This window comes from Peromyscus eremicus, chromosome 19 (assembly GCF_949786415.1).
Source record: "Peromyscus eremicus chromosome 19, PerEre_H2_v1, whole genome shotgun sequence".
NCBI lineage: Eukaryota > Metazoa > Chordata > Mammalia > Rodentia > Cricetidae > Peromyscus > Peromyscus eremicus.
The window spans coordinates 34,718,763-34,790,851 of record NC_081435.1 but is presented as its reverse complement, the minus strand read 5'-3'; the positions used below and the strand labels follow the sequence as shown (position 1 = coordinate 34,790,851).

General features: G+C 43.1%; 1 protein-coding gene across 1 annotated transcript; it reads left to right on the top strand.

Moving 5' to 3' along the window:
* Positions 1-14,380: 14,380 nt before the first annotated feature.
* Trim36 (tripartite motif containing 36) lies at positions 14,381-46,809 on the top strand. The gene is made up of 10 exons (XM_059246665.1): positions 14,381-14,688; positions 17,031-17,265; positions 25,323-25,648; positions 27,924-28,070; positions 35,198-35,293; positions 39,002-39,255; positions 39,445-39,569; positions 42,375-42,665; positions 45,177-45,474; positions 46,352-46,809. The coding sequence occupies exons 1-10, from the start codon at positions 14,662-14,664 to the stop codon at positions 46,704-46,706; spliced, it is 2,154 nt and encodes a 717-aa protein (XP_059102648.1). The 5' UTR covers positions 14,381-14,661; the 3' UTR covers positions 46,707-46,809.
* The last annotated feature ends 25,280 nt before the right edge of the window (positions 46,810-72,089 follow it).

The following is a 72,089-nucleotide window of genomic DNA, read 5'->3' as shown; positions in this document are numbered from 1 at the left end:
TCTTTCTTTCTTTTTTTTTTTTTTTTTAGAAATATAGATTGACTTTGGAGAGAATGAAGTTTGATATTAATCTATGTGGCTTTAATTTGTGTTTGTTTTTAGTAGAAAGAGAATGAAGTAACTTTTATTTGGTGCCTAGTGACAGTCTCACCCTCTGTTTTTGATGTCACTGCAGAGGGTTTTAGGAGTCCTAAAGTGCTCTTCATTTTGTCTGTCTGTCATCTTTGAAGGCTCTTCAATGTTCTATATGGTTCCTCACACGTGGATGATGAGAAACAGATGCCACCAAGCATTGAGACCAAACCCCCGTCTAACTCCCGGACACTGACCCGGTTCTAAAAGCCGCATCCCCTTTCCTTCCACTTCCTTGGCCTCTGTAGGAGTCCTGGGAACTGGTAAGGATTCCTTGCTGAAGAATTCCCTGGGAGCAAGGGAGCAGGTGAACAACACTTTTGTACCAGCAGCTTCTTCAGGGAGGAGGCTGGCAGCCATTGTGGCCAGGTGGCAAAGGGATCCTCAGATCAGAGATGCCAGCAGTAAGAACAGGAAGGAGTTAGAAGACGGACCTTAGTTAGAATCAGTCATTTTACAGAAGTGAGAACTGAAACGCAGGAAGTGGAATGGACTTAAAACCCACGCAGCAGTAGAAACAGTTTCCTCCCCGTATCTGTCTCCTGCTCCTTCTCACCCACAAATGTTTGCTTTTGTTTAGAATGCCAGCAAAGCCCTGACTGAACATTCTGCATATATGCTAGTTCTGCTGGTTCTGAGGCTATCAGTAGCCAGACAATAACACTCAAAGAGGGAGCAAGGATCTGGGAAAGCAGAGAACAGTTACTCAGCAGTTATGGATCATTCAGGAGAGTGAAGAGGATGGAGAGAGAAGGTGATGTGTATACTTTCCGATTTCTCTGCCACAGAGGAGAAATTACAAATTAACCCCCCGCCCCAAAGAAAAACTCCTATGGCTTATTGAGACATCTTGGAGGACCTCTTAAGTAGCTGCACATCAGCCCATTTCCACACAACTCCCTGCCTCTGATGGCCAGCCCAGGGCAAGGGCTGCCAACCTTCTTCAGAAAAGTGGTTTCAGGCTTGAGCAAATGGTGCTCATGTCTAATGTACTTATCACTGTCAATTGTAACAAAGATAAAATTTAAAAAAAAATTCAACTCAAATCCTGTGACTTAGAGAACACCTACTGCAGAGAAATAGACTGTGAAGCAAAGGGTAGTAGGTGTGGCCGTTCCAGCTGCAAAAAATCTCTCAGAGAAACAGCTTTAAAAATGAGGTACACGAGCTGAGAAGCTACACTGTAAAGGAACAATTAGAAGAGTGTATTGTAACTAAAGGTGAGAGTCCGGGAACCTTGCTGGAGCAAATGCTTTTTTTTTCTTCCTTTTCTTTTGTTAAGGGAAAGTTGAGCGTCAGGAGGATATGGAGATCTTATCGAACCCTACACACTTGGAGTGTTTACAATACAATCCCTGTGTCTATTCTCATCTCAGAAGCCCCAGCCTTGGGTCTTTGTTACCTATTGGATTTCAGGAAGGCTGACTTGAGATGCGGCGGCGTTGCCATTTCCTGGGCCTTCACTTTTCTCCCACCCTGGAAGCCAGACTCTTTGTTGTGTCTCCTCTGCATTCATTTTCCTCTGCCCTCACACCTCCCGACCAGCACGATGGGGATTTTTGTTTTCTTGTCCTGGCGCTTAGAGCCCGGGAGCGCCAGTCTACCCGGCATCAGATCAAGTCCCTGGTGCTATAGAGGCTGGGTGCTCGCCCTCCGGGAGCCTGGCTTTGTGTGCCGGTCTGTTTGTCTCCGAGCCCGGACCGCTGGGGGCCGCGACCCCCGAGGAGGCGTGGCCTCGTCCCAGAACCACCCGGGAGGGCTGGACACAAGCTCTCCGCTCGCCGCCGCCCTTATTTGTTCCGTTAGCTGGCGCTGGCCAGCCTGATGCAGCCAGGACCCGGGAGGCTGGACAAGGCTGCCCGGGTCCTCCGGAGACTGCATCCCACCCAGCCCCGCCCCCCGGCTTTCCCCTCTCCACTTTTAACGGTGCCACACTGGAGGAGGGCTGGGCAAACTCAAGCTGAACCGAGAGAAAGGCGGGGAAAGGACCACATTCGATGAGCCCATCTGTCTGGTCTAGAGTTCCCAAAGGGTCTTGACCATGTCGGAGTCCGGGGAGATGAGTGAATTTGGCTACATTATGGAATTACTAGCCAAAGGCAAGGTAAGCGCCTCTGCCGGGGGGCGGGGGCTGCGTCTGGGGTCCCGGCTGGGCACTCACAGCATGAGGGCTAGCTGTGGCACCCGAGCGGTCCCGTGCTGGGGGTACACGGGCTGGAATCCGGGTCTGCGCTCCGCTCCGCACCGGCGCATCCCAGCTGTACACAATGCACCGTGGCTGCCTTTTCTTTATGTCGAAGAAAGGGAACTCTTTGAGCTAGTTGGAGGCAGCGGTGCGGGAGCCCGGCGGGACAGAATGGGGACTTTAGGGACGCCCCGACAGCACGGGGACTTGGAGCTGGTGACAGGCGTGGGGTGTGGAGGGAGGGTCCGCCGATCCCTCAGCTCAGAGGCCCCCCGAGGAGGCTCCCAGTCTGCATGCAGCCTGTCGCTGTGCGGGACAGACAGGGAGAGCCCTCCGCCCTGCTTCTTAACCACTGCCCTAGGCGGGAAACATGCGGAGCAGCCTTCCTTTGGTGGTAGTGGTGTGTGTGTGTGTGTTTCGGGGGGCGGGGGGGGGGGCGGTTCTGGACTGGCCAGATGCCAGCCTCATACCTATCCTGAAATCTTCGGTACACAGGCTGAGTGCCTCGGGATGTTGGCAGGGTGGCTTCGCCTGGGCAGACAGCCTTGTGAGAAACCGGACCCCGGGAAGCGGCTGAGAAACTGCCCAGAGATACCTCTAAGTGGTTTACAGAGGGATGTGTCAGGAAATACTGAGAGCCACTTTCTAAGGCTGGGTTGGGAGAAAAGGCGCTAAACTGCTGCTATGCTTGTTCTCTGCACCTGGGGTTTGGAGAAAAAAGAACCGGACTCTGCGCGGTCATCAGAAAGGAAGAGTGTGCAGCCCTGATGTAAGCCCCTGAAACTTGGATCCCACACCCCACGCCCACAGCGCAGAGTAATTTGGCTTCAGACCAGACACTCCTGCGTCTCCCAACCTGAGTATCAGGGCGATTAGTCCTCTCTGGATTCTCTTATTCTGTAGCCGCTGAAAGAGACTATCCAGTAACATTTTGAAAGCGAGGGCCATGCTTTGGGCCACCCCTATCTCATAGTCCGGACCAGAAGCACAAGTGGTGGACCCTCGTTCCACCTCTCTGCTTACCTGGGACTCCATCCTGTACCTCAAGTGTCCTCCGAGCATGCATGGAGTCACTCTGGCCAGAACATTCGAGCACTTCATGGTCCTTACAATGTGTACCAAGGCTACTGCTTCCTCCTAATGGACCTCCCAGAGAGAAGTCCAGAAGCAAGGGCTGGCTGCCAGGGAAGAGGGCCTTGGGGCAGAAGTGGGACTCTGGAGAGCAGGGACAGTGTTTGAAAAGGGGGCATCTGTTTACGAGCTGAGCTGGGAGTAGGTTGGGGAGAAGATGCCTTTGTCAATGTCAATATAAATGGACCACTCTTGATGGGCTAGGGAACAGGATGATGGACTGGTAAGTCAAAGTTTGTGCTCAGATGTTCTTCAACATAAACCAGAACGGTGTTTGTTGGCTGTGCTTTTCTCCAACCGAGAAACTGAGAAACTAGTTCTAGGGGTCAGGCCAGGGACGGGCATGTTGCCAACTCTCAGGTGACTATGAAGTAGACAGATGGACTTCCCATAAGCACTAAATGGAGAAGGCAAACCTTGGTGAATCCTTGAACTTTCTTAGAATAAACTCAGGTACACGAGACCAGGAATCTCTCAAAGCAGTGGTCTGTTCATTACACTATGCTCACTGGAACAGAAACTTCAAACAGACACACCTGGCACCCTGCACTGGATTCCTCCGCCTCTCCCTCTTTAGTCAGACCTCCTTTCTGGGCTCTACCAGATGGCATGTGGCTGCCAGGTGCATTCTCCACAGACCTCCATAGCTAGAGAGGCCAAAAGTCCTCGGAAATCTTTGAGGTTGGAAAGTAGGTAGTTCCTCCATAACTTTTGGGGGTGGCAGCAATAGCTTAACCATTGATTTCAACTCATGTACTTCTTATCCACTCTTGAAAATTTCCAACTCCATGTAAAATCCCCTCTCTTTACATGGTTATAAGTGCTTTAAACACTTAGGGTTAGCCATGGAATAGCAGATTTTTGAGACTGACTTCTTCCCTTTTCCCTGGGGATTTTAGGGTTCACTTGGCAGCTTGGGTTTACAGCATAGTGAATGATGGGAAACTGGTCTAATCATGAGAGTAAATGCAGAGGGGAGGCCTGTCGTCAGCCAGCCCTCTCCCTGCGTCCTTCAAAGTTGGGTTGAATGAGTTGACCATCATCCCGATCACTTTCACTTTCTTTCCCTCTGGATACAGTTTTGTCCTTTCAACACTTTTCAGACTCTGTGCATGAATTAATTCAAATGCCAGGGATGTTACCGGACAAGAATACTTGGGTATTAGCAAATATTCTTGGGTAACACGCACACGGCCCCAGGTTTGATCTCTAGAACTGCTAAAACAAAAAAAATGTCAATTTAAAATACATAGCTTTGGGGGCTATATGTAGCTCAGTATTATAACATTTGATGAACATACACTAGGCCATGGATTCAGTTGCCAGCACCACAAAAGTAAAATAGAATAAAATGCATGGTTTTTAAAGTCTTGCCGAATACATGAATACATGCTTGTTGCAAAATACTAAAACTTTTGAGATTTCACAGAAGAAACTATGGGAATTCATTCCCACCTCCATTCCATTGCCCGGCAACATCAGGCTATGTGCCTACTTCAAATTAAACCGATGTAGTGTATTCTCCACCTGGAGAGGTGAGTGAGCCTTTAATCTTAGGGTAACCTAAAACCCACATACCTAGCTTGAGCAGCTTATAATACTCTCTTGTGGAGCTTGCTTTAATATTTAAAGTACACAGCGATCCCCAGCATTGTGATCTTCATCAAACATTACCCTGGAAGCACACAGTTGTTAATACATAGGCGAATTCCCAAGAGCTCCAAAAAATCAATATAAATGTTTCCCCTTTTATTTCACTGTCAGTAAAACTTCTGCCATTTCTGAAAGCTTTTTGTTTCTTTTGCAACGTACCTTTGGACTAAAAGAGAGCTTTTCAAATCTGTGGTCAATATCTAGATATACTCAAAGCAATGTTCTCAAATGCTTTTGGTCTCTTGAAAGCTTTTCCTCGTTAATTTTTTATCATCTTCATACACGTCTTTAGATCATCATGTACTTTTCTGGACTGGCAAAATGAAGCTATAGCATAGAATGGAATCTTTAAGTTTATTACATTTCTTCATCTATCCTGCATTTGACAGAATTATACCTAAGTATCAATACCCAGACAGTGATTCTTATCAGTTGCCACTCAGGTACATCCTAGAAGAACAATAATTTGAGCAAAATAAAAGGCATTTTGGAGAGATTAACATTTCATTTTGATAAACAGGCAATGAAACCATTACTTGATCATTATTGGAACTTTGACTATGTGCGAGATACAAAACACTCGAGAATGTTAAAGAAACTTTAATTAAAAAAATTTATCTCTGTGTATTTTGCCTGCATATGTCTGTGCACCCCCTGGGTACCTGGTGTCTGAAGAGGCCAGAAGAGGGCATCCAGTCCCCTGGAACTAGAGTTGTGGATGGTTGTGACCTCCCACACAGCTCTGGAAGAGCAGCCTTAACAATCTTAACCACTGTAGCATCTCTCCAGCTCCAACTTTTTCAATATAAAATTGACTTTGAAACAAAGAATGCCCTGAAATGACAAAAAAAAATTAGGTTTAGAAAATCCTCAAACAGAGCAATGTGAAATGTTAACATCTCCTGGGACAGAAACAAAATCCCACCAAAGGATGTTTCAGATGGCTGAATAGGATTTCACACAACTGAAATCCAAACTGGGGTAATAATGGTGAGGTTGGGCCCACTACAAAGGAAACTTACAAATATATATATTTTTTGTATGTTGGGGTTGAGTCAAATGTATGTGCTGTGGGGAAAAGGGAAGAAAACAGAGATTTGTGGTATCATTTGAAAATAGCTAGTCTCACAAATACCCTAAATTTCTTTATTACATTGTTGCAGAAGTAATTTGAAGATGGCATCTCCTAAATACCACTTGGAAGGGTAAGTGAGGTATCGTCATGGAATTATTAACTACATGCTTTGTCCTTACCTGTGGGCAGTGCAGGAGGGATGGTGACATCACACCCAGGTTTGCATTCTGGCTGATGGATAACTAGCGCAGTAGTAGTTAATCTCAGGATGGAGGTAGGGAAGAGCAGAGACTGGTACGTATCCCCTTTGTAGAGAATTATACCCATTTCACAGGATTACTGCAAGGATTTTATACAGCTTCTTGGTAGTGTTATTTATTGGTGGAAGTATTAAGGCAACTCCATGTAGGTTAAAAGGACGGTTTATTTTGTGGGGTAACTTACAAGTAAAGGGATAGGTTACAGAGTCCGGGAGAGGTGAAGTGCAGTCCAGTGGTGTTCTCTGGAGAATTCTGCTCGGTCTACATCCAGCATTCAGGATCCAGGAACCAAGAGAGCTGGTACATCTGGATCTCAGGTCTTAAGGACTCCTGTCTTGGCCCCGCCTCATAGGTGTGACAGTTACCAGAAGCCTCAATGAGGGTAGTACTTCCAGGTCAAAGCTGGACCAGCTACCCACTACAGTTATTGATACACCATAGACCTTCAATGGATAAGCTAGGCACTCTGACACTAGAACTAGGTCTTGAGACACTTTATATCATGACTGTGAGATCCTTAACAAGTGGATGTAGGATGTGTTATTGTCTGGCTACTGATAGCCTCAGAACCAGCAGCAGGAGTATGGACGGGATGTTCAGTCAGGGCTTTGCTGAGGCAGAACAGGATGCCAGGGCTTCTAGAGCACAGCGCAGCAGCTTGATCCTCCCCAGTTGTCTAGGATCTTGTCTCTCTTTGCTTCCATGAGAGAAAGTAGATGGCAAAGAAAGCCAGTAGCACCCAGCAATGGATTCCTTTTCAGTATTAGCAATACCTGATGGATTGAGATTTCACTCTAGAAATCAAAGTCTTTTAAACCCAAAATGGAATCTGACACATTAAAAAAAAAAAAAACTGTGTGAAAGGTGAACAGCTAATATATGTCTACATTTCAGTGGGGGAAGGGAAAAAGCACACAAGCCAAATGTTAGGGCTTTGTAACCTTTCCCCACAACTCTCCTCAAAGCCTAGGCTCACATTCCCTCTGGGAGAACTGGTCCTGTGTCTACTCCTAGCTGGAGAGAAGGCTGGGAGCATGGCTATTTTACTCTAGGAATATTGCCATCTAAACAAAAGCAAAAAATTGGATGTTCAGATAAAATACATGAAATGGCTCCATGGGTAAAGGCACTTGCTTCCAAACACGACCCTCATGGTACAAGGAGAGAACTTACTCCTACAATTTGTGCTGACTTCTACATGTGCATAGAGGCATGCATGCCCTCCACATAAATAAATAAAAGTAATGTTTAAAAAATACATGACATAGGAGTGCAGAGATAGCTCAGTCCATAAAGTGCTTGCAGGAAAAGGTCTGTATTAGGTTCTCCAGAACTCCCACTGAAAAGAATGCTAGTCATGGCGGCATGCGCTTGTAATCTCAGTGAGGAGGAGGTGGAGAGAGGCAGATGTCTTGGGTTCACTGGCCATCCAGCCTTGCCTAGACCAGAAGGAGAGTTCTACGCCAGTGAAAGAACCTGTCTTAAATTAAAAAAAAAAAAAAAAATAGCTGGGCCGTGGTGGCGCATGCCTTTAATCTCAACACTGGGGAGGCAGAGGCAGGTGGATCTCTGTGAGGCCAGCCTGGTCTACAGAGCTAGTTTCAGGACAGGCTCCAAAGCCACAGAGAGAAACCCTGTCTGGAAAAACCAGATAAATAAATAAATAAGCCGGGCGGTGGTGGCGCACGCCTTTAGTCCCAGCACTCGGGAGGCAGAGCCAGGCAGATCTCTGTGAGTTCGAGGCCAGCCTGGGCTACCAAGTGAGTTCCAGGAAAGGCGCAAAGCTACACAGAGAAACCCTGTCTTGAAAAAAATAAAATAAATAAATAAAAACCACAATTGAAAAGGGCTGAGAGATGGCTCAGAAGGTAAAGCACTTGCTGCCAAACTTGACAACTTAGTTTGGACCTCCAGGCCCCACATATTAGTAAAGAGAGAACTGACTTCTCAAGTTGTCCTCTATCCTCCACATGTGTACCATTGTGCGTGTGTGTGCCTGTGTGTGTGTGTGTGTGTGTGTGTGTGTGCACACGCACAAGCATGCACATGTGACCTCTGTAAAATAAAAATTTAAAAATACTTAAAAAGGTAGATGACACCTAAGGAACACCACCTAAGATTGTCCTCTAGCCTCTACATGCCACACATGTGTACACACACACACATGCTTTTATATACATGGACACACTCATCTACAAATGTGGGATATAGAATTAAATTTGAAATTCATATAAAAACACTTTAATATAAGTATGTACAATATTTGAGACATATACTAAAATGTTATTAGAGATCTAACGTTCACTTTTAACTGGGTGTGTTAATGCTAGCAATCCTAAGGAGAATAGTAAGATGTGGTCAAAGGAAAAGTAGACAACCTGTAAGCATTACCAATATTATCCACCTTAACTTGCCCAAGAGCCCTTTGCCCACTGACCATGTAGACTGTGTAATCCTGACATTCACCAGAAATACCCACCACAGAATCACAGTACCTCAATCGACTTCCCAATGTGGAATTGTTGGCTGGGTGCTACTGTGTTAAGTGCCTACAAGATTTTATCTTAAGCACATAAGAGCTTAAATCATTTTGGAGTAGGGCATCCAAACATCAAACATCACTGTAGAAATGAAAGTATGTAATTTAGTTAAATGGAGCATCATAAACTCAAGTGCAAATGGGGTCAGAGTTAGGGGATATGGTCAATGATTTTAGACTAATGAATCCTCTGTGGGGTTTATTATTCATATTTGTTTGTTTGCTTTGAGACAAACATGCGTCAGGGGTAGCTGGCCTCAAACCCATGGTCTTTCTGCCTTGGCTTTTTGAATGTTAGGATTACATGCATGTGTTACCATGCCTGGCTTTCGTGGGGTTGTTACCGTTCGGGTTTCTTCTCTACCCTTGGTTACCCTTCACATCATACTGTTTCTACTTTTCAGGTTCAGTCCTTTCTCGTTCTTACAGTTAATGGTTTGAAATGGCAGGCTTGAAAGATGAGTGGGACCTGGTAAGGTGATCTCTGAATACCTCTCTCCTGCCTTTATTCCCATAGCAATGGTTTATGACTGGGCAACCTGCCCTGTGCCAAGGCTTGGGTATAACTGGTAGACAGGGCAATTTACTGCCTTTCCCCTGGGACTTCTGATACCTGGCAGTATGGATTTGCAGAAACCTCATGGTTTCTGCCATTTTTAGCTTTATTTCCCTTAAGTCTAGGAGCTGTCTGTATTTTCTTCTAGGGATGCTAAAAGATGGTGGGGATTCTCCTGAATGGGCGTGGTTTAGTACTCACATCACCTTGCTTCTACTTTTTGTTAGGATGTTGCAGAATGTTACAACATCTGCAGACCAGAGGTAAAGCCTAGTGTTTCAGGGCATAAAAAAAAAAAAAAAAAAAAAAAAAGCACCGTGGTCACTACGATCCAACCCAGTCAGGAATTTCATCTCTTTCTGGTGACCAGGAGTCAATGTGGGATGAGACCAGGTCTGGTGGTTTGAATAAAAATAGCTCCCATATGCCCATAGGGAGTGGCACTATTAGAAAGAGTGGCCTTGTTGGAAGTAGATGTGGCTTTGTTGGAGGAAGTGTGTCACTAGGGGATGAGCTTTGAGGTCTCAGAAGCTCAAGCCTGGCAAGTCTGTCACTGTCACTTCCTGCTGCCTGTGGACACAGAACTCTCAGCTACCTCTCCAGCACCATGTCTGCCTCCATGATTCCTGCCATGACAATAATGGACTAAATCTCTGAACTGTAAGCCTGCCCCAATGAAATGTTTTTCTTTTTAAGAGTTGACATGGTCATGGTGTCTCTTCATGGCAATAGGAACCCTAACAAAGACACCAGGTGAGCTGGGTGAGTAGTGCTAAGGGTTTGTCGAGTTTTTGGGTTCCATGGATAGGTTCACATTGGCATAGCTCACATGTCTGTGGTAGGAGAAACAGGTAGGTAGGCTGGAGATTCAACTCTGATAGAGCACTTTCCTAGCCCCCCCCAACACACACGAGAGAGAGAGAGAGAGAGAGAGAGAGAGAGAGAGAGAGAGACAGAGAGACAGAGAGACAGAGACAGAGAGAGAGACAGAGAGAGAGGCAGAGAGAGACAGAGAGAGATAGACAGAGAGACAGAGAGAAAGCTAAGAGAGCTGAACACACACACACACACACACACACACACACACACACACAGAGAGAGAGAGAGAGAGAGAGAGAGAGAGAGAGAGAGAGAGAGAGAGAGAGCCAAGAGAGCTGAAAGTCTATAGGCCTACAGGAGATGACAGGAACGGACTAAGTTTCCAGGTCCTGAATTTGGGCTCACATTTTCACAGACATTATTGGGGGTGGGGTGGCAGGATACACTGAACTGAGGAGGAGCAAAGGATAGCTTATAAAATACAAAATGGGATAAAGATTTTAAAAAATTCACTCCTATTTTTGTCTGCATGTATGTCTGTGCACCATGTGTGTGCCTGGTGCCTGCAGAGGTGAGAAGAGGTTACCAGCTCCCCTGGAACTCGAGTTAGAAATGGTTGCGAGCTACCATGTGGGTGCTGGGAATGGAACCCTGGTCCCCTAGAAGAGCAACCAGTGTTCTTAATCACTGAGCCATCTCTCCAGTCCTGCCTTGACACTTTTGATTTAAAACCTTCAAAAAGTCCATATATATAAATGCTAGTATTCCAAGTCCTCAGTACATTCACAGACTCATTTTGTGTCATGGCAAGTTTACCACCCTCCTGTAACTCCTGTCTTCCAACACTTACACTGAAACACACACTCATGCACAACTTCCCTTCCCCCCAACCCCGCCATAATTTCCAAGAACAAGATGCTGTGTTGCAGCACATAGCTCATTCTGTTCCCTTTGCAAATGGAGCCACCAGACAGTGCTCCATTTCGGGCAAGTCACCCTTAACTACCCATCAGACTGCCCATGCAAAGGAGGCAGGCAGAGGGGCATCCTGAGACGAAAGGACAGCATCTGAAAAGAAACACTATGATCTGGGTAAAGAAGACGTAAAATGTATTAAAAACCCAAACAATAACAAATCCACAAAAGTCAGGCAAAGTAGCACATGCCCGTAATCCCAGCATTCAGGGAGGTGAGGCAGAAACACGGGTTTGAGGCCAACCTCGGCAACAGGCCTGTCTCAAAGCACACACACCAATGTGAATAACAAAACCCCACCCGAGAATTTTAACTGAGGACCCCGGAAGGATCTTGGTGCCTTTGATAAGTGGGAGACTGGGAGTGAATGGGTGCCAAGAATGGGGAGTTGGTGGAGCTTAGCGGATGAAGAGGATGCTGGTGCTGATGGAAATGGGGAGCTGGTGGTTTAAAGCAGCGGACTTTATACTTGCTGTTAACATCACCCCCTCTCTGTTTCTAATAGTTTCTAGATCAATAGGATTTGCCATAAACTGTTTTAGAATTAACACGCACACACATTTAAAAAGTGCAAGCAATACAATGTGAACGGAAAGTAAGCCTTACATTCCTGAGCACATCCTATTATCTCTGCTCATCTATTGTTGTGCTCTATTCCAGAGAAATAATCATTTTTATTATTTACCTAAATAAACACTTGCACACACACACACACACACACACACACACACACACACACAGAGGCAGCAACAGTGAGGGGACTAAAAAGCCTGTGCTATAAATGCTTGGCAGATTTAACAATTAAAAAAACCCTCACTGTATTTTAGACATCTTTAATACTTAAATAAAATATTTTTATTTATTCTTTGATAATTTCATATACATAAACAATGAATCTTGACATATGTTCCTCCAACTTCCCCCTCCCCCAGGGGCCCCCAACATGTCCCCTTGCCTCTATTATGTCCTTGGTTTTTAATAACCCAATTAGTTCTGCCTGCTGAAATGCTGACTGATCTTGGTGACTTATCTTGCACAGGTAACCATAGCTACAGAGAGTTCACAGGCATAGTGGCCAGGTCTTGTCCCCAGATAGCATTTTACAGTACTCCTCCCCATCTTCCAGCTCTCATATTCCTTGGTCCCCTCTTCTGCATGTTCCCTGAGTCAGACATTCTATCTCATCACATGGATCTGCTACAAAGTATTTTGTGGCATAAAATACATTATGGAAAGTATTTAGTCACTGTAAGTCCAATTAAGATTTTGTATTGTTCTGTAATATATTTTCAAGTATTAAAGTAGGGCCATTTTTAGCCATGGATCACTCACAAGGCTTATTGTATTGCAAATTTAAAAATAGGAATTTATAAATTTCCTTTCAAATATTTTTGAGAGTGCCTAAAATCCCGTATTTTGTCAAGTGTGTAATATAAGTTTTGAACTTTGCTGGCCAGGTGTGAAATACCTCAGTGAAGTTTGCTTTGTATAATGGAAGGCTCTTAAAATTTATTTTCACCGAGATATTGTCTATAAAATTTATCCTTAGTTTGTGCTAATGAAACCTCCTGATTTCTCTTACTCTACCATCTATTAAGTTTTGGCCCAGAGGCCTATCTAGGCATGCTAATGTGAATTCTTCAAAGAAAAGTCAATATGAGAAACAAAAATAGACTTAGAATACTTTGTGAGGGTTTAGATTTTAGAGAAATACATTGGAATGTGGTGTGCGGTGCAGACATTTGCGGCTCCCTTTTCCCTCTTGCTTAAGACACACTTTCCAGATCCAGGGAAGCGTACAGAGCCGCCTATCTGGATAGGAACTGCTCAGTCATTCCCCCCACAAGATGTGAATCCTCTTAGTTTTACCATCTGGAGATTGAGGGCACTCTGTTAGAGGGTCGAGTCCCTTGCTGCCGTTCTAATTCTACACTGCTATGGTCATTTAACTTCTGGGTTGGCGAAGAGGCCACCGCAGTTGTCAGGGCTGTAGGAAGATGCGGAATTTGCTGCAGAAGACATTCTTCTTCCAAGCAGGATAATCAAAAGAAAGACGCATTTCAAAACCTAATAGAGATGTCGCTCTGCAGCTTCGTGCTCCCTTGACCGGGAGTTAGGACACAGGTTCTTTCAATCTAATATCTAGAGATGAAATTAGCCATCGGGAAAGCAGTGGTGTTAAATACCTAGTGAAATAGCCTCCGACAGCGGCAGGCTGCCTTGTTTAGCAAGTGCGAAGGAAGCCGATGAAATGCGCCCATCTAGACCCTTGGCCGGTGCATTCGAGGCGTGGCTGCCGGGGCATCTCTGGACCCCCAGTCCTCGGTCTTCAGATGCGAAACTGCAGGGTGGTGGTGATCTGGGCTAGGGCGGGGTCTTTGCCGCAGTCTCTCGACTTCAGTCCTTGGCCAGGACCCAGGGATGGAATCCCTGCCCCTCGGGCTGTCCTCGTGACCCTGGGCTCCTTGGTTGCGTGCGGCACCCAGCCCTGGTTGAGCCGAAAACGGAACCTCTCTCAAGTGCTCAGTGACCAGGGAATGTGACGTCACGAAAAAACAAATCTAGCGGGGAGAGTAGGTTGAAGAGACAGTTGAGGAGACTGGGGGGAGACCCCCCTCGGGAACTTCCCCTTAGGGCTGCCTGGCTAAGGGGTGGCGGCAGGAGTCGGGAGGGACCTCGCGCTGGCCTTGGGGCGGGACTGCCTTGCCCTGATCTCCACCGTTCAGTTCGGGGCGTCGGAGCGTCGCTGGTCTGTGGGTTTTCGCGCGCGCTTTTGCGAACGTCCACAGAAAAAGTAAAATGGACAGAAGCGCCGCAGAACCAGGACGCGCCCCTCGCAGCCCCGGAGCCGCCCTCCTACCCCGGAGGATTTAAGGACCCGGCGCCCTAGAGAGAGCATGGGAGGGGGCGGCTACGAGCGTCTGCCCCGCCCCTCCCCTCACTGGCCACGCCTCGGTTAGCCCCGCCTCCTTTGTGCGGCCGCGCCGTTGCCCGGGCGACGGCCCCGCCCCTCCCGGCCCCGCCCCTCGCCGCCGCCCCTGTCTCCGCCCGGCCGCCGGTCCAGCTGCAGTCCGCGCGAGCCGCCGCCGCAGCCGGCAGCCGGGCGAGATTCGCGGCTCCCGGGGCCCTCGGAGGGAACAACCGCACTCTCCCGCGCCCGTGCTTTCGCCCGAGCCGGCCCGTTCCCTCGCCGCTGACCGGATCTGGCTGACCAGCTTGCCCTCCGGTCGGACCTGAGGCTCCCCGGCCGCCGCGGGGACCCGCCCACCAGTCCCTGCCGGGGCCCGCTGTGCCTGTGGGGACTCCACGGTTGATGACACCCGGCGGAGGGCTGCGATGGAAGGGGATGCCTCAGACTCTCAGGTGCGCAGCGGCCCCGCTTCCTCTCCGCCGTCTCTCCGGGCCGGTCCCACCGTCCCGCGCCTTTTTCTGCCCTTGAGAGGGTCGAGCTTGGGGTCCCACGGGCGGGTCCGGGTACGGCGCACCTGGCCACGCGGTGGACTCCCCACGGCGGGCTCTTCCGTGGGGTTCAGTCCGCAGAAGTAGTCGCTCTGGGGTGTCTTGTGCGCTAGAGAGTAGGGCGCGTGTCCCCAGCGTGCCGCCCTTTGTCTGGAGCCCCGAGGGGCGCTCGAGTCCCTCCTGGACCCCGGCTGTGCCTGAAGCCCGCTGGGAGCGGAGTCTCCGGCTCGCTGGGCGGGGACGGGGCCCCTGCGGCGGCGCGGTCCCAGCCTTTTCTTTGCGGAGGTCGGGTAGGCACGTCTCCTAAGTTTCCTCTGCTTGAGTGAGCTATCAAATCACATTGCTCCTGGTTTTAGCTCGAAGGACATTAAAAAAAAAAAAAAAAAGACATTGATTTTTCTTTTTAAGAAAGAATTACTTTATATCCAGTGTAATCAAATGATTTAGGCGCAAGAAAAAAAATGGAAATGAATTTTAGATATTCCTCTAGGAGGTGCAGCTTTACTGAGGGTATTGTTTATACGTTAAACGGGACAAGAATCTAATTTGGGCAGTCAGGACAGTTTTTTTTTTTCCCCTTTGAATTAGCGTGATACTGGGTAAAGTAAGATAAAATGGGAGTAATCTTTGGTGTGCGTTGTAGGTGTGGCCGTCTTATTTCCAGGCTCGTTAAAGTCGGAGCGTGCTGTGGGCCTTTTTAAAAAGAGACACTGCATTAAAGATCTGTCAGTGAGGAAGCCAGTTGTTTGTGGTGCGATTATCAGGGCTTATTAAAGCCCTTTGTGTCACCAGCGGGGAAGTAGATTAGCATACACTTTTATTTCATTAAAACAAGTGAATTAAATTTTACTTTCTGAGCACTTTTTAACCCAGCACTCGGGAGTCAGAGCCAGGTGGGGCTCCGAGTTCGAGGACAGTCAGGGCCACACGGGGAAACTGTCATGAAAAACCAAAACCAAAACCAAACAACCAAAACCTTTTGTATATTTCTAATAGATGAAATGATTGTATAAGATTTTTTTTTAAAATATTGGCTTGTCATTAAAATTTCAGGGTGCCAACAGTAACCTATAGAAATTGAAAAGCCCACCCCCACCCCTCCAGTTTAAAAAAACCTTATAGGTGATAGATGGGAAAACTGTATGAAGTCATCAACCCTTTTTATCTGTGAGCCTGAAGTGTTTCTCACTTACAATGGTGAAATAATGAGTTCCTATAGGTTTGAAGGAAGCTCTTAGGATGGTGTCTCTTAGTCCTCTCCACCCTTTTAATATTGTGCTTTCGTGATAACTGCTTTGATGTGGAGCATAGAGCCTGAAGCATTTTAGCAGCATGGCAGGAAAGCACATGAAACATGGTTAAATTTAATGTAGAAATTTTCTGATACTCAGCTTGTAAATAGAATTCAGTTAGGATTTCCTGAACACACTGGCTTAGCCTGGGTGTTTATTTTTGTCAGCACTTGCTAGTTGACAATCTTGGAGTTAATGCATTAAGTAAGAATGGTTGGTGTCATAGTGAAACTTTTTTGAACTGAAACTTACCACATTTAGAATTTTACTGGAGTCCTAAGTCAGGGACTTGCTCCTGATGATTTGAACAGCCTGCAGTTTTGATAGAGCATCGTCCTCTAATATTTTTATATTAATCTTTTCTCTTCCATTTTACTTTCTTTTGTCTGGTAACATCAGTTTTTAACCCCATGCCATGTATATTCAAGGGAGTCTGGTGGTATAGAATTTCATAGCTGTGGTAGTTTGAATAGATATGGCCCCCATAGAACCACGTGTTTGAATGGTTGGCCTATAGGGAGTGGCACACTAATAGGTGTGGCCTTGTTGGAGGAAGTATGTCACCGTGGAGGCAGGCTTTGATGTCTCATATGTGCTCAAGTCACGCCCAGTGTGAAAGTTCACTTCCTGTTGCCAGCTGATCTAGATGTAGAATTCTCATTTCCTTCTTCAGCACTGTGTCTGTCTGCACCCTGCCATCAAGACCATGGACTACCCCTCTGAAACTGTAAGCCAGGCCCAATTAAATATTTTCCTTTATAAGAATTGTCATGGTCATGGTGTCTCTTCCCAGAGCAATACCCTAACTAAGGCAGAAGTCATAGGCAAGCTTAGATTTCAGGGTCTGTTTCTTAATTCTTTTTTGGAAAAGCAAACACATATACGTACACAAGACATGCTGACACACTTACCCGCTAAGAGTTTTTGACCCTGGCTTTTGCTTTTCATCTTAAGGTGACTATTAAGAATATCGAAAAGGAGCTTATTTGCCCAGCATGCAAGGAGCTGTTTACACACCCGTTGATCCTCCCTTGCCAGCACAGCGTCTGTCATAAGTGTGTGAAAGAACTCTTACTGTCTCTCGATGATTCATTCAATGATGTGGCGTCAGACAACTCCAATCAGAGCAGCCCTCGACTTCGGCTCACCTCCCCTAGCATGGATAAAATTGACAAAATTAGCAGACCAGGTATGTGGGGAAAGCTTGGGTGCTGCACCCTTGGTTGGGCAGGGGGAGTGTGTAGATAAAGGTTCAGCTATAACTGTGGAGGGAAATTGCTGGTATTTTTTCCCCAAGTGAACAAGTGAAGACTAGTCCCCATTTAAAATGTCAAAATGAACTGTTGTTTTTTTGATAGGCACTCAAGATGGATATCGAATACTAATTTTGTGCTAAACTGCTTATTAACTGTGTCTTTGTTTTAGGTGATATTCTGACTCTGTAATGTCCTTGATAATGGTAGAATAATGAACAATTGAACTACTAGGGAAGCATCTATAAAGTTAATGCGCAAATAAATAGTGCAGAATTAAGAATGGGAGGGACTGCATAATGGTTACTTCTAAAAACTTTTTTTGTTTTTGAGCTGAGGATCAAACCCAGGGCCTTGTGCTTGCTAGGCAAGCGCTCTACCACTGAGCTAAATCCCCAACCCCTAAAAACTTTTTTATCTTTTGAGTTTACTTAGTTTTATTTTATGTGTGTGTTTCAATGTGTGTCGTGCACCATGTGTCTGCAGTATCTGTTAAAGCCAGAAGGTGGTGTCAGATCCCCTGGGTCTGGAGTTATAGTTGGTTGTGAACCATCATGTGGAAGCTGGGAATCAAAACGCAGGTCCTCTGGAGGAGCAGCCAGTGCTCTTAACTGCTGAGTCATCTCTCCAGTCCTTAGAGAACTTTTAGATCAGATCAGATCATGTGGTATCACTCTACTTGAGAATTTTATTTTCTTCAATCACTTGAAATTCTCTTTTTTAAATAAGTGTTTTGGCAGGGCATGTTGGCACATGTCTGTATACCAGCCCATGGTGGGCGGAGGAAGAAGGATCTATGATTTCAAGGACACCCTGGGGATGCATGAGAACCTGTCTACTCCCCAAAATAAGGGTTCTGACTCTCATGAGTACTAGAATTCCGCAGCAATGTATGCAAGTAAATCGAATGACACATAGCATGTATTTTGCTGTATTGCAGCTCAGCATTTACCTTGTTTCCTACCAAGATAGCATTGCCTCTGAACAGTTATTGCAGGGATGATGTAGATCAAAATTAACTTAAAATTACAGAAGCTGCTGAAATTCTTTTAAAATCAGTGGTGGCCGGGCGGTGGTGCCTGCTCGGGAGGCAGAGCCAGTCGGATCTCTGTGAGTTCGAGGCCAGCCTGGGCTACCAAGTGAGTTCCAGGAAAGGCACAAAGCTACACAGAGAAACCCTGTCTCAAAAAACAACAACAAAAAAAAAAAAATAAAAAAAAAATAAAAAAAAATAAAATCAGTGGTGACCACAGCCTCGCATTAAGCATAGCCTTTATACTAAGGAGTGTGTGTGAGTGTCCAGAAGTCCCAGGCTTCAGAGTGTCCACTCTGAGCAGTTTGGGCTTTGAGGTTTCATCTTTAAACCTCTTGTGTGCTCTCCTCAGTTTCTCCCACTGATAGGACAGGGGTCACTTTTTAATCTTGTGAGTTTTTCAGAAAAGCATCTCTTTCTAAGCTGCATTTAAAGAGTATTATCTTTGTGGCCTGACTTACGCAATGGAGTCTCTTTGTTCAGTATTTATGTCCATGTACCTACTGCATCAGAGTACTTTCATGAGTTATATGTTTTATATAGCACACTTCTTTTACACACACATATATATGTGTATACCATTTTATATGGATGAGTATTTTGCCTGTGTGTTATGTATGTATGCCATGTGTGTGTTGCATGTTATATCTGTGTACCACGTGTGTGCTGCATGTTATATCTGTGTACCACGTGTGTGCCTGGTGTTTGAGGAGGTCTGAAAAGAGTGTTTGCAGTCTCTAGGACTAGAGCTACAGATGGTTGTGAACTGCCATGTGGATGCTGAGAATCGAACCTGGGTCTTCTGCAAGAACAATAAGTACTCTTAACCGCTGGGCCATGGGTTTTTCTTTGAATGCCAGTCACTAATTATTAAAAGATTACTTGCACATATAAAATATGTGTGTGTGTGTGTGTGTGTGTGTGCGTGTGCGTGCCAGTGAAGTCGATTGGACAAATTGAGAGAGTTTGAGGACAGAGAGGGTTATGCTCATAGTGAGGTCATAACTTTTATGTTTTCCTCTTCACTAGGAATCTGGCACCTTGAGGAACAGAAAGACAATAATGAGTTGAAGTCATTCTTACCAGATAAAACTTGATGATCTATTGTTGGGTCTTCGTTGGCCAGTTGGGAATACCCTTCTTGGCTGATTGAGGAAAATTTACTTTCTGTGTATTAATATTCAACACAGACAATTAGTGGAATATCTCTGCTTATGATTGGGTTGTGTTCACATACACTTTTCATGAAGTTCTGTGTCTTAGGTAGTCTTTTCATCTCTGGATTTGACTGATTCTCATGCGCGGTTCATATGAAATTAGAACTGCCAGTGCGTTAGGAGCTTCCCATAGTACTCTGTCTGTGCTTGGTGCATACTTGTTGAATGGATGTTGAATGAAAACCTTCTGGTACTAGGATAAACAGAGCATGCCACCAGGACTGAAGTGTAGTGTGGTTAAACTTTTGTTTCGTTTTGAGAACAAGAATTCCATTTCACTTTATACCCCACTGTCTAGAGTAGACAGGAAACGACTAAAATATGCACCCTCCCCATTCTGTAAGATCACTCTGCCGTTGGATCATGTCCTGAGCAGGGAGTTGAGAGTGTTTGAAAACTTCTCTGTGGAGGATAGCTACAGGTGCTGAGAGTGTCTAACATGGAGAAGGATGACTACAGAAAGCTTCCTAGCGCCGTGGCAGGTGACTCAGCCACCTGTAACTTCAGTACCAGTGGACCCGACACCTTACTTACACTAGCTCCCTGGGCAGGCAGCCTCCCCACATCCATATAAATAAAAATCAACCTTAGGCTTGGCAGGTGAGACTGTCCCAGATGTGGCAGTTTCTAAAAGCTTTGTTTGTGAATCGGTGATCACAGATTTAAAGGCCATCTTCTGTATGGTCACAAGTTTTAAACAGCCTGGTGTCCCTGAATTACAGATATCCCTTTCATTTATGGGCAAAAATGATAAGGCACACTTAAAAAGGAAGTCCAAAACCCTGTTCATAGCAATGGATGTGGAAGGAATATATTTCTAAAAATTACTTTTTACCTTTGATTTTTACTAAGCTATTGATTTTTACTAAAGGATTAGACCCTAGGCTGTCCAGTATAGTAGACACTAGCTGTGAAATGCTTGAAATAGGACTTTTCTGAGTGATATTCTGTAAATATGAAATGCTTATTAGATTTCAGAGGCTTTAGGATAGCACAAGTAGAGATTTAAGGCTTTTTGTATTTATTACATTTTGAGGTGATATCTTGGATATAGTAGGTTAAATAATATCAGAACTAATTTTACTTGTTTCTTAACTTTTATTGTGGCTACTAGAAAATTTAAAAATACATTGTGCTGTGGCTCATTTATTTCATTGGGATGATATTGCCATACACATTTAATAGACTTTTTAGTGAAAGGGTACTTTGAAAGAATAAGGTTTCTGTGTGTATGTCAATTACATGTTCAGGTATGTAAATAGAAAAGCTGTTGTGTTGTATATTTCTGATCATATGTGTGTAATCTTTCCCTCCAATTTGTATTTTCCTTTTATCAGAGATTTTGAATTTTAATATTTTTTTATAACTTACTTTTTTTTTTAGTTCAGCAAAAAGTCAAAAGATACTTGAATTTACTTCGTTTTTCTAACAGTTGCTGGAGATGAGGTTGTTTAAAAACACAAATTTATAGGACAAAGTGTGTGTCACTCTAGTCCTGCCTAACAGTGGTGCAGCCAAATTCTGTAAGATTGATGGACTGTCCTATATTGCTGGCTTTGTAAACACCCTGTGTGTCGGGAAGAATACATGTTTACTGTTGATTCAATAATCGTATTCTCTGCAGGACATAGTCAGTGCTTTATCTTTTGTTAACAAGTTGTGAGTATTCTCTTTAGAATGGAATTCTAAATCCAGCTTTCTGTTCATTGTTCACAGCATCACAGCGGAGATCTTTGGGGTGGAGAGGTAGAAAAAGCGCTTTATTGCTTTTGTGGCCGCGGGCAGCGTGGTGTTAGATTTCAATTCTCTTATGTGTCTAGAGATTCTCTAACACCAGTGGTCAAGTCTTTCAAATTATACAAAAAGTAAACAAATTGTATTGACATGACTTAAAGGTCAACAGGATGAAACTTGTGATGTTTTTAAGGGGCGTGTGTCCAAATGATTCCCGTACACAACACAATTTTGTTTTTTTCGTATCTGGTACCTGAAAAGTCTTTTTACATTTGTGTAGACTATAATGTAACTTACATGCTGCATTGGTAAGGTTAACTAAATATTAAAAGTCTTGTCTAAAGCTGTCCATTTTTGTAGCTAGCACACTCTCTGCATGTTTTATGATATAATGTCTTGTCTTTGTTGGCCATGTTTTAAAGTGTTTCTTTCCCATCAGAGTTTTAACATGCAGGTCTTACCCATTTTAGGCTTTTGGAATATGTGATTCTGTGTGAAGCATTCCAGCCTACCTTGTTTTTTTTTTTTTTTCTTTTCACTCCAGTTGACCTTTAAAGTAAAACTGACTACTTTTGGGTCAAATTCTGGTGATACTCTTTGGTTAGAGAAATGTTACCCCTTTTCTGTTCCCCTCACTTTCTGGGAAGTTCAACTGGTGGCATCCCACCAGTTGACAAGCAGTAAGAACAGGAAGTTGTTATGGCCGGAATATGGGAGAGGGTACAATTGCAGCAGTTTGGAATGTGCTGCGAGCTGATTCTCTTGCATTTGTTTTTAAATATTTAATATTTTAAAAATATTTAGAAATATTTTTAATATTTAAATTTGTCTTTGCATTTATTTTTTCTCCTTGATAGTTGGATGATAAAACATAGACAGAAATAGCTCTTTTGGTGGATACAAACCACTTTGAAAATACTTTAAATATTTTAAAATTGTGCCTTGATATTTGCTTACTGTACCTTTGAAGCAAAGATGTGTGAGCTGAGAGTATTTGCTAGTTCACAGATACGGACTCCACAGTTGTGTGGCTGCTGCTTGGCTGGCATTACTTCCTTAGTCTTCCCAGTCATCATCTGGCTAGTTCCCCTCTCCCCAGATTCTATCATGTGGTAGAGAAAGACTATGTAAATAGAACTTTCTCTAATGGAGATATTCAACCCTTCACTATACGGTGTGGTATCCATCTTGAGAATCTGAACTATAGCTATTGCAACCAAAAAAGTGAAAATTTAATTATCTTAAATTTAAATTTCAACAGCCATTTGGCCTCATGGCCCTTTAGATAGCACCAACATTGAAAGTGGACTCTATTACATTTTCCTTTTAGTCCAGTGTTGCATTTTTTTTTTTTTTCATGAGGCTTACTTTCCAGGATGGCCTTAGAGCTGTCATGCTTTCTTTGTTTCTCTGAATATAATATTTTATGAAAATCACGGTAAAGGCATATGACAGATGAAATGAAAGTTAGCATTCGAAAGATTTGAGAGCCTCATGGGATCAGTTTAGAAAAACAGCCAGGATACCAATTTGAATAAGTTCCCTGAAAACTACTCAGGTCTTAAATTCCACATTTGATCTCATTTAAGAGGTCTAGTGTGTTGGGATTGGGGATTTAGCTCAGTGGTAGAGCACTTGCCTAGCAAATGCAAGGCCCTGGGTTCCGTCCTCAGCTCCAGAAAAAAAAACCAACAACAACAACAACAACAACAGAGGTCTAGTGTGATGTTTCATAAAAACTTTTATTTTCACCATAAAATTAAGACAACAGAGGAATACAGAAAAGGAAAGGGAACATTTTTTTTTGGACATTTCTAAACATGAAAACAACCAAAGTTTGGGTGTCACCAGCATACATGTTAAAGCATGATTTAGTTTTCATGATTAATTTTGTTTCAAATCACTATTTAATTGGCCACAACCTTCACAAAATCTATAATAGGTCATTGTTTTTCACATAGACAACTGAGATTGGTTATTCATTCATTTAAAGGTCCATCATCTAGTTAACTGTAGATAGATGTAATTACATGCGAATTTCCATTTGTTTAAACTTGACCACTGCATCATTTGACTTCTGGAATTGTTTGGCTTGGTTTTTTGATAAAAACATTTTCATTGGCATGTGTGTGTTTTGTTTTATTTTTTAATTAGCCTTGCGCTTATTTTATTATATGCCTGCTGTGGTGTGAAACATTTTGGACTGGATTGCATGTTTTTAAAATCACTACAGGAAAACATGGAGTAGGATTTTCAAGTTTGTGAGAAGTTTCTTTTTATATGATTCATGTTTAAAATATTAAGGCTAAAATGTCATTAAATGGAAATATTAAGTATTAAATATTAAAAATACTGTGCATGTTTGTTACATAAGGTGCTTTTGGAGTTCAGTGGCACTTTGCATGCTATAAAGTCATTATTATAAATAATACTTTTGGCCGGGCGGTGGTGGCGCACGCCTTTAATCCCAGCACTCGGGAGGCAGAGCCAGGCGGATCTCTGTGAGTTCAAGGCCAGCCTGGTCTCCAAAGCGAGTTCCAGGAAAGGCGCAAAGCTACACAGAGAAACCCTGTCTCGAAAAACCAAAAAAAAAAAAAATAAATAAAAATAAAAAAATAAATAAATAAATAAATAAATAAATAAATAATACTTTGGGCTATCTGTTAAGTTTCACCTGTTGTGATGTCATACCGGGCATGTTTTAAGATATATTTTTTTTAGATGACAGTCATTTCAAGGGCAATACTAAGGTAGTTACTTAAAGTCCTTTGTATATTCAAATAGAATATACTGAATTTACCCATTAATTTTTGGTATTGGATATAATACTATGAAAGAAGGCTGGAGATTAAGAAGTTTCTTTGTGTGTTATGGAAGCTATTTTGTGTGCAACTGAGCTTTCATACTCTAAGAAAGGTTGAAGTAAGTATCCATCCACCTGCGTTGAACAGACAGACAGCTGTGCATTTGTCCAAACCAGCAGGTGAGTATGGCAGACTTTGGTTTCCTGACTTATGAAGATCAGAGAGACAACACTGAACAGAAAAATCTAATGTTTAAGGTCATTACTTGTATTTTGTATATTACAAAATCACATGGAATGCATCTTGGCACTGAAGTAAATAATCTTAATGGTTCTTTGTTTCAGGTCCCATGGTTGGCCCTTTTAAAGTTACTAAGTTCCAGGTCCATGAATGAGTTCTTTGCTCTTCTTTAGCTTGCATTCAGTTACCTTCTGGTCTTTCCCACTGAACTTTCCCAGATAAACAGTACTACATGGGAAACAGTCCATTGTGATGGTTCTTAAAACTGTGAGCACCTATTCCCCCAAGCATATGATGAAAAGTCCAGACTACCCAGAAGACACATGTGTGTGTATGTGGACAGCTTGCAGTCGCTGGGACTGTACTGAGCCTGCTGAGCGTGGGCCGTGCTCAAGGGCTCCTGCTCTGTTATGTACCCGTTTCCTCCCAGTCAGCTATGTGGTGGTATTCACTTTATGACTTTGGGTATGACATATAAAATTAACTAGAAGTTTAGTTATATAAAATACTCTATGAAGTACTGTATTACAATGGTTTGTCTTCATGTCTGTGTTTAGCTTAATACAGGTTTATGTGTAATTTATTATAGATTATTTTTCTTTTCTCTATAACTTTTAATAACTTGAACTTGTCTTTTATATACCAAGTAAAAATATTTGTTTAGAAAAGCATTTTCAGAATGCAGATGGAGCCACTTGGAATATTTGTGATTGTAGAAACTTTCTAAAAACATGACTCTTCTTTATTATTATTATTAGTTTTTCGAGACAGGGCTTCTCTGTGTAGTTTTGGAGCCTGTCCTGGATCTCACTCTGTAGACCAGGCTGGCCTCAAACTCACAGAGATCCACCTGGCTCTGCCTCCTTGAGTGCTGGGATTAAAGGCATGCGCCACCACCGCCCAGCTGTGACTCTTCATTTTAATCACTTACGATGTTACTAAATGAAGCCTTACTAACTACACAGGCTGGAAGCGTAATTCCCTGACCCCAAGGCCGACTATGTTTCCTTGTCCTGGCTGTGAGCATGATGTGGATCTTGGAGAGCGAGGAGTCAGCGGTCTGTTTCGAAATTTCACTTTGGAAACGATTGTCGAGAGATACCGGCAGGCGGCCAGGGCAGCCACAGCCATTATGTGTGACCTGTGTAAACCACCACCCCAGGAATCTACGAAGAGCTGCATGGACTGTAGTGCAAGCTACTGCAACGAATGCTTCAAAATTTATCACCCTTGGGGGACTGTCAAAGCCCAGCATGAGTATGTGGGCCCCACCACTAATTTCAGACCCAAGGTAAGTTAGGGTACCAGACATCGTGGGAGAAATTGCCAGGAGTCTAGAGACGGGAAGGTTTGATTGGATAACACAATTGTGATATTTTTAGTTAGCTAAAACTGTACTGTAGGTTAAGAATAACTTTAAAGTGTGAGACATAGTGCTTATATCATCTGTTAGGTGGACTTGACATTTCTCAGGTATTGTGGGTAATTTGTGTAATTAATCTCACAAGAACTTCATGTTCTATGGTCTATGATGAGTAAAATCATTTGTGTGTCACCACCACCCAGCATGGATACTTATAAAGTTGTTTTTTTTTTTTTTGTTTGTTTGTTTGCGACAGGGTTTCTGTGTAGGCTTGGCTGTTCTGAAACTCTCTCTGTAGACCAGGCTGCCCTTGAACTCTCAGAGATCCGCCTGCCTCTGCCTCCTAAGTGCTGGGATTAAAGGTGTGCACCACCACCACCTGGCATAAAGCTGTTTTTCTTATAATTTAGTAACTCGTATGAATAGTGCCAGTTACTAAATATAACAGTATTCTTAATCATAAAGTCTTTAATTTGTAATAATTTCATATGTAAATCTTAAAAACTATTTGGAACTGGAAAGATGGCTCAGTTGTTAGGAATGCCTACTATTTTTTTTAATTTAATTTTTTTTACTTCTATATGCATTGGTGTTTGACCTGCATATCTCTGTGAGTTGAATCCACTGGAACGGGAGTTACAGACAGTTGAGAGCTGCCATGTGGGTGCTGGGAATGGAACCCGGGTCCTCTAGTGGAGCAGCCAGTGCTCTTACCCGCTGAGCCATCTCTCCAGCCCCTTGCCTGCTACCCTTAACAGAGGACCCAGGGTTGGTTCCCACCCCCCACGTGGAGTTGCTCACAGCCAGCAGTAAGTAGTTGCAGCTCCAGGGGATCCAGTCCTCTCTTCTGTCCTCCTACTGTGAACACTAGTGTTCACATACCCAGCACAGACACAGACGTGCCCATAATTTAAAATAAAATGTAAATAAATCTTAGAGAAGTCATTACACAATACTCACCAAACATTTCTTACATAACACGGGTCTGAAAGATGAAAACAAAGGTATTTCTTTGTCCCTACATTCTGAAAGACCCTTTTTCTCAAAACTGTTAGTCTCATAACATTTATCAACCTTTGAATTCCCTGTTATCATGTTTGTCTCACCCGAACTGCTCAAGGCCATTGATTTTTAAAAATGTATGGCTTTTTTAGTGTTTTGTTTACAAGGTTGCATTCATACTATTCTATCATGAAAGGACACATGATAATGAGCTATATCAGGGCTAGGTTCTTATAAGTATTTCTTAGGATTTGGAATGCAAATCAGTCATAAAATACAGCTGAGGAAACCACAGAAACAGGGCAAATAGTTCCCTTCAAGCATTTGTGTCAGCCAGTATAGTGTAGCGCCTCAAAGCTGTCCCTTTTGCTAGAGAATACTCACCTACAACTGAACTCATTGTACCCCTTCCTATGGAAAGCTGAAGTTTTTCTACTTTAAAAAAAGTACGCATTCTTCTGAGAATTAGGAACTTAGACATTCTGAAACATTGTAAATTTTTTCCACTTTTGTCCCCCTGAAGATATAGCGTAAACTTTGCATATTGGTCTTTTTCCCCCCCTCATATTTCAGACCAGTAAAAGTTGCCTTTCATCCAGTCTCTTGAAACCATGGACAACTATGTGATTTCATCAGCATACTACCTAAATGTTTGTTTCTGAAACAGTATTTTATGTACAATTTCAGATGCATCTATGATGCTAGTTCATAGACTAGTAAGTCCAAATGTGGTGTTTCCTCGGGAGATGCTGCTGGGCAGTGAGTGTGGCTTGTGGAGCTGGCCTGCTGGGTGCTTACATCACAAAGCCCTCCAGAGGTCTCTTGGCAACAGGCTTGTATGGGGAGTCAGGCCAGAGATTCTCTGAAGGTTTTCTGATACCTTACAGAGATGTTCAGTAAGAAGTGCCTAATGTGTGTGGTGAGAGGACCTCTCTAGCCTGTTTAAGCATTCTCTCTACTTGAGTCCTGTTGGAATGAATGTTCTTCTCACCAAGTTTAGGGGAAATAACATCTATGTATTAGCGGTTTGAACCCAAAGATTTAAAAATGGTAATTCTACAGTTTTCATGTGACATGTTTTTATTTTTTATACTTTTATTCACCTATATGGCTCTTGATTTTATACAGCAAATATTTGTGCTGGGGGACCGAGGTTACGTGAACCTGGATCTTTAACTGTCCGTATGCTTTCATTCAATAGATTTTAATGTGCCCTGAACACGAGACAGAGAGGATAAACATGTACTGTGAGCTGTGCAGAAGGCCGGTTTGCCACCTCTGTAAGTTGGGTGGGAATCATTCCAATCACCGAGTGACCACCATGAGCAGTGCCTACAAAACCTTAAAGGTATGACTTAGGATATTGGAGTGGGTTCAATTTGTCTGTTTTATTTAATGTTTATGGATGTTTTACCGGAAAGTATGTCTGTGCACCGTGTGTGCGGTGTCTGCAGAGGGCCAGAAGAGGGCGTTGGATGCCTGGGACTGGAGTTACAGAAGGTTGTCACCCTCACTATGGGTGCTGGGAATTAAAACCAGGTCTTTTGGAAGAGCAGCCAGTGCTCTTAACTGCTGAGCCAGCCCTGGAAGTAGGTTCTGATACCTGGTGATTTCATGATTCTTAAGTTTTTATAATGTGGTCTGTTTTACTGAAAGGAGTTAACAGTATGAGGTAAACCTTAATGTGTAATTATTAAAAAGTATGTAGTCATAATATATAAGAATAAATATATATTTATAATATATAAAATTATTTAAATATATATACTACATAAACTATATTATCATATATAACATATAATGTGTTATTATGCATAATAAATTTATTATATATTTAAAATATAAAATATATAAATGTGTAAATATAAATATATAATTATTACATAATTCTGTATAATAATCATAAAAAAACTCCGCATATTTAAAATAATTACAAATTATTTTTAAAAAAATCTGTAACTTAAGATTGTTAGTTTTTCTGAGTGTGTTAAAGCCTTGCACAGCTGGTTGGAAGTGTGAAGGAATGCGGGCCACTGCTAGGATCCTGCAGAGAGCTCGGTGTTCATTACTGCCCTGGGTGCAGAGGTAGAAGGACTCAGAACATGCTCAGATCTGGTCCTCAGTATCAGGGGAGGCAGCGCTGTGGTGCTCGCTTTATTCCGCTCCTTTTTTGCTGTAAGCGGTCGTCTTAAAGGAATTCATTCATCCTCAAGCTTCCCTTTTATTTTATTGCTCCCTTTCTTAACAGTGTATGTGCAGATTATGTGTGTAGCCGCATACATAAATAGTGTCACATGTCTGTGTCATGGACAGGTTTGGCCACTGTACCTTCTATTTCTCTGCTCCTTTGCTTGCCTGGTGTCTTAGTTAGGCTTTCTATTGCTGTGGTAAAACACCATGGCCAAAAGCAACTTGAGGAGGAAAGGGTTTGTTTCATCTTATACTTCCAGATAAACAGTCCATCAGTGAAGGAGTCAGGAACTCAAGGACAGGAAGCTGGAGGCAGGAGCTGGAACAGAAGCCATGGAGGAACCCTGCTTACTGACTTGCTCAGCCTGTTTTTTTAGCACCCAGGACCACCTGCCTGAGGATGGCACCACCCACAGTGTGCTGGGCCCTCCCACACCAATCATTAATCAAGAAAATGCTCCCACAGGCTTCCCCACAGTCCAAGCTGGTGGGGGCATCTTTTTAACTGAGGTTCCCTCTTCCTAGATGACTCTAGCTTGTGCCAAGTTGACATGAAACTAGCCAGCTGGAAGTTTTTGATTGGCTATCAGGTATTATTAGTTATGCCCTGTTTTCAGCTTTGCCTGGCAGGGCAGGGAAGCATTTGCTTTTAGGTTAATCAGCCTGACTCTGGAGGTAAAAACCTTTGATGATTCTTCTCCGTCCCTGGTGATTTAGAAGCTCTGTTTTCCAGGGTTGGAAGTCTGGAGGGTGGGGAGCACGTTACTCCCAGCTTGTGTGAACTTTAATCCTCTCTGGAACTTCCCTTGACCTCAGGCATGGTTGACCGGTGTTCAGTCTTGTACACCTCTCTGCAGGTTTTTCACTTTCTGCTTGTCTCTGTGGTTTTAGGCTTTAGAAACCCCGACCTCCTTAACTCCCAGCTTCACACTTACGCTCACAGGAGCCGCTGAGGTCCTTTTGAGTTCTCTGCCTCCAGCCCTAGCAACTGCAGACAACAGGCTAGGCTACTCTGGCGTCTCTTGTTTCCCACCATCTAGGAAATGTCTCTTTGGGATCTGGCGCGTAACAAGAGAGATTCCAGATGTTTCAAGTGGGAAGCCAAATCCGTTATTGTCACTTTATCATGCCTCTGTAGTCGGTCAGCTTCACATAGCACAATTTATAATTTATCACATGTATAGGAGTTTTGATTTCTAATTGGTTTAATTTCGTGTAATCTGTACCAGTTTTTATTACTTGTACTTACTGTCTTTGACACTAGAGTAAAGTGTTGGAAAAACTACCCATGAATCCATGTTTCTTCTCTGCTCTCAGAACCCACAGCAATCAACGCAGAAGACTGTTTGTTTGTTTGTTTGTTTGTTTGTTTGTTTGAGACAGGGTCTTACTGTGTAAACCAGGCTGGCCTCAAATTTGCCGTGATGCTCCTGCCTCCACTTTCCAAGTGATCATTTACAGGTGTGTGTTACCGTGCCTAGGCAGAAGGCTTCCGTGACCTCACATGACGTCAGCAAGCAGGCACTGGATTATAGCAGCAGATGTGAGCTGGGGATCCTCTAATTCAGTTAGTTCTGACACGGTACTGAATGTGCTCTCAGGCCCTGCAGGTGAAGGGCCGGTCCCAGGGCTGCCTGTGCCTCTCTCTGCCCCACTGTACATGCCAGCTACAAGCTCCATTTGTTTTTTTTTTAATTTTTATTTTTTGCCTTTGATCACATGACTGTAAAAGAAGTTTAGCTCACCCTTCTTGGGTCTAATTATTTTGTTTGTGAGGCTCACAGAACTCAGGAAAACACAAACAGTAATTTATCATACAGGATATTGCAACAGGTGCTGATAAAGAGATGCACAGGGTGAGGAATTTGGGAAGGGCACAAGCTGCCATTGCCCTCTGGCACTCTGAGAACCTCCAAGGGCTCTGCTGTATGGAAGTTCTGAACTCTTTCTGAGTTTTTATGGAAGCCTCATCGATAGACACAGTTGATTAAGTCATTGGCAGTTACTGATCCTCCACTTTGGGCTTCTTGTCCCTGAAAGTTGTGAGGTAGGACTGAATCTTAGCTGTCTAATCATGCCTCTGTGTTCTTGGTGACCAGCTCTTACCCTGAAGCCAGCTGCCTCTTGACTCATTAGCTTATATATTAAAAAAAAAAAAAACAAAAAAACCCAATCATTTTAGAAACCAAGGACTTTAGAAGAGGTATGTCAGGAAACTGGATGAAGAACACACAATAATAACATAGCTATCTTTTACAATTTATGTTAATTTCTTTCTTACATAGTTAGACTTTTCAGAAAGATACTCCATAATACTTTCCAATTTGTTTACTTTTTAGTAAAAAACTAATTGTCTAAATTTGTCACTTGCTAAGAGTAACAAGTCTCCTTCGCACCTGGTTTTAGATTTAAGCTGAAGGGGACTGGCTACATGATGCAAAGACACAGCATCATTTCTTATTTGGGGCCAGCTGGGTATTACAATTAGAGAAATAAACATCATAGAAGAAGGGTAACATTGCATTCGTCTTGTGTCTGCTGTTTGCCGAATCTGCTGAGGTAAACACCAGGTTCCTTATCTGTGTTATAGTGTGTGTCAGGTTGTTTGGGAAGGTGTGTTCTGAATTCTGGAAACAGCTTGCACTTTTGGAGAAACTGGCTTAACCAGTTAATACCTGGATCTGAGAATAATCTACTCTTAGCAGTTTTGTTAGGTGAGGCTAGGGTATTTTCCCTCCTGTGACTCGATTGACTTCTGTTAATATTGACATTGACATGTGCATGAGCTCAAAGTAGAGCCCCTCTTCCCCACAGCAGGCTGTGGCTGCCTGTTCTTAGTCTTCCAGAATGGGGACTCCAGAGAGTCCACAGGGATTCCTATTCGCTGTTTCCTGTCACTGTTTTGGTCCACAAGGCTTTTTGATTCTGGTGTGTCCTGAAAAGACACATGTTCCCTGCCTGTCTCCTAGTCTGGCCATACCTCAGTCACCAAGCCTGTCCATTGTTGGGAAGTCAAGACCTTTCTAGAGCTTTCTCAGCTTCTTGTCTCACTGTACAGTTTTCTTGTTAAGCTTTTGATGTGGCTTATTCCTACTTTAGCTTGATCACTCTACAACCACAGCTACAGAAGTCTGTGAGCATGTCACTGAAGGAGGTTTCCTGAGGAATTTTTGATAGTTTTCCATTTATTATTTCCATAGATTCCTAAGGACGTCTTGTCAGACAGCTTGTTAACAGTGAGAACTTATAGAATGCAAGCATCCCTGTAAGTAGTCCCCACTGCATAGGGAAGTACTTGGGGATAGCATTTGTATTTTAGGGAGTGTGAGACACAGTTTATGCCTTTTGTGGGGGCAGTTTGTGGTGAACATTGTTGTCATAGTTGCTGAAGTAGAATAGTGCTCATCGTTATTGTAAGTGCTGGTAGCGAAGGTCTTTCCCAACATGGTGGTGCTTATGGCTTGCTTGTAAAATGCCCCTATAGGCTCATGTGTTTGAACATTTGTTCCCCCGGTTGGGAAGGCTGTGGAACCTTTAGGAGATGAGGCCGAACTAGAGGAAGTGTGGAGCCTCACAGTTATAGCCCATGTGGGTTCTAGCAGAGCTCTTTACTTCATGTCCATCAACACAGTGCCAGGCTCCTGTCGCCACAGCCCTGAATGCCCTGGCTGCTGCGCCCTTACCTGCAGTGATGCACTTGTGTCCTCTCAAACTGGACCAAAATAAACCTTCACAGAAAATATCACATATTTGTTCTTCCCAAGATTTTATTCTGAACATCTCTGGAGATGAAGCAAAGTTGATATCACCTTTAAACTTGGTATCAACTGAGCACAGGGGCCAGGCTAGTTATACATTATTCTCCTAGACTGCTTGCATGAAAGATACTTTGACACAGTTGTTGAATGACCTTTCTTTTGTTTACTAGTGTTTCTTTGGTACCTTTTATTGGAGATGTGATATATAGAGGGAATGGTTCTCAAAATGATTCTCAAACTTGGCTGGGGATTAGCCTCTCATTGGTACAGTTACAGAGGCCAGCCTTGTCCTACTTCAAGGGGTCTTAGCTTTGTTGTGCGGCTTTTCTTGGGGAGATGTGAACAAGCATCTTCTTACCCCAGACCCAGCTGAGTCCAACTGGGTGAATTAATGAGTCTATTGTGGTTACAGGTGGTTCCCGGGCAGCTGTACCACTAAAAAGCCCACCCCAGCTGCCTCCCTAAGCCCTCTGTTGGGGTTGCAGGCAGCTTGGCCGGTGGGAGAGTTATGGCTTGGGTAGCTTTGGGGAGTGTGGCCTCTGATGAGTTTCTAAAGCACTCAAGTCTAGATTTATTTAAACCTCCTTGCCCTGTTAGGTGAACTTCTTACAGGCTGAGCCTTGACTCTCACATTTTACCTCTGTTACTAATGCCTAGTGTCGCTATCCAGTGCTTACAGTTTTTGCAAGCTTATGAGCAGACATTCTGACTATTAAGACACCTCCAGTCCTTAAAAACAGATTGCCAGGGTCTGGCCAGGAGCCAGAGAAGACTGGCCAGAGACTTTGAGTGTTAACAGTCCTGTGAGTGACTGATGATGCCTTGGTCCCTATTTCTCAATTCCACCTTCTGTTCTTCTCTAGTGACCACTGGGTCACCCCGTTTATCTTAGGTTCTCTACGTTTAGTTCAAACTGTTTTAGAATACCTGTATCAGTTTTAGTGGCTGAATGCAGCTCTGTCACTGTAGTTAAGAAGAAACAGTGGTGCTGTTTCTTGCTTGTGGTCCCAGTGTGGGCTCATAGGGACAGTGCTAGACTTGTCATTCGGCTTGCTGTGTGGTGTTAAACACCCCTTACCCTGGACAGTGGTTACGTTATTCAATTGTGACTAGGTTTCTGGTTCAGCCGTTGACTGTGTAGTATTTGTACCTCATGAGCTTTGGGTTCCTTAGGTGGGTAAAATGCTAGGTCAAAACAAAAGACTTTCTGTCTCCTCGCAGCATTAATATCTTGTAAGGTCCAATTTTCTTTCTGTCCCTGTCTCTGTGTCTCTGTCTCTGTGTGTCTGTCTGTCTCTGTCTCTCTCAAGGATTTAATGGAGCCCAGGCCTTGCTCCTGACCCTCTCACCTCTACATCCCAAGTGCTAGGATTTCAGGATTGTACAACTCTGTCTGGTTCTTGTTTTTAATTGACTGACTGATTGGTTGATGCAGGTGATGGGGATTAAACCTAGGGCCTTGTACATACGTGCTGGGCAAGTGCTCTCCCCCTGAGCTAGATCCTCAACCCATTCTGTCTTTTGTGTCCAGAAGTCTTGTTCCTTTCCAGCCAGCGGCTTCCTGTTTCTCCAGGGAGCCCTCCCAGGGGGTTTACTGTATCTGGTGGCTTCTGAGCCTGAGATGCGTCCTGCAGAGCCAATCATGTCTATTTCTGCACACATCCTCTTTGCCTCTCATGTAGTGTAAGATGAAAAAAAGAGGAAGATGAATAGATGGCAGACTTACTTCCTGACTCCTCAACACCAAGCCGCTGTCTCTATTCCTGCCCACATTTTGCATTTCAGGTGCTCAGCAGTCAGCAGGATCCTGGCATGTTCTCATTCAGGGAGGGGTTTCCTGGGTCTTCTCACTTTTCATTTAGACTCTAATACATTTATCCCTCGTGACTTGGTAGTCCATGGTGCTCTGAAGGGGCATTAAAAATGTACTTCAGATTCATTTTAGACCAAGAGATTTTTACCGAACCCTACAATGTAATTTCTATGAGGAATTATAGTGTTCAGAAGAGCTAATTTACAAACAAATTACTCAAAAATCTGTTTTCACTTATGTATAGTGAATCAATAGCGAGGCTGGGATGAGCTGGGATTATTTTGGGCTAGTCCTTGGTGTTTTTCCTGCCGTGTGTGTGTGTGTGTGTGTGTGTGTGTGTGTGTGTGTGTGTGTGTGTTTAAATTGTGAAATGTAATGGAAGGCTAAACTATTTGAGCTGCCAACTTCAATTTGCTTAGAAGCATTAGAAGCAAGGGTTCTGAGAGTGGTAATTAAACACAAATGTACTGCTTGAGCATTTGGAATTTTTGGCTGATTAGCACGTACTCTCTTTCTCCAGCCTTAACTTAATCTGTCCTATGACCTTGGGCCTATACGCTTCAGGCCAGCAAATATGTACCTCAAGGTAATTACTTTAGCTGATTTTGCTGTTCCTTCATCAGGAAGGAAGAAGGATGGATACTGTGTAATTTGCAAAATTGCATGAAGTCTTTGTTGATTTGTTTATGTACTTGTATCTGTGTGTTTCCACAGGAGAAGCTTTCAAAGGACATCGATTTCCTTATTGGTAAGGAAGGCCAAGTGAAGAGTCAGATTTCTGAACTCAACTTGTTAATGAAGGAAACAGAAGTAAGTTCCGAAGTGGTCAGCATAGTTTTTCATTTACCTGTCCAGACGATAGCTTATTTGTTCATAATCCTGAATGTGTTCCCCGAGCTGGGGATTGTGTGACCTCACACCTCTGCTTTCCTAGAACTTGTGGAAGCATATGCAGCATAGATTCCTGTGTGCTCAGTGCCCAGATGTCATTGGGATGTGATAGTTACAAGGGCCCAGAAGTCGTAAGGAAAGGGTAGCTTTCAACAGTGACCTGCGTGTGAATAAGTGACAGATAGCCTTTGGAAAGTTACTGTATGTGACAGGCCCAGGGTTATCTAAAATTCCAGATATGGCTGAATACATGTTCTGCTTTGCTTGCTCACATAGAAATGAGTGGTAATGCTTGCCTTTTTGTAATAGCCACAAGGTCCATCAACAGAGGAGTACAGATAGCAATGAGACTATTGGAGCTACATGTACACATAGCTTAGGTATATCCTGCTGTAATGCTGTGATGCTGTAATGACATTTATAGAAAGTATCCAGACCAGGATGGGAGATGGTTTAGCAATGGTTGAGAGCACTGGCTGGCCTTCTGGAGAACTCAGGTTCAATTCCCAACTCCCCCATTGTGGTTCACAACCATCTGTAATTCCAGTTCCAGGGGATCCAATGCCCTTTTCTTCTTCTTTTTCTTCTTCTTCTTCTTCTTCTTCTTCTTCTTCTTCTTCTTCTTCTTCTTCTTCTTCCTCCTCCTCCTCCTCCTCCTCCTCCTCCTCCTCCTCCTCCTCCTTCTTCTTCTTTTTTGTTTTTTTTTTATTTTTTTTATTTATCTTTTGGTTTTTCGAGACAGGGTTTCTCTGTGTAGCTTTGCGCCTTTCCTGGATCTCGCTCTGTAGACCAGGCTTGCCTCGAACTCACAGAGATCCGCCTGCCTCTGCCTCCCGAGTGCTGGGATTAAAGGCGTGCGCCACCACCGCCCGGCCTCTTTTTTGGTTTTTTTTTTTTTTTTTTGGTTTTTTTTTTTTTTTTTTTGTTTTTTGTTTTTTTTTTTTTGTTTTTTCGAGACAGGGTTTCTCTGTGTAGCTTTGCGCCTTTCCTAGAACTCACTTGGTAGCCCAGGCTGGCCTCGAACTCACAGAGATCCGCCTGGCTCTGCCTCCCGAGTGCTGGGATTAAAGGCGTGCGCCACCACCGCCCGGCTCTTTTTTGGTTTTTTGAGACAAGGTTTCTCTGTGTAGCTTTGCGCCTTTCCTGGAACTCACTCTGTAGACCAGGCTGGCCTCGAACTCACAGAGATCCATCTGCTTCTGTCTTCTCCGAATATTGGGATTAAAGGTGTGCGCTACCACACCACCGCCCGGCTCCAATGCCCTTTTCTAACTTCCATGTGCACCAGGCATCTACACAGTGCACAGACATATATGTAAGCAAAACACATTAAATACATTAAATAAATATTTTTTAAGTAGCTGAACAGTGAAACCAGATTATATCTTAAAATTTCATGAAGCGATCCTTGAAGAGGGCAAATCAGTGCTGTAGAGCTTATGAGGATGACTTCTGGTGTACCAGTAATGTTCTTTTATCTGAATTGCTGGTTGGCTGTTATTTAATGAGTCCTCACCTTTACACTTACATGTGCATTATATTCTACTTCAATTAAAAAAAAATAGGGGAAGTAAGCTAGCATCCTGGCACTTGGAAAATGGAAGCAGAGAGATCATGAGTTCAAGGCCATAAAAATTGTGGTTACATAAAAATTAAAGAACTGCATAAGAGTGTCTTAAAAAGGGGGGCAGGCTGGATGACCCATTGGGTAAAGGTACTTGCTGCGAAGCCTGATTTACCTGAGTTCTCTGACCTACACACATAGACACAGAGAGAGAGAAAGAGAGAGAGAGAGAGAGAGAGAGAGAGAGAGGAGAGAGAGAGAAAGGAGAGAGAGGAGAGAGGGAGAGAGAGGGAGAGAGAGAGGCAGAGGGGAGAGGAGAGACATGGTAAATACAATGTAAAAAATAAAAACAAAAAAATTCATAATAAATAATAGCACTTTTGAAATATAGTAAATATGAGCAGGGTTAGGTTATTTGACAGTTCAAGTACTTTAAATAGGCCTTAATATGTGGAGTGGAGTTTCTTTTTCTTTTTTCTTTTCCTCTTGATCACTTTACAATTTATAATTAAATATAGATGATCTAGGCTAGCACAAGACTGTTATTTCTTGAAATTTTTTTTTCCCAGTAAGAAGCGAAATAGTTAAGAAACAACAGGGGCCAAGGATGTATCTTAGTGGTAGGAAATTTGCATCATGTGTACAAGACATGTAGGTCTGGATCCCGATCTTCATCGCCAACATTGCAGAAGAAATAAAAAAAAAATTAACACCAAATTTGTCTCCATCCTCAATTCTTCCTCAGTGATGATGGGATAGTTTTTGTGTCTGCAATTATAATTGTTAATTATGTATAGTATTTCTGTGCTCAATCTGGAAACTATCATGAAATTCTAACTGAATTTTGCTGTCCTCTGACTTTTTCCTTTAAAAATTGAACTGGAACAAAGTATTGTGGTAAATATGAAAATATCCTGATAAAACCTATCACTTTGTATGTTACTTAAAAAAAAAAAACCTTCAGAGACGAAAGTGGGATTTTTAGGGTTAGTAATGGGCAAGGGAATCTGAGCCACATCCCTTTCTCATGTGGTCCAGAAGCCGCTGGGGATTTTGAAGCATCCTTTTGCCATGCGTGTTCCTGCAGACATGCTGTTAGGTCTGTTAGGATAAGCACTCATCACTGCTCACTGGACTCTTCTTTTCAAAATCATACTGAGCTCTGGTTTTATAAAAATTCAAATCATTTGGGCCAGGCAGGGTGACATAGACTTGTAATCCCAGCACTAGGGAGGGTGAGGCAGGAGGATTGCCCTTGGGGCTAGCACAGGCTATATAAAGAGACTGCTTCAAACAACAAAAACCCAAATGAACATGTTTAATACACATTACAGACAGGATTGTTCTATAAAAAAGAAAAAAAATTACATAATAAGAATGTTTATGTGGCAATATGGTCTGATTTTTATGTAAATAACCCTTCTTAATCTTCATAAGAACTTGAATAATTTCTGTTATCCAAGAGCTTTTTGTGGGAGACAGAGAGGGGTAGGCACTGAACCTGGAGCTTATGCTTAGCCTCAGTTTAGCCTATAGTACATGGCTGAGTAAGGATGAAAGCAAATGAATCTTAAATACCTTAGAAAGAATATTGAAAATGTTGTTTTTTAAAAGTTCTATTAACTTTAGAATAGCTTCCTGTATTTAAAAAGACTTCCAAATTTGGGGTGAGTTGCAACCTCTCTAGAATTGTGCTTTTGCTATTATTTATGGTTAAATCAGTTTAATTCTGCCATAGGTTTATTTTATCACTGAAATTCTCATTTAATTGAACAATTTGTCTGTTACTGGACTTTGAAAATACGAAGTTTTGAGATTATGAAGCAAATCTAAATGGAAACTGACAGTTCTTTGTTTGATGCCAAACTATGATTTTGAAGATTTTAGGATCAGATAGAAGTTTTTCTTTGCAACCTCTAGCCTTGTTTTGTTGAGTTTGATATCACATAGGACATCATGAGAAGACCTTTGGGTTTATGGACGAGGTAATGCTTGCATGCTCTCCTCGTGCGATGGAGAGGTGGGGTTCACACGTGCGGTAACACTTGTGTGTTTCACACTAGTGCAATGGAGAGAGGGCCAAGGAAGAAGCGCTGGCCCATTTTGAAAAGCTCTTTGACATCCTAGAGGACAGGAAGTCATCTGTTCTGAAAGCCATAGATGCCTCTAAGAAACTAAGACTAGACAAATTTCACACGCAAGTGGAAGAGTACCAAGGCCTTCTGGAGAACAACGGGCTTGTTGGATATGCGCAGGAAGTGCTGAAGGAGACAGATCAGTCTTGCTTCGTGCAGACAGCAAAGCAGCTCCATCTCAGGTACTCGCTGGGCTCCTCAGCCTTTGAAAGGCCCCACCAGATAGTTCCTGGTGTTCACGAGCAGTCTGGGCCTGCTTCATCCTGGGTGCTGAATGCAATGCTCATTTCTTTAGTATGCCACATTGCAGGTGTTTAGACTGACTTGTCTTTTTAAAGAATGGCTTTTATATGAAATGTGTCTGCCCACAGAATACAGAAAGCTACGGAATCTCTGAAGAGCTTTAGACCCGCAGCCCAGGCTTCTTTCGAAGACTATGTGGTTAACACATCCAAACAGACAGAGGTGCTTGCAGAACTGTCCTTTTTCTCTAGTGGTAAGTGAAGGCCGTGCCTCCTCCCCAACCTGCCTGCATGCTGCAGAAACACACCCCCTCCCCTTTGACATACGATGCTCGTGATCATCTATCCTGGAGCCTTAGACTGGTTTTTGTGCCTGTGTTTCTGGGCATTAAACTGTACCCCTGGCTTTTTAAATGTTGTGTGCATGGCATCACATTTTTTTGAATTATAAGCTTATGCTATTTTTTAGTACATGAAATCTGGGTTAAGGTATATTCTATATTTCCAGCCATATTGAATTAGGACTCGCTGTGAGGGCCCCAGCTTAATTTGATATCCTTCTGAAGACCGAGTCTCTAAATACAGTCATCTTCTGAGGACTGACTGCTGTCACAATCAGGGTTATGACTTCAGCACATAAACTTTTAGGGAACACCCTCATGGGGGGGGGGGCTTCCCTCTGTTCTTACATCTCACCACATTTGCCTTGCTGAAGGTTCTCTTCTCGTGAAGTTGAGGCAGCACAGGCTTGGTGCTGGAGAGCTGCTCAGGAGTTAAGAGCAGGGGCTGCTCTTGCTGTGGACCTGAGTTTGATTGCCTGTGCCTCTATAGGGTGACTTACAATGCCAGTCAGTTGTACCAGCTCCAGGAGGTCTGAGGGCACCTGCACACATACCTGGCCCCCAAACATATGACCTTTAAAACCTATATATATAAAAAAAAGATCTTTTTTGAAAAAGGAAATCTCTCTTCTTAAAAGTTAAAAACTGTGGGTTTGTGGCATCTTTTCTTTTTAAATTTATATCCCAATCTGGTATGACTTATTACGACTTTAAATTTTCCAAGTAGGTGTTAGGTGTTATTTCAAATGCAGACTTTTTTTCCTAGACTGTTGATTCTGCATACTCAGTTGTTTTTTTTAGATATATGTTAGCTTACTTTGGAGTCTTAAGCATGGATCCAAACATTGTCCCTGGAAGGGTAAGACTGACCATGGACAATCATGGGCTGTGCTCAGTACACAGCAAAGGACCAAGAAAATGAATGGTAGGTAGAGGAGAGAGGAAGCTCCCATTTCCTGCCTGTGGATGTATTTCACTTTTCCTCCATGCTCACTCTTAGAACATGCGACCGACATACTCTGTGACTGGTCCTGTTGCACGTTGTAACTTTAAAGTAAACTTTGGATGTGTTTTCAGATCGTATTGTGGCTGTATAGTCTCCAGGTGTGTTAATGCACTGTCAGACTTCCTTATATGCCTATGACAGGCTGCGGGATAAGTGAAAAGAAGCAGGGCACCTCCCTTAGTTCATTTCCTCCTCTGTGGTTTGATGTAAATGGGGTGTGTGTGGGAGTGTATGTTTGTGGATATATAATTTATACAAGCTGAACAAAAAGTATGGAGTGGAGGATGACCTTGAATTTTACTCTCCTGGGATTATAGGCATGTGCTGTTATGCCCAGCATACATGTGACTTTGAGACCTTACTGCATGCCAAGTTTATGAGTTTAGTGTAGAGGAAAGGATACGTGAGTGCACATGGACTAAGTTGTGACTTTGGCCTGCTTTTTGTTTTTTTGAGAAGCTATAGCCTAATCTGCAACTCATTATGTAGCCCAGGCTGGCCTTGTATTTACAGTCATCTTCCTGCTTCCTAAGCTGGAGCTTACAAGTGTGATCTACCATGGCTGGCTTTAAACACTGTACTTTTAGCAAAATATTAGAAACCTATTTCTCCCAAATACATAAATCTTGATTGATCCGTACAGTGAAATATTACAGAAAAATATTGATGGGATCTAAATGAAATTGGTGCAGTGGTTACCTTGAAATTGTCTAAATATTTTTGTGGGTTTTCCCTACTTCAGTTTCTGGTTTTCTTATTGTTTTGGTGTGTGTGTTGTACGTATGTGTGTGTGTGCATGTGTGTGTGTGTGTGTGTGTGTAGACCAGAGGCCAGAGGTTAGTACCATGTGCCTCCCTCGGTTATCTGTCTTATTCTTTTGAGGCAGGGTCCCTCATTTGACCTGGAGCTCACTGACATGGCTAGACTAGCTGGCCAGTGAGCTTGACAGATCTGTGCTGCCTCCCTGGAGCCTATGTTAGGGGCCACTGCAGCCAGCCTTTCTGTGGGTGCTGGAGACACGAACTCGGGGACTCAGGCTTGGGTAGCAAGCACGTCATCAGCTGAGCCACCCCGCCAGCTGATTTATACTTCACGCTTGTACTAAGAAAAAGTATTTGGCTTTGCAAGTCTGCATTAGAAAATATTAAAGGAAATGCGCAATAGAATTACTTAATCTTTTAAGTATTGAAATGATTTATGTAAATATAAATAAAAATTTCAACTCCAGAGTCACAACTCACTATGGGGAAAGTCTATGTTTTTTTTCTAAGAAATTCTTTTTATTTTTTGGTTTTTGAGACAGGGTTTCTCTGTGTAGTTTTGGTGCCTTTCCTGGATCTCGCTCTGTAGACCAGACTGGCCTAGAACTCACAGAGATCCTCCTGGCTCTGCCTCCCGAGTGCTGGGATTAAAGGCGTGTGCCACCGCTGCTCAGCGAAAGTCTGTTTTTAAAAATAGAATTTCCAGTGTTTTAGAATTAATAATGATACCACTTAATGCTGTAATTATGGCTTAATTTTTGTATTATTTTTCACTTACTTTCCCCACTTCAATTATAATTACAAATTTACTGTATTTTATATTTACTATCTTTCTTATGCATAGTATTATAAATTTAGGAATTTCTTGGATACCACAAAAACTGTCAGTACTTCATTTTTGCTGAGGGAAATTCTATCTTAATGTCGTGTTCTGTGTCTTAATTCTCTCAGGCATAGACATTCCTGAGATCAACGAGGAACAGAGTAAAGTGTATAATAACGCCCTGATAAACTGGCACCAGCCAGAAAAGGACAAGGCCGACAGCTACGTTCTTGAATACCGGAAGATTAATAGAGATGAAGAGATGATGCCGTGGAATGAGATAGAGGTGCATGGCACAAGTAAAGTTGTCTCCAACCTGGAAAGCAACAGTCATTATGCTTTCCGAGTGAGAGCTTACCGAGGATCCATCTGCAGCCCCTGCAGCAGAGAGCTGGTTCTGCACACGCCTCCAGCTCCAGGTACGGGGAACAGTGCGGTCGGAGAGGCTGAGTGGGAGAGGTCTGGAATGTGAACGGGCAGTGTCTTCATGCAGACAGACCAACACTGGAACCAGCTTTGTGCTTTTAAAAGACTCTGGACAAGTAGATTTCATACTTGGCTGAGATTTAGAAGTGACCTGAATCCCCAAATGTCACCTCAGAAGCTGTATTAGATTGTGACTGATATCAGACCAAAAAAAAAAAAAAAAAAAAGGCTTTTTAATGCTTGGGGCTAACTTAGTATAAAAATGACATGAATGCTACTTTAAACACTTAAAATTGCATAACTGCATGTGCTTGGTGGACCATGCCTTTAATCTCAGCACTTAGGAGTCAGGGGCAGGCAGATCTCTGAATCTGAGGCCAGCCTGGTCTGCATAGTGAGTACTCGGCCAGCCAAGGGCAAAATGATAAGACCCTGTCTCAAAGCAAAAAACTCCAAACATAAAACAATAGCATGGTTCTGGGACTTTTTAAAAGGTCAGTTAATGACAAGATCTAAAATACAGGTTGTTGGTAGTTATTTTTAAAATTCAGTGGTGTGATTTAATCTAGGTCTCACTTGCCTAAGTTTTCTGTCCCGTGTGATTCCCTGCACACGGGAGTGGGAGGCATGTATTGGGACCACGCGGCAAGCTTTCCCTCCACACAGAGAGCTTCCCGTTCCCTGCTACCCTGCCTCTTTAGAGGGGTTGAAGGGCTTTACTGGATAGGCAGGACATGCAGATTAGTTGGTGTCTGCTACAGTGTCTTCATAGATGAGGGATACTTAGAACTACAGTTGTTCTCGGTCACTATAGTGGGAAAGCATTTCGCCCTCCCTGCCACTCAGTAATGTTTTAGACCACAGACTCCACTCCTGTTTAGTGTCTTATGTATCCATATTTTCTGAATTCTGTCTTTCCTCTCTTCTCTTGTCCAGTGTAAAGAAGCAGTGTATGTGTGTGCGCGCGTGTGTGTGTGTGTGTGTGTGTGTGTGTGTGTGTGCGTGTGTGCGCGCGCGCTTTCCAGGTATATTGTGGCTTTTAAAAAATATTAGAATATAAAAATATATAGAGTTGGCTGAAATGATTTTTCTTGATTTGCTGAAGCCAATAGATAAGTTGAACGTGTAAGTATTCCGTAGACATTTAACACTGAACGCTGTCTTTAACTTCTGGCCTCTGAAAGTAGAATGGATGGATCTGGACATGGCCGCTGTCCTGAATAGCAGCTGTATAGGAGGGGTGAGGGCATGCGAAGAGTTTTATCTTCCTCTCCAAGAGAGACTATATAAATACTGGGCTGTTTAGATGACTGTACAAAGTAGGAGATACTGGAGATGGAAAAGAATCTCGAACAACTATGCTAGGACATTACCCGTCACCAAACAGAAAGATCTGCCTCTATAGGGGCCTGGGCTTAGCTTGCTGGTAGCCATTTTTTTTTAATGTCATAGAATACAGATAAGATTTACCATTGTAAGCACATAGTTTAGTTATAGAAAGTATCATCATTCACATCTCCAGAAAAAAATTTTAAACCTCACCTGAAAATCTGTACCCATTAAACCACTCTTCACCCCTCTCCCCATAGACACTGGAAGCCTCTATTCTTTTTTTTTTTTTTTTTTTTATGAGGGTGTGACTATCTGGGTACTGCACAAGAGCAGAACTGGGCAGTATTTGTCTTTTTGCATCTGGTTTATTTTGTGGTGTTCACATTGTAGTGTGTTTCAGGATTTCCTTTTTCAGAGCTTGCTAACACTCCACTGTACATCTTCTACATTTTCTTTATCCATTATTTTGTTGATTGAATTTTTGTTGTGTCAGCATTGGCTAACAATAAATGTTATGCATACAGTAGTTGAGTTAGCTCTATTCTGTAAATGAGGAAGTTTAGAGTTTAGATCAGTCTTTTCTTAAATGTTTGAGCTGAATGCCAACCTCTCTGAACTGAAAGTCCATGGTTCTCTTCTTAGATAGTACCACCTTTCTCATATCTGCTGTGCTGACTGATAAAGGAAAGATCTTAAATTTTCAAATTTATAAAATTTGGAATATTTATAAACATATACCACCTCTTAGATTAAGCTCCTAGGGAGCTTAATTGACTTCCATGGGCACCTGCACTCATGTGCACATAACCCCCCCTCCAATAATTAAAAATAATAAAATGAATATTTTTAAAGATGAGTGATTAAGTATGTTCTATGTATAGTAATTAACATTGCTGATTCCAAGGTATGCACTCAGAAGTGTTTGCAAGTATCTAGAATATTTGCTTCTGCTTTGGATATTTCTGAAGCTCTTCATGTATAGGGAATATACTGGAACTTTACCACTGCATTGGAATCTGGATTGATGCAGCTATCTGGCAGAGAATGGCATCATCTTTGCATATCTTCAGTAATTAATTTCTATTTGAAAACCATCAGATTCAGCCTTAAATTACAGAAATGCTTGTAGATGTTGCTCAGATTACTTAAGAATAATTTTAACCTCCATTCAGTTTTCAGTTTCCTGTTTGATGAAAAGTGTGGCTATAATAACGAGCACCTGTTGCTAAACCTGAAGAGAGACCGGGTGGAGAGTAGGGCTGGATTTAATGTCCTTCTGGCGGCAGAACGCATCCAAGTGGGCTATTACACAAGCCTCGACTACATCATCGGAGACGTTGGAATAACCAAAGGGAAACACTTTTGGGCCTGCCGTGTGGAACCATATTCATACCTGGTCAAAGTGGGCGTTGCCTCCAGTGACAAACTGCAAGAGTGGCTGCGGTCTCCCCGGGACGCGGCTAGTCCAAGGTAGGTTCTTTCCTTGATGGAGAACTTGATAACGGCTTTAAAAGTAAATAGCAGTGTTGCACAAGATCGCCCTGAACAGTCTGGGACTCTTTCATTATGTTTGGAACATACCTTTCTTAGATTCGAGTGATTGGCTCTGTCATGTGGCTGCTTTAGAAAAGGAGTCAGGTTGTCTTGTATTCATTCACAGAATAACATTTAATTTTTGCTGCCATGAGGGAATTAGTCTTTTTTGAATTCCTCTTGATTATGATTCAGCTTCAGAACTTAAAGTTTCCAAGTTTCCCGTAGTTTCTAAAGGGTATGTTAAATCTACCCATGCAGTGAAATGCCTTTAACTGCTTCTTTCACAGCACTAGAATTTTCTATAACTTTTCATGTTTCACAGAGGGAAAAACAACTTCATTACTCTTTCTTGATGTGGGAACACAGTCAGGAAATAGGGTTGTATGGAGGAGAATGACCATGCTCTTATCTTGTATTCTTTTGAAAGTTATTACTTTAGTCTGTTAATCCCATGCATGAGGGCGTAAGTCTTTGTATTTTATGACATAGCATTGTGTACCATAAATATTTAATCTTAAATTAAGCCCTTCACCCTCCTGATTTTTTTTAGTAGAAATGCATTTTAAGGTTTCCATTTGTGTATACATCTAGGTAAAAATGGATGGCACTATAGGGAATTTGGTACTGAGTAAATAGCACAACTCTAAATGGCAATTTGCAGTGCATGCTTAATGTGTGTTAATAGCACATTTTTGTGTAGGTTAACTTTAGAACAGTATATGTTAGTTTTGGGGAGTGTGTTGGAGATACTGGGAGACTGTGGCTAGAGCTAAGTAAGATTGTTTTGTTCACTGTGTTTACTATGTTGTAGATATGAACAAGACAGCGGGCATGACAGTGGCAGCGAAGAGGCCTGTTTCGATTCTTCACAACCGTTTACATTAGTTACTATAGGCATGAAGAAATTTTTTATACCCAAGTCACCTACTTCTTCTAATGAACCCGAAAATAGAGTTCTTCCCATGCCAACAAGTATAGGGATTTTCCTTGACTGTGATAAAGGCAAAGTCAGCTTCTATGATATGGATCACATGAAATGCCTGTATGAGCGCCAGGTGGACTGTTCACATACGATGTATCCAGCATTTGCCTTAATGGGCAGTGGAGGAATTCAGCTTGAAGAACCCATCACAGCCAAGTATCTGGAATATGAAGAGGACGTGTAGCTCGGACACCCCATGTGGCGAGAATGAAAACTGTGAACAAAGCCATGCCTTGGTGTTAGTCTTCGTAACTAATTACATATTGTTTACGTCTTCTGTCACCACACCTGTTTGTAGTGTACGGTTGTTTTGTTTTATCTTGTTTTGCTTTGACACACAGGGTCTTGCTATGTAGCCCAGGCTGGCCTCAAACTTTGTTCTCCCGTGATAGGCTCCAGAGGGCTGAGATTATATGTGGGCACCACCAGACCCAGCTAATGTATGATTCTGAAAACTCAGAAGGCCTTCACAGCCTTGTCTTGTCCATGTCATTATTCTGCCTTTTACAAATGGTGGTAGTGAAAACATTTTGTCACAACTAGTCCAAGATAGCTAAATTTACAGCTTGTCCTTCTCTTTGGGCACAGGGACTCTAATTTATTTAAGTCAGCTGGTGTTACTATGTACATTCCTTTTGTTTTGGGGTTGGGGTGGCATACAAAGTATTTATTGTGGTTTTTATGCTTGTTATTTTTTCTTTCCTTTCCATTTTTATATCATGTCCAAAGAGAAGATATTTTTAAATGCCTGTTGATATAAATTGGCCCTAAGTCATGTGTCTTGATTTATTGTCAATAGGAAAATGATGTTATAGACAGGTAAAATGACAAAGGCCATAAAATGGTAGTATATTTAAGTAGAAAATTATGTATTTTAAAGTGTGTAACTACTGAGTGTATGTTGCCTGGCAAATCAATACTGCTCTTTTTTTGTGTAGACCACAGACTGTATTTATTGATAAGGACATCTCTAAGAGTGGCCTGGGCCGTAATGCTCCTTCTTTGGCATATGTAGCAAGCATGGTCTCTTATAGGAAACCCAAGGTTCTTGAACCCATGCAACTTTTCACCGCAATATAATTTTTTTCCCAGAAAATTTTATCTTCAAATTTTCTTACTTCAGAAAATACTTGTATTTATAGCAAAGACTTATTTTTCAGAACTGCTATTGAAGATAGACTGATAGTAACCGCCTGTCTTGTGATTTTGTGTTTTTGGCACAGATGTTACACATCAGGTTCCTCTGGCTTGTGTTTACAAATTTGAGAAGTTCACTGTCCGTCTTAACAGCATTAAAATACCAGACATATTACATGTTCCTACTGTCTAGTTGGGTGGCATTGTCCGTGGCTCACTGCATGGTCATAAACATTTATAGTGTGAATCAGTAAAATATAAAATTATTTAGAAATAGTAACTAAAATGAAAAGGATTGTGCATACTCGGTTTGAAGAATGACACCTTTTCTAAATTGGATGTTGGTTTCTGCAAGATTATCTTCTAGGTACCAAAATCATCTGTTAAGCAGATGATTTTTATTTGAACTGCCTTTTTAAAAGTTAAAATGTCTTTCTTGACACTAAGACTTACACTGATCACGTAGGGAATGTTAACATTTTAGTGGAGCAAACAAAATTTTTGGAAGCTGTTTATCTTATTTTTTAAAAATTACTTTTAACGGAAGTCTTTTAGGCCAATCACACTGCACCAGACCCACCACTGACACACACTCCCCACTCGTGTAGGTAGATCTAGAGAACCTGTGTTTAGTGGCTGTCTTTCCTCTCCCATGTATCTAGCACTTTATAACATAGGAAACAAAGAGAATGGGCAGTGTTACCTGGATCATTGTGCAATAAAGCTGCTAAAGTCACGTGCGTGTGGTTTAGTGTGATACTTAGTACTCGTGTAAGCACATGTCCTGTAGACATCTGAAAATATAAAGCTTTAACAGGAATCAGAAAAGGAAGCTGTTTCAAACACTGTATCACTGTACAGAGATTGCTCGGTGGAATTTCATTTTTAATAAAAATAAATAAATACAAGGAAAGTCAAGTGTAGTTATTCACATCTGCACTCCAGGGACTTTTACTGTGCTCTGTGGAAAACTGAAACAAAATACTTATTAAAAGATGCTTTGTGGCACATGTTAGTTTTTTTTTTTAATTAAAAAAAAGATTTATTTTATTTTTAATTCCATGTATGTGACTGTGCATGTACGCGTGAATGTGAGCACCCATGGAGTCCAGAAATATCTGATGCCTTGGAGCTAGAGTTCTGGGTGGTTTGAGCCATCCAGCGTGAGTCTGGGAATCTGACTTAGGTCTCTTGGAAGAGCAGTCAGTGCTCAGTCTTAACCACTGAGCTATGCCTCCAGCCCTCACATGTTAGTTTTATACAGAATTGTTTTGAACATTTATTGAATTCTTGTGGATGTTATCAGTAGAAAAGATTAATATGATGAAGTTAATTTATTTCAATTGTCTGCTTATATTGTCTTAACATTTCTCATCTGCAGTCTGCAGTAGATTACATTTGACCAGGTGAGTGGTCCTTTCATTCATGTGCATCATTTTGAGTTATGATGCTGTTAGTTGTTGTCAGTAGTGGGTCATAGAGTTTTTGCTAATGAGACTCTTTTTTTTTTTTAAATTAACAACAGAATCAGTGGGTGGGTCCTAATACATTTGTATAATTAACAAGAGTTTCATTGGGACTGGTAGTACAGACCCGTAGTCCTGCGCAGCTGCTCTGGTGGGTAAGGTAAGGAAATCTCAAGTTCAAGGCTTGTCTGAGCTTACACAGACTGAGTTCCAGCCTGGGTAAATAAGACCCTGTTCCAACTTTTAAGGTAAAATATAATGCCTGGGGTGGCCCCAGGCTTGAGCCACATCACCACAAAAAAAAAAAAAAAAGAAAGAAAAAGATATAAGACCTTTCTTATAGAGCTAAACAATAATTCACACATTCACAGTTGCTTTCTGAAAATAGTAATAGTTAGAGCTATCTCCTGTGGAATAAAGCATTTTTTGTCAGGCCAGTAATCTGGTTATACCCTGTGAGTATGTCTTATGTGAGAATATATTGTTTTACTGATGCAGAGAATGACTGAGAACGAGTGTCACAACAGCAATGCTTTAAGACATTACATTGTATCCGGTTGATTTGCATTCATTTAAAAAGACATTTTATCTGCTTATTTATGAAAATGTCTTGACAATGGGATTCTTTCACCTAATAAAAGAAACTTCAAGGAATTTAGTTAAGTTTGGTTTACAGTTACTTATTTCACAGAAAGTTGCCAACTCCTGTTATATTTGAGACATTGTATGTACTAGATCTAAAGAGAACAAGACAACCTATCTGGTGTCCTGTTTTCATGGGATGTAGTTGAGAAGATGCTTCCAGTGCCTCACAGTAATAATCACAACAGTAATCAGAGATAATGTCATGATTTGAAAGGGAGTTAAAACATGAAAGGAGCCAGAGGGAGGAGAGGGGGTGATAGAAATTATAAAATACAGAAACCGTGAGATTCTCAAAAAAATAAGTGTTAAATAAAAATAATTTCTAAAAATAGGATTTAACCTCATACATTTGAGTAGAATGAATGATTATACTGGGGATGTCCTAAGTAACAAATTAAACTTTTTTTTTAATTAAAGGATCAAGCTTGATATGACTACAGCTGTTTTTGTTGTTGTTATCATATTGTCTGCTGATGACCCCGATATGCATCTCAAACCCTACAGGGCAAAAAAGTTAGTCAGCCAAGCAGTGTTGTACTGGCCACTGATTGCTGTGGAGCAATCTTTGTACACTGTAAATATGTATTGCTCCTATTGTTAATAAAAAGTCTATTGGCCAATGACTAGGCAGGGTCTTAGGGGCAGAGAGAATGCTGGGAAGGAGGGCGGAGTCAGGAGTCTCGATGAAAAGTTCATAGATGAGGTAAATGAGCCTTGGGGCAGCACACAGATGAATAGAAATGGGTTAATTTAAGTTGTAAGAGCTAGTTAGTCATAAGCCTGAGCTCTGTGTTGGTTATTTGGGGAGCGCAGGCAGGACAGAACTGGAGGTCTAGATGGAAAACTCCACCTACAACTGATGGCCAAACTTTTCTTCTTCTTTTTTTTTTTTTTTTTTTTTTTTGTGTGTGTGTGTGTGTGTGTGTGTGTGTGTGTGTGTGTGTGTGTGTAAGTCAGATGATAAGCTGTGGGGAGTCTGATCTCCAGATTGGCAGCAAGTACCTTAACCCTCAGAGCCATCTAGCTGACTCTAGACTAGTTTTTAACTGTTTAGCTTCCACTCACCTTTGTCTTGTTTACCATAAATATCTTCCTCCTAAACCTGGAGTGTAGAGACCCACTTGCTACCACCTAGGACATGCGTCTGTCCATAACATTTTAATAAACAGAACCTTGAGCAATCCTGGATCTACCTGTCTCTGTCTTCTGATTCAACCTGTAGCTGGTTTTCATAGACGAGGACTGAGCTTTTCCATAATGCCTGCTCATCCACTCTCCATCGGAGAGTTGAATTAATAATTAATTTGAGGTTAATTTAGTATGTCAACAAACAAACAAAAACAAATAAACAAGAAAACCACTCGATCTGTTTTCTGGAAAATCAGGATGGGAGGGTTCTGGTGTATTTGTTATTACAGAACTGGTAAGAAGCTCATGTAGTGTGAAAGGAAAGGATGTAGAGGAAACCTAGTGGCTTGTGACACCTATTGAGGGCCTAGTTAATGAGATGTGTCACGTTCTGCAGCACGGTGTTCCCAGAGCACTCGGGTCACCTGGAGAGCTCATTGAAAGCTGGTTTCAATGACTCTCAACCTTCTGTTCTTTAAGATGGACAACTGACACACGTCTTGTAGATTGCTACCAGAATTAAAATAGTATCTACATAAAGCATTTAGCGTAAAGCCCGGAATGGACTCTTAACAAAATAGGCTTTTGAAATGATTAATCCTACCAGATAACTCTTTCAGCCAATTGTGGATATATGTTGCAAATAACCCACTCTAGTTCATGGAGAAGAGTCAGAGCCAAGCAAACACACATGGTAGAAGACCTGAGCTGAGTCCCACTAAGTTTCAAACCCAGGACAAATGGCTGAGGTGCCTATTTAACATATCAAATTGGACCAGGCCTCCAGGTTCTCCCAGTAACCCCCAGTCCGTACCTGTTACATAGTATGGCTGGCATATCCTGCCCTCTATCCTGAGTTCTCCAGGCCAGGGGCTGAGCTGCCCCTCCCCCAGAGGCTCCTCCCTGTATAATCCAGACATTTTGGTTACTCCCCTCCCCCCAACTCCCGTTGTACCTTTGGCCTCCTGGCTGCTGCACCTCTTTCCCATCTCTCCCCTCCTCCTTCCTCCCCCTCACCTTCCTCCTCTCACATTATGGCCCAGCTCAGCCTGGTCATGTCCACTGTGGACTCTCCCAGATGTCCCTGCCTCTGACTATGCTCTCCCACATGTCTATAATAAACTTTCTCCTCCACCATACCTAGGAGCAGCCATGTCCTTTCCTTATTTTTTTTCATTCAAGTTCTTATTTTAAATAGCCAGGTGCCCTGTAATCCCTACACTAAACTTGGAACGTCCCAACTTTCTTCCATATTGGATACATTGGGAGAATCAAATCTTTGCTCAAAGCACAAGGCAATTCAAAACTTCTTGAAGTGCCAAGTTTGACCTTCCTTGTAAAGATCACAAGGTCTACTTCAAGGCTATTTCCCCCTTCAGCTGCATTTGCTAAGTTTTAACTGCAGCCAAATACACATTGTCAGCTTTCCTTCTATACCTCCACAGAGGAACCATTCTCTTCTCCAAAACACAGCTACTCAGCATGTTCCATCTAGATGAGCAATTCTCAAATCAGGGAGTTTTTAGATCCCAGCAAAGAACTCCACTGCCTTCAATGTGCAGGATTTATTCCCAGTAGCACTTTGTCTAGTCATTAGTGGAGATGGATATGCATTTGTAGCTGAGTCACCAGAGCAGACTATTTATTGTTGGCTTATTCTATTACACTCTTCCTTAACCATAAATTATAAATTACTTAAAGGTGTTCTTTTTTTCCATGGTGCTGGGCATTGAAGCCATGAACTTGTGCAAGCCAGGCAAACACACTGCCATTTAGCGACATCTCCAGCTCAATATTTTCTTCTTTTTTTAAAGATAATTTCTGTATTGATTCTTTGGGAATTTCACATCATTCACCCCAATTCCACTCACCTCCCAGTACCCCCATTTCCTCACCTTGTCCCTACAGCACCCCTCCCAAAGAAAATAAAAACAAACAAAACCAAGCAAGCAAGCAAACAAAAACAAGAACAAAACGAAACAAAAAAACCTCTTCACTCCTCCATCATTCCCACCTCTTCATTTGTCCTGGTGGCACTGGGAGCCGCCATAGACCCTTTTGTCAAATCAGCCTTACTAGCAAATGTTCATTACAATGAGTCATTGGTCTGGTTCAAGGCTTCTGGTTTCTGGTACACCATCATCACTGGATCCTCACAGAAACTCCTCTGGGATATCAGGTGGCTGCCCTGAATCATGGAGATCCTTTGGGTATCATTCTACAGGACCAGTCCCTTCATGAGCTCCAGCAGGTCCTAGATGGGGTAGATGTTAGGGTAGGCCAACCCAAGAGCCGGCTGTGGGCCTGGGTGGTAGCTGAGCCTGTCAGTCCAGACCACTGGGCCACCTCCCTCAGGTGAGGGGGCAGAGCCGGCTCCCCTATGCCCATGCCATCTGGGACAGTTCTCCCTCACCTGTAGTGAGGGATGGGGCCATCTTTCCTGAGTGCAGGGGCCAGCTCTCCCATGAGGGCAAGACCAACTCTCTGCAGTGTCCCTTGAGAGTCAGGGCCAGTTTTCCTAAGGCTAGCAGAGGGCAGGGCCAGCTCAGCATGGCCCTCTGATTTCATCAGGCATGGCTCCTATGGCTCCCTGAGGTGACACAAGTCACAGACATCAACACAGACCCCAGCTCCAGCTAGACCACGGACCCAGACCTGGCCATTGGCAGAAACTTGGGCCCAGACAACATCCCGGCTCCAGGAGGCAGTGCAGGCCACTTAGCTCGGCATAGGCCCCAGCAGCAGCTTAGCCCTTGGACACTAAAATGGCCCTGGACCTCAGTCATCCACATGACCTTCGAGGGTAACAGGAACCTCAGACATCAACACAGACCCTGGCTGCAGTAGGGCCATAGACCCAAACAGGCCCTCAGCTGCAGCCTTGGCCCGGACATCATCATGGCATTGGGTAGCAACGTAGGCTACTCAGATCTGTCCCCAGCTGCAGCATGGCCCTTGGACACCAACATGGACTCAGGCGGCTGACTTGACCCTGGATATCCACATGGCCCTTGGTGGCCCATGTACGTGAACCCAGACCCTGATTGCACTATAGGGCTGTGGACCCAGACAAGGCTCTTGGCAGCAGCCCAAGCCCAGATGACCCCATGGTCCCAGGTGACAGCACAGGCCATCCAGACCAATGTGGCTCTGGTGGCAGCACAGCTCTTGGACACCAACAAGGCCACAGATTGCAGCCCAGATCCCAGGCTTCTGTGTGGCCTTTGGTGGCAACATGTGCCGTGGACGTTTACGTAGACCCTGGCTGCTGTAGGGTCATGGAACCAGACATGGCCCTGGGCAGCAGCTGAGGCCTGGATGACATTATGGCCCCAGGTGGCAGCACAGGTCAACCAGATCAGCATGGATCTGGGGGCGACCCTTGGACACCTACATGGCCACAGGTGGCAGCCCAGGCACTGGGATCCTTGTGTCCTTTGATGGCAACATGGACCATGGATATCCACATAGACTCTGGATGTGGTAGGACCATGGACCTCGGCAGCAGCTGGGGCCTGGATGTCACCACGACCTCGGGTGGCAAGCATCATCCTACATCATCCTACTCCGCACCGTCCTCATTTCTCCTGGTCTGCCTCCTTCCACAGCACATGAACCATTGTGCTTCTTTTTCTCTCCCATTTCTCCACCATATATTTGCTCATCAGTTAGGAGTCACTTGCCACAAGGCATTGGGCAGGCCTTGAGGGCCCAGGCTGTCAGGAAGACATCCTGGCCTGAGTGGCAGGTCCTCAAAATTTTCAAATGTGTGCATAGTCTCATTTAAGTTCCATTCGGGATCACTTCTATCATTCCTTTTTTTTTTTTAATCACTAGTTTTAATTCAACCAAGAACCACAATTGCTGTGGGATGTCTTTCTGTATGCTGTGAATATGTGTGGCTCTGACTGGTTCGTAGATAATGCTGCATTGGCCTATGGCAAGGCAGCTCAGAGGCAGGCAGGAAATGCAAGCAGATAGACAGGAAGAAGAAAGGCAGAAAAGATGAGACGCCGGCCAGCCGCCCAAGGAGCAAGATGCCAGCAGACTGGTAAAGCCGTGGAACACCTGGCGACATATAGATCAATAGAAATGGGTGAATTTCTGATATAAGAGCTAGCTAGCAAGAAGCCTGCCATATGACTTCTGACTACACACAATAGATTCTTTCCAGAATTCTTAGACACATCCTCCAAAGCTGGTTTAACCGATACATACTTAGTTGATATGCAGCTTGAGAGCTAAAATTATTTTATGCTTTCAAAGGCTCTTTATGGAACTGGAAAGGTCTCCAGGATAGGATATATTGACTTTCTTTCTTTTCCCCCTGACAAAAGTAAAAATTAAGACTTTAAGGAAGGGAATGCTGTGGAGTTGAGAAAGAAATCATGAGGTTTTACCTTTCACAAGATGTGGAAATTCTCAACATCCCCTCAATCACTGTCACCACCTAATTATGAAATACATCAGCAAAAATTCCCATCTGGCCAGGTCACTTGGCTGAACTCACCAGCTGTTAAAATAAGTGCCCAGTCACATCGCAGACTGTACCAGGTGGTAGTGGTGCCAACCTTCTCACTGGCCTGGCAAGGAGGGCAAGTAGGGGCAGAGGCAAGTTATGCTTTGCAAGGTCCCATTCCTGTGCATGTTTCCTCTTCCTCTTCCATCCCAAACTTTCTTTTCTTTCATACATCCATCTTCCACTTATATATAGTCTTATTTGGAGGTGTTATAAACTGATTTTAAAAATTACCTTGAACAAAGCTGGGCAGGGTGGCACATGCCTTTAATCCCAGTACTCAGGAGGCAGAGACAGGAAACTCTCTGAGTTAAGAGGCCAGCCTGGTCTACAGAGGGAGTTCAAGGACAGCCAGGGCTACACAGAGAAATCCTATCTCAAAAACAACAAAAAATTACTTTGAATACAGTTCAAAGAATTTGGCTGATAGAGGTAAATGGTAAGGTTCAATTCAATTACTTAAATTATTTCATATTCTATATTAGGAATGAAATACATTCATCTAGATCTAGTTAATGATTTTTATTTGTTATTGTGAGATTATGAAAATCCACGAGGTTGACATTTATTCTTTAGGGCCATTTTTGTAACAATATTCTCTTTAAAAATTTTTTTCTCATATGTCTCTCTCTCTCTCTCTCTCTCTCTCTCTCTCTCTCTCTCTCTCTCTCTCTGTGTGTGTGTGTGTTTCCTCAGTGACATTTCTATGTCTTTCCAATCTGGATTATTCTTTGTAAATAAAAACATGAGGCAAACTTTGGCATTTGGTTGATGTTGACTCGAGGTTAGACATCTGAGGGATCTAATTAGCGTTAGCAGCAGGGGTGGGAGCTTTAAAACCAAGTAGAGTGAAGGTTCTTACTTTCCCTGAAGTGAAGCTGCCTCACCAGTGGGGTGCTAATAAAAGAAACTATTTTGTGGTGATATTTTATTTGTGCATCCTAATAAAGTTTATCTGAGGATCAGAAGGAAAAGCCAGCCACTGTAGTAAACATAGAGGTCAGGCGGTGGTGGCACACGCCTTTAATCCTAGCATTCCGGAGGTAGAGATTCATCCAGATCTCCTGAGTTCAAGGCCACACTGGGAACCGAGCCAGGTATGGTGGCACATGCCTTTAATTCCAACACTAGTTAACCATCAAGGTCTGGAGGTCTGTACAGACAGACAGGAAGTGACAGAGCTGGGCAGGAAGAGGAAGTGATGTAGCTGGGTGGAGAGAGGAAGTCAGATGACAGGGACAGAAAGGCACATAGGTGTGGGTATACACGAAGTAGCTCTCTCTTTGGCTGAGTATTTCTAGCAGTAAGAATGTGGCTGGCTTCTTTCTGCTTCCCCGATCTCTTAGTTTTTACCCCTATATCTGGCTCCAGGTTTTTTATTAATAAGGCCATTTAGCAATTCATCTTACGTTATTTAATGATCAAGTCTCATAAACATGAGGAAGACTACATAGTAACAATGTAGATTGTTACATTTTTTTTTCTCATATGACATGGAGAGAAGTTTGAGTATCTTAGACCATCTGGCTTTGCTTTGGAGGTTTTATAGAGGATTCTGGGTATTAACTGGCTAGTACTGCCAGCACTGTGGAGCCCTAACTCTCAAATTACTCTAACTTCTTAGACGGTCTCTTTGTACATGACTTTGGTAAGTACTCACGTGCCAGTGATTCCACAGTGTGTTGACTGCAGTATTGACCCCTCAGATCCCCAAACCTACTGACACAGCCACCTCCTTTTGGGTGTCTTACGAGTAACTGAAAATGAAGCTTCTGCACGCCAGATGCTCTTCCCAACCAGGCAATTCATTCAGAAAGAAGAGCTGTTAAAAATCTTACGAGAGCCGGGCGGTGGTGGCGCACGCCTTTAGTCCCAGCACTCGGGAGGCAGAGCCAGGCGGATCTCTGTGAGTTCGAGGCCAGCCTGGGCTACCAAGTGAGTCCCAGGAAAGGCACAAAGCTACACAGAGAAACCCTGCCTCGAAAAACCAAAAAAAAAAAAAAAAAAAAAAAAAAAAAAATCTTACGAGTAGGACAAGTGGCTGAAGAGGTAATATTGACAGAGGGTCCTTTCAGTGTCCTCAGCAGCTCATCAAATGGTGCCAGCAAGTTGTCAACGGTCCGCCGTCTCACTTCTGAAAGGCTGAGAAGACAGAGAGAGTAATGGTGAGGTCCCATGTCAATGTCATTTGCATTCTGGCTTGGTGCCAGCTGGGTTCTCATTCGGCATGCTTTGAGATCCACCGTCTACAGACTCCTTCCTGTACATGGAAAGAACTGGATGGATATATTTGTGCTCAAACCACACCTCTTCTTTATACTAAGGAGTAACCTTCTGGAAGCTCTGACCTCTCAGAACATTTTTTTTTTTCATCTGTAAAAAGGAAAATAAAATACCTATGAACTTGCAGAGTTCTTGTGGATTATAGAAATTAATAGCTAAGAGGCATATGAGAACACAACAAATGTTAACTTTTCCCACCTCCAAAAACTGGGAATACATTTCACAAAGTTACCAGTGTCTCTGGCCCCAGCTTGGGACAGGGTCTCCAGTATTCCAGCCTGATCTCAAACTTGGTGTGTAGCTACAGAGGACCTTTAACTACTCTTGTCTCTACCTCCCAAGTGGTACCTGTCATCACACATGATTTATACAGTGCCCGAGATAAAGCCAGGGCTTCTTACTAGGTGAGCACTCTGCTGAGTTATACCCCGAGGGCACAGGGCAGCAGCTTCCTTATACGCCCATGAGTTTTTATCTCTCACCAGATGGAATTTATCCCTAGTCCCCTTCTATAACGAGCATTTCCTCTGATCTTGCTAGGTTGGGGAAATACTTATTTCCCCTTTTGTTTTTTTGAATTCTATTAATATAGAATATACTTGAAGTAAAAAAAAAAAGGGGGAGGTTTCCTGGTAATTTAACAGGTTATTTATTTTGGTATGTTTGCTTCAGTGTAGTAGATTGAACTCACCTTGTGCACATGGAACTACACCCCTTGACTATTAACAGTTTTTTGACTTTTTTTTTTTTTTTTTTTTCGAGACAGGGTTTCTCTGTGTAGTTTTGCGCCTTTCCTGGAACTCACTTGGTAGTCCAGGCTGGCCTCGAACTCACAGAGATCCACCTGGCTCTGCCTCCCAAGTGCTGGGATTAAAGGCGTGCGCCACCACCACCGCCCGGCGACTATTAACAGTTTGATCATAGAGCTACATCATTCTCTTAGATTGGATGAGAAAAGGCTGCCCTTACATCATTAGCTTGCTTTTAGTAACAATGATCCAGGGGCTGCCTTTTGATGTGCATTTTCTTGGTAGCTTGCCTGCCATCATGTCTAATGTGTATGGGTGCTCAGTCAATACCTGGCCAGATCAGCTTGTGATGCAACATTTATAATCAAATGATAATAACTCTGTGTCTTGAACTGGGGTCCCAGCAGCATCTGATGTGTCTGATCTGGCCTCAGGGTCAGGTTAGGTTGTCTGCTTCCTCTACTTTCTTCAACCACCTCTTTTCTCAGTGGCTCTCGGAAAAAATGCTTCTAGATTGCACCAGCACCGTGGTGCATATGGCTCATGCAGCTAGAGTGGACCTCTCTCCAACTTTTGCCATGTTTTGTTGCCCGGCTCCAGAATTGTCGTCTCTTGTGTCCAGGAAAGATACTGTAGAAGTGCATTCATACCAGTCTCCTCCCTACTCTACCAGTAATCACTTCCTTTCTCAGTCTTCCCAAAGTCTCAAATCCCTATCTTAATTTCCCAGAGCTGTTGTGATAAAGTAACAAGTGAGGTGACTTAGAACAGAAATCTGTTAAAATCAGAGTGTCAGCAGGCCCTTGTGCTCTGAAGTCTCTAGGGAAAGAACTCTTCTTTGCACCTTCCACCCCCTTCCACCCCCTGGCAGCCCCGGGTGTTCTATAGTTGTGGCAGCATGGCCATTTTCTTCAAGTGTGTGCATTGTATTCTGTGCGTATCCCTGAGCTCAAAGTGTCCCCTTTTATAGGGACAACAGTCAGTGATTAGGGCCTACCCTAATGACCTTTAGTCTTGAATTCCCAAATATGGCACATTCTCTGGACGTTAGGATGCCATATTTTTGGGAAACAACAATTCAACACATGACAGTCCCATACACTTCAGCACATTCTTGGAGGAGTTCCAAAGAAGCACTTCTCACATCGGTACTCAGAAGCTTCGTTTGAGCCCTGTTAGCACATTTAAATGGATTAGTAGAAGACTAAACTCAGTTAGCAGTGTCAATCACAGGTTTTAAAAATGGCGACTCTCATTTAAAATGCCTAGTCATCTGCCTTCCTAAAAGGTTTTAAGAGATTTAAAATTAGTTCCTTTGGATTGAAAACCAGTATTATTCCACATGTGTGAATGTATTTGCAGTAAATAAACTAGAGATAAAGACTACATAGAATTTACATGCACTAATCTTTTTGGAATACACTCTGATTTTCTGATTGCAGCTCTTATTATCTGGTAAGTTTCAGATGTCTCTAAAACCACGATACAAGAATAAGCAGCCTCAGAACTATTATCTTGTTCCATGGGTAGAGTGGTAAGAAGTCTCTGGAAGTCTTTTATTCCTTTAGTGTAGATTCTATACGCAACAGTGGCCAGGATTCATAGACTACTTCCTTCTCAGTTACTAAGTGGGGGAGTGAAAACCCAAGCACTTATTGCTTGGAAATATTTGGGACCATTTTTGTTTTCAAATAAACATTGCTGAACAGTCACTCAACGTGGCATCATCAAGCTTGAATGACTTCACTTCTTGCCATCCAACTCATTGATAAGACCCAAGAATACAAGGATAATTATGCCACAAAAATATTTATTAAACATGTCAGTCAAGAACTGTATTGCTGATGAGATGGAGTTGTTTTTTTCTGGCTTGTATAGACATTTTGTTTAGCTTGTATCAAAGCTGTAAACATAAGTTGCCCTATAGAGTAAGGAGCAAAAGACATGAATAGGTACATCACGAAAGAAAATCCCAAAGACCAACACAAGTTCAAAGACAAATCAAAGAAACAATATTGACCACTTTGATGTCTGTCATTGCTAAGAGCTTGCAAGGACACAGATCAATGGAAACTCATCTTTGCTCATGGGACTGTGGATTACTACAACCATTTTGGGAAAATAGTCTGTAATCTAGTAATTTGAAAAGGTGCATCCCTAATGACCCAATAATTCTACTCATAGGTGTACATTTCAGAAAGTTTATGCTCACATGCTTCTGAATACTTGTATGAGAAAGCTCATAGTCCCGACTGAGAAATAACATAGAGTCCATCAGAAACAGAATAAAAAAATAAGCCCTGAAACATTTATAGAGAGAAACAAACTGCAACTCCATGCAACAACACATATGGGTCTCACTATGTTGAATGGAAGAAGTAAAGTGTTAAATGTCTGTATGTTAATTAGTCAGGTCCCAGAAAAGGACAAAATAAAAATTTGCTAGAATGTAAATCTCATGAAGGGAAAGATCTTTATGTTATCATTATTGTTGTTTTCTGAGTACTTATTAAATGCTCAAGAAATATTAATTCAATGACCATAGTTATACTGTTTAAGGTTAAATATGTGGGAATATAAATATTTTTAAACAGCATTAGCATGAAGGTCAGAATAGGGTTATCTCTAGGAAGAATGGGGAGGTTGTGGCTGGGCAGGCCCTACGGATGAGGTGTCCTGTCTTCTGGGGTGAGGGTAATCTCTTGACCTATGTGGGGACTTTATTATACAATATAATTTGTTTTATGTGTTTTTATGTGGGTGGTATTTCACATAATGAAATAGCTAATGTGCAGATTTCTAGTTTGTTTGGTCTCCTTTTATACACTTCCTTTGGAGCATGGGGAGAGAAGAAGGCACACTGGGGACTTTGAAAAAAATCACATGGCAACTCTTCTCTGTGACGTTGGTCAGTGTGGTGGTAGGTGTTGATTATCAACAGCCAGGAGGCAAAGCTCTGGGCACACCTGTGTGGGATGATCTGAGGTTAGCCTTGGAGAGTGTCTGTGGGGGATTGTCTGGATTATGTTGTTGATGTGTGAAGGTCAGTCTTAATTGTGGGTGGGGCCATTCCCTGGGTGGAGCTCCTGGGCTGTAAAAAATGGAGGGGGAAGCTGAGCGGTAGAAGGCATTAATTCATTGCTTTCTGCCCTTGACTGTGGATGTAATGTGTTCTCTTGATGTCCTGCCACCACAACTCCCTAGCTATGAAGGGCTGTAACTTGGAATTGTGAGCCAAACAAACCCATTCTCCCTTAAGTTGCTTTTGTCAGAGCATTTTGTCACAGTAACAGGAAAGGAAACTGAAACATGACCACAGAGCTTTTCACTTGTTTGTACCAGATCTCTTGGTTGTGGCTCTGAACAGAGCTGTGGGTTCAGTTTCTTCCTTTTCCACTTACAATATGTGTGACACAGGAAACAGAACTGTGGAATGAGACTCATTGGTGTTCCCTCAGACCGATGCAGGGATTAAATAAGACACACCACCAAAAGGCATTTTTCCTGCCAGAGCTCACCTTCGGTGCCTTTGTGTGAACTGTAAAAGGCACCTTCCTCCTGCTAGAGGAGGAGACTGGCTGGACACAGAAACAGCATCAGGAGACGATGACTCCACCTCTTCTGGGCTGAGAAGGTTTGGACTCCACCTCACTGTACAGAGCTGACTGCTGTGTGGTAAATGCAATGCAGAGCCATTCAGCAGCCTCAGTGTTGGCAAGTTGACAAATGGGCAACGTCATTGCCAGCACATAGAATCCAATTCTTAGCCACTTGGAAGACAGGATGTATACTGGGAATCAGCTAAGGGGCTTAGGTGGAAATAGAGACTCAGTTCATTCTGTTGGAGGGGTCTAGCTTTTCATATTATTGTTGAGCCTTTATTATAGCTTCACTGGTTAAAGCAATGTGTTGGAAATCTTCATTTCTGGTTTTTGAGATAGATCTAATCAGTTCCTTCCCAAGGTCACTTTCCTCAGCTTCTGGACTGTCCCTGTGTCATTGGTTCCTATTCCTTGCCTGGTGAAGCATGTATGTTTCAGGGTTAACAGAACAAGATGTGATGGGGCAGGGTGTTCTGATGGTGATCTGAGGACTCCTCTGATCTTTTCAACTAAGAACATAACATGCTCCAACCTGGATTGACCTGATCACTCTGATAAAATGAGATTATGCATCACCTAACACTGGCAAACCAGGACTTTGTTCCCCATCGACGCTTAATTAGCCAAGTCTTCTCTTTGTGATGCCTAATCTTGGTTGTTGACTTGAGGGAGTCTCAACTGAAGAACTGTCTGCATCAGATTGGCATATAAGTGGCACATTTTATTGTTAATTAGTATAAGAGTGCCCAGCCCACCATGGGTGATACCATCCCTAGGCTATTGGGCCTGGGCTGTATATGAAAGGTAGCTGAGCATCAGCCAGGGAGCTAGCCAGTCAGAAGTCTTCCTCCATGGTATTTGCTTCCGTTCTGCCTTAAGTTCCCACTCTGACTTTTCTCTTCACGGTAGATAGACTGTGACCTGCAAACCAGGCAAACACTTTCCTCTTGTAAGCGGCTCTTGTTTCACGGATACAACAAAGGGCAAACTAGGAGTCCTTCCTCCCGTACTGTAGGACCACACTGTGATCAGCCACGGACAGAAATGCCAGGAATGGGGCTCCTCGCTTTGAAGTTCATAATGTTGGGGTAAAATTCACTCTGCTTTTCTTATTTTACTTTCCCCCTTTCTGTGCTGGGAATTGAGCCCACATTGACTGTACCCATAAACCTGAAACCCACTCTTGAACATAAAAGTGGAATTTTTTTTCTTTCTTTCTTTCTTTTTTTTTCTTTTCTGATGATTAGTTGATAGGTGAAGAACAGCAGAGACTGCTGGGAAACTTGGGCTTTCTTTCAAGAATCATTCACATTGGAACTTCAAAGCTCTAACGGCCCAAGTGAAAATAAGAACGCAAACTAGTGGAGAACCGTCCTCTGTGGCTCCCAAATGAATTCTGGATGACACTTAATTTCTTCTTTTGACTTGGGCTAATCTTCTAATTGGGAAGGATATAAGACTAAGAAATATTTATGCGTGTCAGTGGAGAGTAAGTTCTGAATGAGGATATTGCCCCCTAGTGCTGAAAAGTGACCTAGCTGGGAGCACCCCGAAGTCAAAACTGAGTAAAATAAAGTTTCTAACACTGGTCCCGGAGACTTGTGGGATCTGAAAAGAGCTAATGGTATTATTACTGTTAGATAAACTCATGACCACAAATAACTATTTACCTTTCGATTACCGCTTGAGACTGTGCCTTTAAGTGAGGTGGGGGGCTGGCAACTTCTGAGTAGCCGGCCTTTCAGAGAAGCTCACCGAGGTTTCTTTCAGGGAGTAAGTGGTTCCTTATTTTATCTGTGTGGGTCTTGCCAAGAGGAGGTAGATTCTACTGTCTTTCCTGGATCACAATCTTCATATACTTTTTATTTCTCTTGTCTTAAATGTCACAGGTGTTAAGTGCTGTATACAGTGTCAGAATAATTGGGTTTGGCTTTTAAATTCAACAAATGTGTGAATTGGTCCTGCCTGCCAGGCCAAAGGCTTTTTAAGGTTTTGTTATCAGGGAGAGGAAGTGTGTTCAAATTGCTTCCCTGGAGTACTTGTTGGCCCAACCAGGAAGTAAAGAGCAGTCAGTTAGAAAGTTAAAGTTAAAGCATTAACTATTACCAGGAAGTAGCTGGGACCTGGTTACTAAGAGGTAAAGACAACTTTAAGGAATAGCATTTGCAAAGAACAGCCACCACCTGGGGCCTGAGAAAGCCCAAGAACTAGCAAGGAAGAAGAGACTTTCAAAGAAATACCCACCAACCCACATCCGGATCCCTGTCGGGTCTCTTCACTGAGATTCAAACCTCCTGGAGAGTGTCCAGTCCTAGCCCCCTCAGAGAAGCAGAAAGTGCAGAGAGTTCACAGTTGAAACTGTGTAGACTGAGGCGTTCTGCCTTCGGGGTGGAAAAGCACCCACAGGGAGCTACTGGGGACTGCAGGCTGCCCACTGCTGCCCACCCTGTGGTGTAAGCTGTGAGTCATGGAGATTGAGTAGTCGGAAGACTTGGGAGAGGAGTGCACCAGAAGAAACTCCTTCTTCCTCTTTCTTTTCTGGTGTCCATCCTATGCACCCTAATAAGTGTATCATTGTGCCAGTTAGCAAAAGAAAAATAAATTCCTTGTGAGTCCAACAAAGGGTGGATTTGGGCCTGGGAGTCAATAAATACCAGATACAATATATATTAGCAATCCCGCCATTTTGAAGAATCTGTTTGGGTCTCTTGGGTATTCTGGTAATGAAACCCCTCCCCATCCTTCTCACTGTACCAGCTGAGGCACGGGTACCCATAGGTGCCTGTTGCTGAGGACAGCACCATGAATTAAATATTCTTGGGTTGAATGTCTGCTGTTACTGGGCAGCTCTGAAAGATTTTGATTTAAAAAAAAAAAAAAAGCAAGCAAACTAGATACCAACTGCAAGGACCGTAGTAACAAATGTAAAAGCCTGTGCTGTAGCTAATTAAAGCACTGTCCTTGGTCAACCGCCCTTTCTCATGTACACAAGAGCAGAGTGTAAGGGAAGCTGGTTCTGGAGCGAGTGTAGAGTTCCAGGTCTATCTGAATGCTTTGTTTCCTTTTCTAAGTCCCAGCTCATGCATGTGCTTCATGGAAATCTCTGGAAGATGTGATAGCCATGGACCATGCCAATAACCTTTTCCTTACCATTTCTCCTTTGCCTTATATTTTCTTCTTCAATCCCTCTCTACTTCTGACTCTTACTCCTGTACTACGCCCCTGAAGAGCTTTAGCTACTTATTTCTTTCTATTTTCCTTCCTTCCACCATGTCTTGAACATAGTCAACTCTGAGTTAGTTCCTTGTTTGTTGGCCTCTATCTGTTATAGTACAATTATATTGAGGGTAGGGAGGCTGATTTAATTACCATTGCTGTGATGAAACACCATGAACAACCTGGGGAGGACAGGGTTGGTTTGAGCTTACACTTCCAGGTAACAGTCCATCACTGAGGGGAGTGAGGGCATGAACTCAAGCAGGGCAGGAACCTGGAGGCAGAAGCTGATGGAGGGGTGCGACTTACTGACTTGATCCTCATGGCTTGCCTAGCTTGTTTTCTTACAGCATCCAAGACCACCAGCCCAGGGGTAGCACCGCCCACAGTGATCTGGTCCTCTCCACCAATCAATCATTAATTAAGAAAATGCCCTATAGGTTTGCCAACAACCTGATCTTAGGAGCTGTAGTAGACTATTATTTTAAGGTGTGTTACTTTTGTTTATGCTGCATTTGTTTAACTCTGTGAAGCTGTGTTACTGTGCCTGTCTAACACACCTGATGGGCTAATAGGGAATTGGCCAATAGCAAGGCAGGAGAAAGGATAGGCAGGGCTGGCAGAGAGTATAAATAGAAGGAAAAGTCTGGGAAGCGGGATCTGAGAGCGAGGAGCCAGAGAAGGAGGAGGACTCCAGGGTCAGCCAGTCAGCCACACAGCAAGCCATGGAGTAAGACAGAAGAGAACGGGAAAAGCCCAGAGGCAAAAGGTAGACGGGATAAGTTAAGAAAAGCTGACAAGAAACTAAGCCAAGCTAAGGCTGGGGCATTCATAATTAAGAATAAGCCTCTGTGTGTGAATTCTTTTGGGAGCTGGGTGGCGGGCTCCCCCCAAAAAGAGCCAAAAAACCCAACAATAATATGAAGGCATTTCTCAATGGAGGTTCCCTGCTTTCAGATTACTCCAGCTTGTGTCAAGTTGACATAAAACTAGCCAGCACAGAGGCCTTTGTTTAAGTGTGTGTGTGTGTGTGTGTGTAGTCAAGAAAATAAGTTACAACAAATTATATAAGCTGATAAATGCTGTGCTATAAAATTAGAAAAGTAATATTTTATCGAGGTTCTAGCATACAACTTTTCCCTTCCTCTTCTGTACTGCATGAACTTTGTTTCTTTATATGATAAAAATTCTATAATGTAATCTACATAGAGAATAAACATATAATTTATCCCCTAGCATAGGTTATCAAAATTTATTTTTAATCGTGGATGATTGACATACATATGATATACACCTTTTAACAAAGCTATCCTTATTTACAAAACTGCTGCTAGAAGGAAAGAATATTGGTCATCTGTGTCTCACCTGATTCCCATATAAAGGGAAAACAGACATGTATTAATAATCGCCTTCACTGATCTGTCAAGTATATTCTCGACAGGTGAGAACTTCAATTTTGGCAGTGTGTTGATGAACTTGAAATGCTCTACTTAGAATTACGGATTTTGCGTAGACTACTTTCTCACTCCATGTACTTTTTTTTTTTTCTTAATTTTTAGTTGGTTTTTACTTTAGCATGGTTTTAACTTTAGCACGCAAAAATAGTGGATTTCATGACCGCACTTCTTTATAGGTTTTGTCCTTGTGGAATCCCATGGCATAGCACTATCCTCAGGAACCAGTCAGCCCCCATCTTAGAGTTTAACAGTGCCTGCTTGCTTGTGAAAGATCACCACAGCTGTGCTTGCTGACTCTCGCTCCCTCGTGGAAGAAGTGGGCTGCAGGTCACTGGCCCCTCAAAGGAGTATCCAGCCACCCCTGGCCGTCAATTTTCAGGCCATTTTGCTCTATTTCCACCATGTTTTTGACTCTGGGGAGACGCTAGAGTACACAGGCTGGACACAGGCTGTCTGGTGGGGCTGTTTGGGGTTCACCCATGTTCCTGCCAGTAACCCCAGACCTATGCTTGGTCAGTGACCCTAATAAACCCATTGGTTCCTCAGGGTGAACTTTGGTTTGTCATTGTCACCTCCTGAGGAGGGAGGCAAAGGCTGTGCAGTGCTGCCATCAGGGTGAAATTCTTCCAACAGTCTCCCCTGCTCCCTCCTGCACCCCCTCTTTCCTCCTCCCCAGTAGTCAGCATTCTGCTTTTGTGTCACATGTCTTCTGCTACCTTCTTCTTCTTTAGCACTGCCCATGGACCCCTTTCTAGTTCCATGACCGTTCCCACACCCACATGTATAAAATGAGAATGTAGTAGCGGCCCCTATGAGAAAACATACGGTATTTGTTGGAGTCTGGGTCACTGGGACCTACGAACACCGTGGTTTCTCTGTTCTTCATGTCTGAATGAATTTCCATTGTGTTTATGCTCCACATTTTCTTTATGCATTATCAGTTGATAGACATCTAGGCTTAGAGCTCTCTCCAAAGATCTTCTTCTCCCAAGGTGCCGAACACTTAGGGTTTTTCAAGTGCTTTTTTTCCCTTCAGGAAAATGTGCATGTCTATTGCTGCGGTGGAATATAGAAAGGGGGTCATTAACCTGTTGTGTGGGGAGTGGGGTGGGGCTGGCATGCTTCTTCTCCTCCTCCTCCTCCTCCTCCTCCTCCTCTTTCTTCCTCCTCCTCCTCTTCCTCTTCTTCCTCCTCCCTCTTCCTCTTCTTTTTTAGTATTGAAACAACTTTGTGGGAAGCTTCTTTGAGGTGGAATTGTAAAATTCTGCAAAAGGTCTGAAGGCTGGGGCAGTGAGTGGGGGGAAACTCGCGTCTGTCTGTGACTGTCCGTTCTCAGCCGGCCTCCTCAGGTGGCTTCCTTCCAGGCCAGGGGGCAATGCCACCTACTCTAGAATACAGGCCAGTTCTTCCCGGCTGGTCACAGGTCCCTGTGGGTGTGGGAGCCCAGGGGAGCAGCTGCCTGGACACCACTGGAAAGACTAGAAATGCTCAGTGGCTTCCCCAGCTCTCGGCTCCTTTTAGGGTGCCCACTTCTGTCTCAGTTCCTTCTTGGGACTTCAAAACACTCTGTCCTGAAGGTAATAGCTCTAAATGAACAGCATACGTGCTTCTATTTGTGTTAGAAACCGAAGGCCTTTGAGGTCTGAGCAAGTTAAAGGCTGAGTTTCAGTGGAGATCCGTTGGAAACCTCTGTACAAGGCTTCCTTTGCTCTTAGTGAAATGTACAGACTTTGTTGTTTTTATTTTTTTCAAAATAGTTATTTCAGATTTCATTTTCTTATTATTTCTAAGCTTACCCAAACCCCAAACAACAAAGCCAGGAAAAAAAAAAAAGCCATTCAAAAAACGGAAGCATACTGCTGCCTGGAGTCGTCAAAAAATTAACTGTTTTCTCTGTACCTTGCTGGGATGTGGTTAACTTTAGGGAGGCCCAAGTCACCAACTGAAAGTTGTTTTCCATCTCGTCATATTTGCCAGCTCAGCCTCACTGACACTTCCCTTCCCTGGCTTTGCTCAGTGTGGAAACCATGTCTACAGGGGTGGGGGTGGGAGGTGGAGAGGGTGGAGGCAGGGCGGAGGTGGGTCTTCATGGATTTCTCCACACTCCCAGTAGTTGCACTGCCATTGATAAATGCTGACTTCTTGTTACAAGTAGAGCATTTAAATCTTCCTCTTCCATCAGCACAGCTTCAAATGTCTGCTTGGAGCTGACAACCCCTTTCACGGCAGATATGCTGGCGGTGGTTATGAATAAAGATTATTCCACATCTGCCTCTTACTCTGATCTTTAACCCTTGCCATGTATATTGCAAGTGTTGTTTCCAGCTTATAATGTTTGATTTTCTTCTTAGGATATATTTCATTCCTCAAGTGTGCTAAGTTTCTGCATAGTGAATTCAGTAAATTTTTCTGCTTATGATTTTGCCTCTGACATATGCTAAATTGTTTTCCCCAACTAAAAAGGAACACTTCCTGTGATGATGGCTGGTTGAGGTCAGTCACGTGGCCTCGGCATCTGGGAACACATGTCAGACTGGGATTCTTCAGGGTAACAACTTTCAAGGTTGAGTATCTTGACATATATAAGTAAAGCCTTCCCTCAGACTTCGTGAGGTCTGGCTATTCTGGCTTTTCCAGCCTAGAAGCTGCACATTCTCAGAAGCGGGGTCATCTAGGGGTTTCCCAGCCTTCTCTTTGGGAGCAAATAAGCAGCTCTGGGAAAGGCCTGGCAGTGCCCAGGGCTGTGTTATCTCAGTACCAGCAGAACTTGTGCCTACTAAGAATGGAGCCACGCTGTGCACAAAAGTCAGAACAGTGAGTAAATGTCACCCATTTTAGTTGAACCCTTGGCATTTTCACGTGGATTTCTTCCTCTTCAAAAGCTTTCTTCCTCAGCCCAATTAGGCAGCAATGATTTTCCATATATTCTCATTTCTTTGTTTGAGGTTGTGATCAGAACAGACAAGCAATTGTCCTAGACGTTGCATTGTGTGCGTTTCCCCCAATTCTATGTACTTACCACTTTGATTGGTGACATAGTGTTCTATTAACTGAACTTGGCAGAATCTTTTTATCTCAACCTGAGCTAGAGTTAATCGAGCCTTTTTATCTTAGCCCAGCCTCCTTCTAATAGACATTAGAATGAAAGAAGTTGATGGAGGAGGTGATTCTGGGTAGTGACGCGAGGGAGTGGAGACGAGAGAGAGGGAAGGGAGCACATCCAGGCTACGGTCTGTGGGAGACTGAGCTTGTCTTGGTGAGATTCTCTTGGAGAGTCAGCATAGGTCACAACTGAGAATTTTCTTTGAATTTGTTTCTTTTCTGTTGTCCTAACCAAATAGTGGACAACAGACCAGTTAAGGATTTATTCTGACTCACGGTTCAGAGGCTGATAGCCCATCATGGTGGCAGATGTGACTTGGTCCCTGTTGCTGTCAATGGTGTTTTTATGTGTAACAACGTAATGTTATCCACAGACTTCTGCAATAGAACTTTAGGGTACTGCTCCCCCATCCCTCTCTTCCCTACCTCCAGACTCCCACTTTCCTTTATACTTATTCTACAATCGGTTACATCAGCCGTGACGGTGACATCGGTTGCTAACCTGTTGGAGTTCACACTCTGTGTAAACCTGGCCGCTGGTGTTCTGGGACAGGTAAAACGGTTCACACTGACCCTCCTTGTTTACTTTTGTCTGCAGCCTCTTTGGGACCTCTAGTATGATTGATATCCCAGAGTTTTGAGTCCAGTCATCTGGGGCTGAAGAGCCACCCGTGATTAACAAGAGACCAACATTTTGCAGTACTGGGGCAGTTGATGCTGGTTAGCTGGAGCTCAGAAGTTAGTTGTGATTGAGACCAGCAGGTTGGTGGGACACGGAGGGGAAGAGTGCTCAGGGGGACTGCTGGGGTGGGGGTGGCATTTCAGGGTTGGGTGGAAGCCTGGCACAGGGGAATCTCTCAGGAACCTATGAGGAGAACCCCAGTTTAGACTCCCAGCAATAGCAGATAAGTAGCCTGAACTGGCCATCTCCTGTGACCAGATTGGTGCCCGGCCCAATTGTTATCAGAGAGGCACCATCCAGCAACTGATGGAGGCAGATGCAGAGGCCCACAGCCAAACATTAGGTAGTGTTCAGGAATCCTGTGGAGGAGGAGAAAGGCGTGTAGGAGCCAGAGGGGTCAAGGACACTACTGGAGGCTCACAGAATCAACTAACCTGGGCTCACAGGGGCTCGCAGAGACTGAACCGACAACCAGGGAACCTGCATGAGACTGACCTAGGCACTCTGCATATATGTTACAGTTGTGTAGCTTGGTCCTCTTATGGGACTCCTAACAGCAGAAACTGGGGCCGTTTCTGAGTCTTTTACTGGCTTTTTTGGGACTCTACTCCTCAAACTGGGTCGCCTTGCCTAGCTTTAACACATGGGGAGGTGTTTAATCTTACTGCAACTTGATATGCCATGTTTTATTGATACTCATAGGAGACCTGTCCTTTCCTGGATGATGAGGGAAGAGGAGGGGACTGGGAGGTGGGAAGGGGAATGGGGAGAGGGACTGGGAGAGGGGAGACTGAGGGGAGAGGCAGCAGCCAGGATGTAAAAAATAGATGAATGAAGAAAAGAAAAAATAATGAACAAGTAGAGCTGTGAACAGTGCGGTTCAACTCAAAGTTAGAAAAAGAAAAAAGAAAAAAAAGAGAAGAGACTAGCATCTGTGGGGTGAAATCTGGAAAGTGCTTCCTGGAAACACAGAAGCTGTGTTCCAGAGGTGGTCAAAGTTGTACCTTGTGCTGGCAGCTGAACTTGATAATATAGAAGACTCACCCAGGTGGTACTGGTTTTGAAGGCATGAAGGGGTCATGGAGAGCAGCTGAGGCTTGGCCCTGGGAGAGGCCAGGAGAGGCTATTGGTGAAAGTGCAGCCCAGTTGCAGCAGATGACCCCATTTGGAGATGGGAAGACCACCAAGAACAGCAGCAGTGGAGTGGAGCCAGCTGGAGCCTAGAAGATGTGTGTGCTGCAGAGGGCAGAGCTGGAGAAGTGACTGAAGCTCCTTGGGGGGAGCCCAGAAGATCGTGAGTGAACCCCAGGTAATTGGACATTGCATTATTTACAGTGTCGGAGTTTGATTTTGCTTTGTTCCAATTGTGACTATGCCCCGGTTCTTGAAGAAAGTGTTTAGCTTAATTTTGACTTTTATAGGCGCCCACAGCTGAAAGACTTTGAACTTTTAAAGAGATTGGAGTTTTAATGTGTCAAGATGGGGACTTTTAAAGTTATTTATGTTTTTAAAGTGAGATCTCAGGAATGAAATAGAAAGGAAAGGTTTGTGGCTTAACAGTGATGTGTGTGTCAAGTTGAC

Excerpts from the sequence above, each read along its gene's own strand:
- Trim36 (XM_059246665.1), top strand. The coding sequence starts at position 14,662 with ATGGAAGGGGATGCCTCAGACTCTCAG. Across the intron at positions 28,071-35,197 it reads GTGCCTACAAAACCTTAAAG|GAGAAGCTTTCAAAGGACAT; the intron begins GTATGACTTAGG and ends GTGTTTCCACAG. Across the intron at positions 39,256-39,444 it reads GCAAAGCAGCTCCATCTCAG|AATACAGAAAGCTACGGAAT; the intron begins GTACTCGCTGGG and ends GTCTGCCCACAG.